The 60,948-nt window shown below is 38.7% G+C and overlaps 1 protein-coding gene and 1 non-coding gene across 2 annotated transcripts; both read right to left on the bottom strand.

Moving 5' to 3' along the window:
• Positions 1-5,792: 5,792 nt before the first annotated feature.
• Positions 5,793-6,096, bottom strand: LOC129073214 (40S ribosomal protein S27-like). Its single transcript, XM_054576908.1, has one exon. It carries the CDS (start codon positions 6,094-6,096, stop codon positions 5,842-5,844), a length of 255 nt encoding a protein of 84 aa, XP_054432883.1. The 3' UTR covers positions 5,793-5,841.
• A 4,527-nt stretch (positions 6,097-10,623) lies between these two features.
• Positions 10,624-10,726, bottom strand: LOC129073262 (U6 spliceosomal RNA). Its single transcript, XR_008529425.1, has one exon. It is a non-coding gene; the product is annotated as a U6 spliceosomal RNA (small nuclear RNA).
• Positions 10,727-60,948: the final 50,222 nt, after the last annotated feature.

Raw genomic sequence — 60,948 nt, 5'->3', positions numbered from 1 at the left:
GTGTATTCTTTTAGCTTTCTTTTTTTCTAGGATACTCCTTACTTCTTCCATTTTAATTTAGAGCCTAGCTGCATAGAGTAGTCTTGGTTATAGGCCCTTGCTTTTCATTACTTGGAATATTTCTTGCCATTCCCTTCTGTTTTGCAGTGTTTCTGTTGAGAAGTCAGGTGCTGGCCATATTGAGGCTCCCTTGTATGTTACTACCTGTTTCCCCCTTCCTGCCTTTAGGATTCTCTCTGCCTTTGATATTTGCCATTGTAATGATGATGTGTCTTGGAGTGGGCCTCATTGGTTCCTCTTGAATGGGACCCTCTGTGCTTCCTGAACTTGCTTACTTTTTCTCTCCTCCAATTAGGAACGTTTTCATCATTATTTTTTCAATCACTTTCTCTATCCCTTGTTCATCTTCTCCTACTGGTATCGCTATTATGCAGATATTATTATGTTTCAGGTTGTCTTGCATTTCCCTAAGTGCCTCTTCATTCTTTTTTAGTCTTTTTTTTTTTCATTTTCTTGCTCTTTCTGCGAGTTTTCTTCCTTCCTTGTCCTCCAATTCGCTGATTCTAGCCTCGGCTTCATCTGTCCTGCTTTGGATTCCTTCTACTGTGTTCTTCAATTCAGAAATTGTATTCTCCATTTCACCTTGGCTATTATTGATAGTTTCTATATCTTTTTTCATTCTCAGATAGTTTGCAGTAAGTTTCTCATAGTTTCCCTGTAGTTTTAGGTAATTCTGTCTGAGCTCACTGAGCTCATTGAGCTTCCTTAGTACCATTGTTTTTAACTCAATATCTGATAGTTTACTTTCCTCTATTTCATTTAGTTTTCCCTCCTTTCTCTTCAACCGAAGTGTGTTTCTTTTACTCCCCATTATTATTGAGGCTCTTTTATTTTGCTTCTACTTCTTAAGTTGATTTGTCTTGATATCCTGACTTTGTGGTGTTAATTTCTACGGTAGAGGCCCACTTTTTTTTTTTTTCCTGGAGCTGCCTCTGATGATGTCAGATTTTGAACCCATCTAACTTTAGGGAGTCTTGTAAGATTTTTCAGGAATATACTCTCTGTAGCTGTCTCCTTCAGCTGTTAATGTAGTCCCTCTGCATACAGCAGGCCAGCTTACAGACACCACAGTGTGGAGCAGAGTCCCTCCTGGGGCAGGGTTATTGGGTTCTCTTACACTGCTGCTGCTCAGGGGAGTGGTCTGCCTGAGCCAGATGACTGCTGCAATACGGGGGATGATTCAGCACTGGGATCCCACCAGCTACTCTCTCCATTCTCTCCACCAAGCCTGTCTCCAGTCTCTTCTCAAGTGTTTCTAGACCACTATGCACCTCCTTTAGCCATGGATCTATCTGTGGCTTCCAGTCTTCACTGAGCAGATCAGCTTAGAGACACCACAGCACGGGGCCAAGGCCCTCTTTGGGGTGGGACAATTGGGTCATCTCAGGCTGTTGCCACTCAGAGGAGTGGTCTGCCTTAGCAAGATGGCTGCTGCCATATGGGGGAGGAGTCAGCACTGTATCCTGCTGGCTACTCTCTCAGTTCCCTCCCCAAAGCCTCCTTCCCCAGTCTCTCCTCAAGCATGTCTAGCCCACTCTACCCCCGCCTTTGCCGAAGCCCAATGTAAGTGGCTGAAAATGAAGTTTATGTTTCGGCCCTTTCAGTGGCTCTTTGCATCTCTTGCCACCTGTCTCTTATAGAGAGCAACCCTGCCGCTTTTTACAGCTGGTTGTTATCTGTGCATTTTGGTTCTGGTACTGTTGGCTTGAGATCCCCATTTATGGTTTAGACCCTGCTCTTCTCAGGGTGATCCAACTGTCTGTTTCAATATCCTTCTGGTGCTGCTGCCCATGGGTGCCCTGCCCGCCTTCTCAAGTCTCTACCACACTCCTTACCAGTTAGGTTGTGCTAAAGTTGATTCTTCTGTCTGTCTGAAGTTATAAGGCTCCTCTCTCACTATTGTTCAGTTGTTTGTTCCTAGTTATTTCTCCACAATTTAGTTGTAATTCCAGGTTTTTCCTGGGAGGAGGTAAGTGTGACTTCGACTCATTCCTCCACCATCTTGATTCTCTGTACTTCCTTATTCACTAGGTAGTGTCACCACTTAAAGCAGGAATTGGAAACTAAAGCTCACTGCCTATTTTTGTAGATAAAGTTTTATTGGAACATATTGATTTATTGTCCATAGCTGCTTTCATACTTCAATGGCAGAGTTGAGTATTTGTGAAAGAAACTGCATGGCCCACAAACATAAAATTTGCACTATCTGTCCCTCCAAAGAGAAGTTTGTTGTCCCTTCACTTAAAGCAACCCTGCAGTAAATCATTTTTCAAAATTTGAGACTACATATACCATGAACACTCAGTATTTGTTAATCAAGTGTTTACTCAAATATACACCAATTTATTTTTTAAATGTGGGTTTTGCATATTAATTTTCCTTAAAATACACTTTATAGATAACTGATATAAGCTTCTTTTATGAAGTTAAGTATACTTAGCCACTTCTCTCTAGGACTCTTGGCTAGCTCGGTTTAAATCAGTTTTAAAAACTGACAAATTAATAGGCCTGCTTTTCTTTTTTGTACGAACACTTTGGTCAAAAACATAAGCGCAGGAGTCAAAATTTTCTTAAGCAAACCAATTTAATACAACTTGTCATATACATTTCTAATATATGAAATATACTAGAAATATTCGCCTATAACTAGTTATCCTCCCCCTCTGGAAACATGGAAGAGTATATTTCTCTGGTGCCCTCTGTCTCCCTTAAAGTTGGGCAGGGCCAGGTAATTAGTTCTGCTCAGTTGTCTATGAGCAAAAGTGAATGTATATCACTCTGGGGATGGAGCTGAAACTACCAGATCAAAGGATTATGGATCACTGAGTCACAGAATGAAAGTCAGGTGCCCTGAAAAGTCACCTGGACTCAAAAACTTTGTAAGAATGAGGAACAAACTTCTATTTTAAAAGACTGAAATTTAGGGGCTTCTTGTTGTTGCAACATAGCTATCTTCGACTCACACACAACTGAACTAAGTCATTATATGTGTACTTTTGCATATCCATGGATAATAAGATGCCATGTCATACAGAAGAATAGACTTTTGATTTTTTAATTTAAAATTTTTAAATTACAGCTGACAATATTATATTAGTTCGATGTACAGCATAGTGGTTAGATATTTATATAACTTACAAAGTGATACCTCTGATAATTCTAGTACTCATCTGGTACCATACAGTTATTACAATATTACTGTAATAACTTACACCATATATAATATTATAATATTGACTGTATTACCTATACTTAAGTGTCCATCAATAGATGAAAGAAGATGTGGCACATATATACAATGGAATATTGCTATCATAAAAAGAAGGAAATCTTACCATTTGCGCATTTGCAAAAAGAATAGATTTTTAAAACTTGAATTGACAAATCCCATCTTGCCTGTGGTTGCACATCTCTGAGTATTGAAATAAAAGAGTCTCTGGATTCAGAAACAAATTCTCTATATCCACTACTGAGAGTTATGTGACAACCAAAAATGAGGGGAGGGATTACACTTTAAAACTTTTCAAGTAATGTACTATTGAGCTCATATTCATGGTATATGTAGGTGGTTAGGGAAGTGGATCACAAATTGCATAAATTGGTTTGTATTTCTCTCACTTCCAATGTGGAGGAGGAGTAGAGAAGTATCAGGAGAGTCAGGTAATGGAATCACACAAATGTAATTGACTTTGGAGGATCACTCAGTCCATTATTCTTTACCCATGCCAAGTTAGAGTCATCCTTAAGCAGAAGAGTAAAAGAAAATTATTGAAAGATTCTGCAGCCTTCATTATAACTAACTAGGGTATTATAATTTCCAGGACCCATCCAGTCCATTATTTGCTTCCCAATAGTGACAACAGAAGCAATGCTCTAGGAAAGTAAGGCATTTTTGTTCTGTTACACCAGCATTGAAAGCTTAGGGAACTGGCCCAAACATACCTAATTTGCATTAAAAAGCTGTTATCAAGCTTTTGCCCATGAATCTGTGTTAATCATTGATCTGAAAAAATTAAAACTTCCTCCCAATAAAATTTCTTGAAATAGCTATTATCTTACCCAAATGTCTCCTGATTCAGCCAATGTCTAACTCTCCTTGTGTATTCTTAGTGGAAGGTAAAATTAGCTGTCAAAGGGTATTCAGTAGAGATGCCCACAGATCAAGTACTGCTACAAAGGCTAGTAGAATTAAGTCTTGCCAACAAAATTTACAGAATTTATTATGGGTAGTATAAACCTGGGATGGTAAGGTATTGTTACTCTTAGCAATGCAACAAATGCTGTTATTTGAAATGTTCACGCAGTAAGAAAAAGGGAAAATATCACTGGTCTACTCCTAACCCTCTATTATGTTGGATCTATATTGTGGTATTTTCTCTCCTCACTTGGTTGCATAGTTATTTAGGAAGTAGGGATTTGCAAAGACCAAAGGGTGGGAATAAATATCACAGAGAGACAGGGAGTAATTTTCCCAATTTTGACCCTGTAGACATATAGGTGTAAAGGACATGCCAGCCAAAAGAAATGAATCATCCATGGAGGCCCACAAGCTTTCATTTACACCCAGTCTTTAATTCTTCACTTTACTCTTTTCTCTCCATTATTTTTCTTTTCTAGCCTTGGAGACAAAAGTACATTAGTCATAAATTTATTCCCTGTGGCAAACCTTTGCCCCTCAATTCCATCAATCCATTAAATAAACCCCAATTAAGTTGGTCTTCACATCACAAAACTGCAGCCTTTCCCAGGGACATGGTAGACATATAATACTGACAGGGACAATCAAACAGTAATGACAACTTAGGGGGGAGGGCGGGGTATTTCCTGGGTTACTTTCCCTTCACTCGTGACCACCCTACCTGGTCTTGTGAGTCCAGCTTTCAGCAACTGACCATTTTTAACTTTACAAACAATCTCCCTCAAAATTAAAGCCCTTTTTGTAATAAGACTACAGTCCATGGCCCATGCAGGGGTAGCCTGGTAAATAAACCTACCAGACATTCCAAGCTGACTGGATTTCCCTAACACATCTACCAATACTATAGGTCCCTGTAATAGTTAGATCTGGTATTTCCCCCCTGCTCTTCAGAAAATATTTTTCATAATGAAGTACTGAAGTAGAAATTTGAATTCCAGAGTTTTTATGACTATGTTTACTGTGGAGATTAATCTGAATACAAACACATCTACATTTACTCTTTCTCCCTCTCCTAGCATCTTTCCTCACACCTCATAAGTCACTGTTAGACATGGTTGGAATGCAGAATATTCACCAAAAAATCTTTTGTTTTGTATTCAACAGGCCAGGTCAGTGCCCTCAGTCCTGCTTATCCATTTTCTTACTCTTATTTTTGCTTTTCTGACAACAGAAGATAATCTCAGGCCAGTATGGTCAACTTCATCCTTCAAAGCACAGACAAATCCTTTAAATTGACCTTATGTTGCCAAATTTGTCATTCATTATTTTTATGTACATGCATGCATTAATGATTTTAGCTTTTCTTATATTTATGAATGGAGCAAGTAGGTGTTTCTTTGACTGTATTTTTTAAATTTTGTGAAGTACCTTGGGGTTGGGTTTTTCTTCCTACTAAAGGCTATTCAACTGCTTCTTTTCAACTCCCCTATACATATGCACACACAGAGAACTTTACTGAGTAATGAAGTTAAAATGCAACCTAATGTCAGTAGTTTTGTTTTGGTATGTTTTGTTTTGTTTTGTTTTGTATCCAAAATGTGTTTATTGGGATGGTTCCCCACTCATCTTGACTCAGGGTGTGTTTAGTGCTGCTTCCTTCTAAAGGAGCATCCTTCTGTAAGCCTTGATTTTCCTCCTGTAGGCTTACAGAGGACAGTGGAACAGCCAACACACAAAACTACTGTTTGTGCATGGCTAAAGACAGTGGTGATTTTATAGCATCCTGGGCGTTTCACATCAATGAAATAGGAATTGGGGCTCTGCACGAGGTGCTTATTCTTGTGTTTCCTCTTCTCCTCTTCTGGCAAGAGATGAAGGAGATCCTTAGTGAGAGGCATGTTGTCATGGGGAGGTTGTCACCACCAGAAAGGTAATGTCAGTAGTTTTAAGCTGTATGTATACATGTGCACTGCTGTGTTTGAGAAATATCAGAGTTTAGATATCTGATTTTTATTTTCTAAGATTTATATATTTTTAGAGAGACAGGAAGGGAGAAAGAGAAGGAAAGAAACATCAATATGTGGTTGCCTCTCACACGCCCCCTACTAACAGCTAGCCCACAACCCAGACATGAGTCCTGACTGGGAATTGAACTGACAATCCTTTGATTTGCAGGTCGGAACTGAATCCACTGACTCACACCAGCCAGGGCAGATATCTGATTTTTAAATTAAGCACCTGAATCATACTTGTAAATTTAGAAAGAATACCATATATGGATATAGGTAATAGGTATGATTTATTGAAGCAAAATTCACATTACCATGAAATTGACCATTTTAAAGTGAACAATTCAGTGGCACTTAGCATATTTACAACATTGTGCAGCCACCACCTCTATCTAGTTCACAAACATTCGCATTACTCCCAACACAATCCCCACAACAATTAAGCATTTCACCCCCTTTTCCTTTACCTTAGACACTGATAATTACTAATATTATTTCCGTCTCTATAGATTTGCTCATTCTGGATTTTTCATACAAATGGATCATAGAAAATGAGTCCTTCTGTGTCTGGGATCTTTCACTTACCACGTTTTCAGGGTTCCTCTACATTGAATCAATACTTCATTTCTTTTTTTTTTCTAATTTATTCTTTCAAATACATTTGTCTCTGCCTACCCCCAACACTTTCCCTCGCCCCCTCCCTCCTTAACTCCCTCAACTCTTCCCCTTTGGTTTTGTCCATGAGTCCTTGCTATATGTTCCTTGACTTTCCCCTTCAGTTCCTTTCCCGCCCCCACTCCTTCCCTCTTGTCTCTGTTGGTTTCTACTCCTATCAGTGTTGCTGGTCTTATTTTCCTTGCATCTTTGTATTGTTGGCTAAGATCCACTTATAGGAGAGATCATATGGTATTTGTCATTCGCTCCCTGGCTTATTTCGCTTAGCATAATGCTATCCAGTTCCATCCATGCTGTCACGAAGTTTAGTAGTTCTATTTTTCTTTCTGCTGCGTAGTATTCCATTGTGTATATATACCATCATTTTTGATCCAATCATCTACTGATGGGCATTTAGGTTGCTTCCAACAATTGGCTATTGTAAATTGTGCTGCTGTGAACATTGGGGTGCATAGGTTCTTTTGTATGGGCATTTTGGTGTTCTGAGGGTATAGTCCCAGAAGGGGAATCCCTGGATCAAAAGGCAGTTCCATTTTCAGCTTTGGGAGGAAATTCCACACTGTTTTCCACAGTGGCTACACCAGTCTGCATTCCCACCAACAGTGTACTAGGGTTCCCTTTTCTCCACATCCTCACCAGCACCTGTTGTTTGTTGATCTGTTTATGATGGCCATTCTAACTGGTGTGAGGTGGTACCTCATGGTGGTTTTGATCTGCATTTTTCTGATGGCTAGTGATGTTCAGCATCCTTTCAAATGCCTCTGGGCCATCTGTATCTCCTCCTTGGAAAACCGTCTGCCCAGGTCCTTTGCCCATTTTTTGATTGGATCGTTTGTGTTCTAGCAGTGGAGTCGAGTGAGTTCTTTATATATCTTGGAGATCAAACCTCTATCGATGTATCATTAGCGAAAATATTTTCCCATATGGTTGGATCCCTTTTCACTTTGCTGATATTACTTTAGCCGTGCAGAAGCTTCTTATTTTGATGAAGATCCACCTGATTATTCTTTCCTTTATGTCCCTTGCTTTAGGAGACATATCAGTGAAAAAATTGCTGCATGGGATATCTGAGAGTTTCCTACCAATGTTCTCCTCTAGGACTTTGATGGTGTTGCAACTTCTATTTAAGTCTTTTATCCATCTTGAGTTTATTTTTGTGTATGGTGTCAGCTGGTGATCCAATTTCAATTTTTTGTATGTAGCCGTCCAGCTCTCCCAACACCATTTGTTGAAGATTCTATTATGGCTCCATTTTATGCTTCTGCCCCCTTTATCAAATGTTAGATGACCATAGAGACCTGGGCTTATTTCTGGGCTTTTTATTCTGTTCCACTGGTCTATGGATATGTTCTTGTGCCAGTTCCACATTTTTTTGAGTTTAGTGGCTTTGTAGTATACTTTGATGTCCGGTATTGTGATCCCTCCAACTTTGTTTTTCTTTCTCAAAATTGCTGCAGCTATTCAGGGTCGTTTATGGTTCCATATAAATTTTTGAAATGTCTGTTCTATTTCTGTGAAATATGTCATTGGTATCTTAACAGGGATTGCATTGAATCTATAAATTGCTTTGGGTAGTATGGACATTTTGATTATATTAATTCTTCCAATCCATGTGCACGGTATATGCTTCCATTTATTTGTGTCTTCCTTAATTTCTTTCTTCAATGTTCTATAGTTTTCTGCATACAGGTCTTTTACCTCTTTGGTTAAATTTATTCTAGGTACTTTATTTTTCTTCTTGCTATATCGAATGGTATTTTTTTTCTGATTTCTACTTCTATTTCATTGCTGGTGTAAAAAAATGCCTTTGATTTCAGAAAGTTGATTTTTGTATCCTGCTGTTTTGCCAAATTCACCTATTAGGTTGAGGAGTTTTTTGGTAGATTCTACAGGGTTCTCTATGTACACTATCATCTCATCTGCAAACAATGATAGCTTTACTTCCTCCTTTCCTATTTGGATGCCTTTTATCTCTTTATCTTTTCTGACCCCTGTGGCTAGGGCTTCCAATAAGATGTTGAAAAGAAGCGGTGAAAGAGGGAGGGGGCGGGGAAAAGGAAGGGAAGGGGAAAGTCAAGGAACATATAGCATGGACTCATGAACAAAACCTAAGGGGAAGAGCTGAGGGAGGAAAGGAGGGAGGGAAAGTGGTGGGGGGTAGGCAAGGGAAAGTGGTGAGGGGTAGGCAGAGACAAATGTATTTGAAAAAATAAATTTAAATTAAATTTAAAAAAAAAGAAATGAAAAGAAGCGGTGAAAGCAGACATCCTTGTCGTGTTCCTGATCTTTGTGGGAAAGCTTTCAGTTTTGCCGTTGAGTATGATGTTCGCTGTAGGTTTTTCATATATGACCTTTATTACGTTGAGGAATGCCCCATTTATTCCCATTTTGATGAGTGTTTTGATCATAAATGAGTGCTGTGCCTTGCCTAATGCTTTTTCTGCGTCTATCGAGATGTTCATGGGGTTTTTGTCTTTTCATTTATTTATGTGATGTATCACATTTATTGACTTGCGTATATTGAACCATCCCTGCATGCCTGGGATGAATCCCACTTGATCGTGGTAGATAATCTTTTCAATGTATTGCTGGATGCGGTTTGCCAATATTTTGTTGAGGATTTTAGCATCTATGTTCATCAGCAAAATTGGCCTGTAGTTTTCTTTCTTTGTAGGGTCTTTATCTGGTTTTGGGATGAAGGTGATGCTGGCCTCATTGAAAGAGTCTGGGAGTTTTTCCTCCTATTGGATTTTTTGGAATAGTCTGAGAAGGACAGGGGTTAGCTCTTCCTTAGATGTTTTGAAAAATTCTCTTGTGAAAACGTCTGGCCCTGGGCTTTTGTGTGCTGGGAATTTCTTGATGACTGATTCAATTTCCCCAGCTGCTATCGGTCTGTTCAAGCTTTCTGTTTCTTCGTCCTTCTGTGTTGGAAGATTACACTTTTCTAAAAATTAGTCCATTTCATCAAGATTTTCAAATTTCTTGGCATATAATTGTTCATAGTAGTTTCTTACAACCCTTTTTATTTCTGTGGTATCAGTTGTTATTTCTCCTCTTTCACTTCTGATATTACTAATTTGGGTCCTCTCTCTTTTTTTCTTGATGAATCTGCTTAAAGGCTTGTCAATTTTATTTATCTTTTCAAAGAACCAGCTTCTGGATTGGTTGATCCTCTGAATTGTTCTTTTTGTCTCTATGTCATTCAGTTCTGCTCTAATCTCGAGTATTTCCTTCCTCCTACTTGCTCTGGGATTTATTTGTTGTTGTATCTCCGGTTCTTGAAGTTGTAGTGTTATGTCTTTTATTTGAAATGTTTCTCTCTTTTTTAGGTAAGCCTGTATTGCTATGAACTTCCCTCTCAGGACTGCCTTTGCTTTGTCACATAGGTTTTGGACTGTTGCCTGTTCATTTGCATTGTTTACAGGGATTTTTTAATTTCTTCTCTTATTATTAACCCATTCATTGTTTAGTAGTCTCCTGTTCAGTCTCCATGAGTTTGCAAGTTTTTGAAGTTTCTCTTTGAGGTTGTTTTCCAGTTTCAAGCCCTTGTGATCCGAGAAAATGTTTGGTATTATTTCAATTTTCCTGATTTTGCTGAGGTTTGCTTTCTGTCCTATCATTTGGTCTATCTTTGTAAAACTGCCATGAGCATTTGAAAAGAATGAGTATTTTTCTTCTTTGTTATGTACGGTTATATATATGTTAGTTAAGTCTCTTTGATTCAGTGTGTTTTTCAGCGCCAAAAATATGGAATGCTTCACGAATTTGCATGTCATCCTTGCGCAGGGGCCATGCTAATCTTCTATCGTTCCAATTTTAGTATATGTACTGCCGAAACAAGCACCAATACTTCATTTCTTTTAATGGATAAATATTCCATTGCATGGGCATACAACAATTTGTTCATTTATCCGTTTATGGGCATTCAGGCTGTTTCCACCTTTGGCTATTGTGAATAGTGGTGTTATGACCATGCATGTACATGCATTTGTTAGAGTTCCTGTTTTTAATTCTTTTCGGTATATATCTAAGAGTAGGATTATTGAGTAATATAGTAATTTTATGTTTAATTTTTTTTGAGGAACTACCAAATCATTTTCCACAGTGGCTGAACCAATTTCCATTCCATTAACAACATATAATGATCCCAATTTCCTATCACATTTCCTAATTGTTATTTTTCACTTTTTGATTTTTATTCTATCCATCCTATTTGATGTGAAATGATTGAGGTGAAATGGCACCTCATTTTGGTATTAAGTTGAATTTCCCTAATGACAGATGCTGTTGATCATATTTTCATGTGAGTCCTTTCCCCATTTGTAAAAATTGGGTTGTTTATTTATCCTTTTGTTATTGTTAGGTCGTACATATTTGTTCTTAGTTCTTTACATATTCAGGATACTAGACTATCAGTGGTAAAATTTGTGAATATTTTATTACATTCTGTCAGTTGTCTTTTCAAATTCTTGATCATGTCTTTTGAGTCATAGTGTTTCTTTTTCCAGCTATTTTTAAAATGTATTTATTTTTATTTCTTTTTTAAAATTCTTTCCTTTTTTTAATGTTCAAATAAATTTGTTTCCATTTACCAACACCCGCCTCCCACCTTCAATCCTTCCCTACTTTGGCTTTGTACATGGGCACTTTAAAAAAGTTCATTGATTTGACATTTCCTCTTTATTTTTTCCCCATTACCCACTTTACCTCTCATTAACTGTCACTTTGTTTTTTCTTTCAATATTGCTAGTTATTTTTTTTTCATACTTGCTTATTTTGTTGGTTAGGTTCCACTTATAAGAGAGATTATATGGTATTTGACTTTCAGACCCTGTATTATTTCTTGTAGCCTAGTGCTCTCCAGTTCCATCCATGATGTCATAAAGGGTACACCTCTTTCTTTCATTCTTCTGTGTAGCATTCCAATCTGAAAATGTACCATAGTTTTTTGATGAAATCATGTAATAAAGGGCACTCAGGTTGCTTCCAGCACTTGATTATTGTAAATTGTGCTGCTATGAACATTGTGGTGTATAGGTTCTTTTGAATTGGTGTTTCAAGATACTTAGGGAATGATCCCAGCAGTGGAATTGTTGGGTCAAAAGGCAGTTCCACACTTAGCTTTTTGAGCAATTTCCAATCTGTTTTCCGCAGCAGCTTCACCAGTCTGCATTCCCACCAACAGTGTACTGAGGTTCCTTTTTCCCCATAACCTCGCCAGCACTTGTTTGTTGATTTGTTTATGATGGGCATTCAGACCAGTGTGAAGTGGAATTTCATTGTGGTTTAATTTCCATTCTTTCATGCCTAGTGATGATGAGCATCCTTTAAAATGTCTGTGGTCCCCGTGTATGTCATTTTCAGAAAAGTGTCTGTTCAGGTCCTTGGCCCATTTTTTAATTGGATTGTTTGTCTAGCTGGAATGGAGTCATATGACTTCTTTATATATTTTGGAGATCAAACCCCTGTCTGAGGTTTCATTGGCAAATATATTTTGCCACATGGTTGGTTCCCTTTTCACTTTTCTGATGTTTTCTTTAGCAATGCAGAAGATTCTTATTTTGATGAAGTCATATTTGTTTATTTTTTTCCTTTATGTCCCTTGCTCTAGGGGACATATCGGTGAAAATATTGCTGCATGGGATATCCAGAGTTTCCTGCCTATGTTCTCCTCTAGGACTTTTATGGTATCTTGACTTATATATAAGAGCTCTTTCCATTTTGAGTTTATTTTTGCGCATGATATAAGTTGGTGGTCGAATTTAAATTTTTTGCATTTAGCTGTCCAGCTCCACCAATGCCATTTGTTGAAAAGGCTATTTTTACTCCATTTTGTGCTTCTTCTCCTTTTGTCAAATATGATTTGACCATAGAGACATAGCTTTATTTCTGAGCTCTCTATTCTGTTCCATTGTTCTATGTGTATGTTCTTATGCCAGTACAAGACTGTTTTGATTAGAGTGGCCTTGTAATATAGTATGATGTCAGATATTGATATCCCTCGTGCTTTGTTCTTCTCTCTCAAAATTACTACAGCTATTCAGGGTCACATATGGTTCCATATAAATTTTTTAATGTTTCTTCAATATCTGTGAAATACATCATTGGTATTTTAATAGGGATTGGGTTGAATCTATAAATTGCTTTGGGTAGTATGGACATTTTGATTATGTTAATTCTTCTAATCCATGAACACAGTATATGCTTCCATTTATTTGCATCTTCTTTAATTTCTTTCTACAGTGTTGTATAGTTTTCTGCATACAGGTCTTTTACCTCTTTGGTTAAGTTCATTCCTAGGTACTTTATTTTTCTTGTTGCTATAGTAAAGGGGATTTTTCCTGACTTCTGCATCTGATATTTTAATTTTGGTATACAAACATGCCTTCAATTTCTGAATATTGACTTTGTATCCTGCTGTTTTATCAAATTCACTTATTAGGTCAAGTGGCTTTTTAGTGGAGTCTATGGCATTTTCTATGTACACTATCATGTCATCTGAAAAAATTGATACTTTTACTTCCTCCTTTCCAATTTGGATTCCTTTTATTTCTTTCTCTTGTCTGATCCCTGTGGCTAGGATTTCCAATACTATGTTGAATACAAGTGGTGAAAGCGGACATCTTTGTCTTGTTCCTGTATTAGTGGGAAAGCTTTTAGTTTCTGCCTGTTGAGTACGATATTGGCTGTAGGTTTTTCAAATATGGCCTTGATTTTGTTGATGTGTGCCTCCTTTATTTCCACTTTGCTGAGTATTTTTATCATAAATAAGTGCTGTAACTTATCAAATGCCTTTTCCATAACTATTAATATGATCATGTTATTTTTGTCTTTCCTTTTTATGTGATGTAGTACATTTATTGATTTGTGAATATTAAACCATCCTTTCATCCCTGGGATGAATCTCATTTGATCATGGTGGATGGTATTTTTAATGTATTGCTGCTGGATATGGTTTGCCAATACTTTGTTGAGGATTTTTATGTCTATGTTCATCAGTGATATTGGCCAATACTTTTCTTTCTTTGTTGTGCCTTTACCTGGATTCAGGATTAGGATGATCCTGGCCACATAAAAAGGGTTTGTGAGTCTTCCCTCTTCTTGGATTTTTTGTAATAGTCTGAGGACAGGGGTTAGCTCTTCCTTAAATGTTCTGTAAAATTCTCCTGTGAAATCATCCAGTCCAGGGCTTTTCTGTGCCAGGAGATTTTTGATTACGGCTTCAATTTTACCAGCTGTTATCAGTCTGCTCAGGCCTCCTGTTTCTTCTTCATTCAGTGTTGGAAGGTTATATTTTTCTAGAAATGTGTCCATTTCATGAAGGATTTCAAATTTCTTGGCATTTAACTGTTTATAGTAATTTATTACCATCCTTTGTATTTCTGTGCTATCAGTTATTTCTCCTCTTTCATTTCTAATATTATTTATTTGGGTCCTTTCCCTTTTTTCTTGAGGAGTCTGCTTAAAGGCTTGTCTATTTTGTTTCTCTTTTCAAAGAAGCAGCTCCTGGATTGGTTGATCCTTTGAATTCTTCTTTTATTCTCTATATCATTCAGTTCTACTCTTACCTTTTTTATTATTTTTACCTTCTACTCTCTCTGAGATTTGTTTCTCCAGTTCTTGAAGATGTGGTGTTAGGTCATTTATTTGATGTATTTCTATATTTTTTTAGTGGGCCTGTATTGCTATGAAATTCCCTTTCAGGACTGCCCTCACAGTGTCACATAGGTTTTGAACTGTTGTGTGTTCATTTTCATTTGTTTCAAGAAACTTTTTTATTTCTTCTTTGATCTCATTCTTGACTCATTTGTTATTTAATAGCATGTTCTTCAGTCTCCATGAGTTTGAATGTTTTTGAGTATTTTCCTTGAGATTGGATTCTCGTTTCAAGCCCTTGTGGTTTGAGAAAATGCTTGTTATAATCTCAGTTTTCTTTAATTTGTTGAGGCTTGTTTTGTGTCCTATCATGTGGTCTATCTTTGAAAATGTTCATTTGCATTAGAAAAGATTGTGCATTTTGCTTCTTTGGGGCGAAAGGTTCTCTATATGTCAGTTAAATCCATTGGATCTAATGTGTTGATCAGTCCCACAAATCCTTGTTGAAGTTTTGATTGGAGGACCTCTCCATTGTTGACAGTGGAGTGTTAAAATCTCCTACTATCAGTTTGTTGCTGTCTATATATTCTTGAAGTCCTCTAGGATTTTCCTTATATATTTGGGTGCTCCTATGTTGGGGGCATATAGATTTACAATGTTTTTGTGTTTCTGAAGGGTTGTTCCTCTGAGTATTATAAAGTGACCGTTTGTGTCAACTCTTATGGATTTTGTTTAGAAATCTGTTTTTTTTTTTCCTGATATAAGTATTCCTATACCTCCTTTTTTTCCTGTCACTTTAATTGGAATATTGTTTCTATCCTTTTACTTTCAGTCTGCGTAGGTCCTTTGTTCTGAGGTGGGTCTCTTGTATGCAGCATATGTGCAGGTCATGTTATCTAATCCATTCAGCTACCCTATGATTTTTTGATTGGAACATTTAATCCATTTACATTTAAAGTTATTATTGCTAGGTACTTACTCATTTTTTCCCTTTGTACCTGTGTTCCCCTCTTTCTCATCCTTTTTCTTCATCTTCTTAAAATAGTCCCTTTAACATATCTTGCAGTGCTGGTTTGGTGGAGGTGTGTTCTTTCACTCTTTTTTCCTCAGGGAAACTCCATTTTTTCGCCTTCCATTTTAACTGAGAGCCTCGCTGGGTAGAGCAGTTTTGGTTGCAGGCCTTTACTTTTCATGACTTGGAATATTTCTTGCCACTCGTTTCTAACTTTCAGTGTTTCTGTGGAGAAGTCAGCTTCTAGTCATATTGGGGCTCCCTTTTATTTAACTACCTGTTTCTCCCTTGCTGCCTTTAGGATTCTCTGTTTGTCTTTAATATTTCCCATTTTAATGATGATGTGTCTTAAAGTGGGCCTCATTGGGTTCCTCTTGAATGGGACCCTCTGTGCTTCCTGGTCTTGCGTGACTTTTTCTCCCCTCCAATTAGGGAATTTTTCCATAATTACTTTCTCAAACAGGTTCTTTATCCCTTGCTCCTCTTCTTCTTCTTCTGTTATCTCTGTTATTGAGATACTATTACATTTCAGGTTGTCTTGTATTTCCCTAAATGTGTCTTCATTCTTTTTGAGTCTTTTTTCATTTTCTTGCTCTTTCTAGGAGCTTTTTTCTACCTTGTCTTTCAGGTCAGTGATTTAACCCTTTGCTTCATCTATAATGCTTTTGATTCCTTCTACTATGCTCTTTAATTCAGAAGTTTTATTCTTCATTTTCTCTTGCCTCTTGTTGATAGTTTCTATGTCCTTTTCTATTCCGATATAGGTTGTAGTAGTTTCTTCATAGTTTTCCTGTAGTTTTACTTAATTCCTTCTGAGATCACTGAGCTCATTCAGCTTCCTTGGAACCATTGCTTCAAACTCAATATCTCACAGCTTACTTTCACCTATTTCATTTAGTTCCTTTTCTGGAGATTCCTACTTTTCCTTTGATTTGGGGTTGTTTATTTGTATTTCCACTATTTGGTTAACTCCCTGGAAAAAATTGAGTTTTGATTGTTGTTTGGTCATCCTTTGGTGGGTCCATCCATCCAGATGGTTGACTGTGGGTCATTCTGCCCACAAAGTTTTGAGTGTTTTGGGGTATGTGCTGCCAGAACAGAACCAGAAAGCCCAGGAAACAAACCCACATCTGCAAAAATAACTCCTCCCTGTAATCCCACAGTCAACAACAAATTCACCAGTATCATTAAGGCTGTAAAGATGTTAAGATTATTATAAGAAAGGAGAGAAATAAAGTATTAATACAAAATCTAATGACCATATGCACAAACTTGATAGACCCAAAATGAACATTAAAAAGCTAAGTAGAAAATAAAATATCACAGATTATGGAGAAGACCCTTGTGGATTTCATCTCGGTAGCCTCTAGTATTTACCACTGTTTTTCCTTTCTGGATCTGCCTCTGATAATGTCAGATATTGACCGCATCTGACATTAGGCAGCCTTTTAGAGACTTCCAGGAATCTCCTGTCTGTGGCTGTTCCCTCCAGTTGATAATCTAGTCACTTTGCACTAAACTGTCAGGCTTAGGCACCGCAGGGTGGGCACAGTCCCTCCTGGGGGGCAGCACTGTTGTTTCCTCTCAAGCTGCTGCTGTTCAGGGAAGTGGTCTGCCTGAGCAAGATGGCTTCTGCCATATGGGGGAGGAGTCATCACCAGGATCCCACTGGCTACTCTCTCAGTACTCTCCCCAAAGCCTCTGTCTCCAGCCTTACCTCAAGTGTCTCTAGACCACTCTGTACCCCCTTTAGCCAAGGATCTACTTTTGTGGTTGCCACTCTGCACTCAGAAGTCAGGCTTAAGCACCACCAGTCCAGGGCAGAGTCCCTCCTGGGGTTGAGGCTACTGTGTCCTCTCATGCTGCTGCCTCTCAGGGGAGTGGTCTGCCTGAACAAGATGGCTGCTGCCGTATTAGTCAGCACCAGGATCCTACCAGCTACTCTCTCAGTTCTCTCCCCAAGCCTCCATCTCCAGTCTTTCCTTATGTGTGTCTAGTCCACTCTGCCTTGGCCTTTGCTGGATCTCAGGGTAAGTGGCTGCAAGTAAAAATTTATGTGTTGGCCCTCTAAAAGTATCTTTGCATCTCTAGATGCTCTGCTCTGGCAGAGAGCCACCCTGCTACTTTTCTGGCTGTTATCTGTGTACTTTTTGGGCTCTTGTGCTGTAGGCTGGAGATTCCCCACTCATGGTTTAGACTCCAGTCTTCTCAAGGGGATCATACTGACCTTTTGTATATCCCTCTGGTGCTGTCGCCTGTAGGCGCCCAGCCATCCTTCATGAGTTTCCACCACACTCCTTACCAGTCATGTTGTGCTAAAGCTGATTTTTCTGTCTGTCTGAGGTTATAAGGCTCCTCTCTTCCTATTGTTCAGTTGTTTGTTCCTGGTGTTTTTGCCACAATTTATATGTAATTCCAGATTGGTCCTGGGAGGAGGTCAATGTGACTTCCATTCACTCCGCCACCATCTTGTCCCCACAGTGTTTTTTTTTTTTATTTTCAAAGATGTTGATAAATATTTTAATTATACTCTAATTTAATATTATCAAAATTAAAGGATGAGGAGGGATGAAAGAGACACAATTGGACTGGAGGATGGGAAGAAAGGAAAAGGCAATACACAGAAAAGGAATGGTTAATAAGCAAATAAAAGGGAAGACACAGAAAAAGAACAAACAACAGAAAAATGAGTAGAGAGAGATTCAGATACAGAAAGTGGGTATGCCTATGAATATTGAAGCAAGGTAAGGAAGAGAGAGATGTTAATTTTGTTCAAAAGTGTTAGATAAGTTACTGTTTTCCATGCTCTGCTTTTTAAGTGATAATCAGCTTTAGAACCTCAGGAATCTATTTAGCAGTGTTACCATGATTAATGAATATACCATTATTTAGAACTGTTTATTCTTAAATTTTCAGAGTGCCTCTCTGAATGGGAGAGCCCAGCAGCCCACCATGGAAAAAAAATATTTTCTTAGCTGTTACATTATTATTGAAAGCAACAAGTAAGTTGCTCATGGTCACAGAAACAGAATGTAGCTGGGGTTTAAATTCATTCTGCTTCACTCCATAGCTATACTCAAGCATTGTGCTATACATCTTCCCTATAACATTTGCATTCATTGCATATATTTAACTTGAAAGAGCAGATAATCCAAAATCTATCTTGTACTTTATAATTTTTTAAAGATTTCTATAGCAGATATTTCACAGCAATTAAATTTGTCAGACTGGTATTCTAATCATCAGAGAAAGGCAATTTAAAACCACAATGTGATACTCACTCACACTTGTCAGAATGGCTATCATTAATAAATTAACAAACATAATGCTCTCAAGTTCCATCCATGCTGTTGCGAAGTTTAGTAGTTCTTTTTTTTCTTTCTGCTGCGTAGTATTCCATTGTGTAAATGTACTATATTTTTTTGATCCAGTCATCTACTGATGGGCATTTAGGAACTCCAGAGCATTATGCTAAGTGAAATAAGCCAGAGGGCAAGAGACAAATAACTTATGATCTCACCTATAAGTGGAACCTAACCAACAATACAAAGATGCAAGGAAAATAAGACCAGCAACACTGAAAGGAAAAGAAACCAACAGAGACAAGAGGGAAGGAGGGAGGGGGGTAGGGGAAAAGGAAGGGAAGGGGCAAGTCAAGGAACATATAGCAAGGACTCATGGACAAAACCAAAGGGGAAGAGTTGAGGGAGGGAGGGAGGGGGCAAGGGAAAGTGGTGGGGGGTAGGCAGAGACTAATGTATTTGAAAAATAAATTAATTAATTAAAAAATAAATCAACAAACAATAAGCACTGGTGAGGATGTAGAGAAAAGCAAACCCCTTTGCACTGTTGGTGGGAATGCAGATTGATACAGCCACAATAGAAAAGTAGTATGGAGATACCTTTTTAAAAAATTAAAAATTAAAAAAAAATTAAAAATTGATCTACTTTGACTTAGCAATCCTGCTTCTGGGAATATATCCATAGGAATACAAAACAATAATTTCAAACAACATAAGCCCCCCTATAGTCCTTTCTGTGTTATTTACAATTGCCAAGATATGGAAGCAGCCCAAGTGCCCATCAACAGATGAGTTGACAAAATAACTATGGGACATTAACACAATGGAATGCTGCTTGCATATGAAAAAGAAGAAAGTTTTACCCTTCATAACAGTAGGGATGGACCTGGAGAACATTACGCTAAGTGAAATAAGCTAGACAGAGAAACACAAATACCATATGATTTCATTCATATGTGGAATTGAATGAACGAACTAAACTAATGAGCGAAATAGAGACAAACTCATAGAGAGCAGGATGACAGCTAAGTGGGGTAGGAGAGGTTAGGGAGTGGAAGGGCCAAGCTAAAAAGAAAGAGGACACATGGACATGGACAAGAATGTGGTGACTGCAGGGAGAAGGGAATAAGGGGACTAAATGATAATGAAAAAATACAGTAAAAAAAAAACAAAAAACAAAAATAAAATAAAATAAATTAGTCTATTTCTCAAACACACAAGCACACACCAATTGGGAAGGCAGCCCAGGAGTGTGCTAGAAACCAAAGAGAAAGTAATCTGAGTTTGAAAATCTGCCATTGATAACCTACAGAGTGGATAATTGAAGTTGATTGTAACCTGAAGGTCAATGCTCTCCAAATCCTGGCTCAGATGCTAACAATCCCTTAATCTGTGTTCTATAGCATTTTCCTTGTTTCCTACGTCACTTCAACTCTCAGTCACTCCACAATACAGCATGAGCTATGCAAGGAGCAATGAATGTATTATCTAGTAAATAAGTGTATTTACAAGCCACAGATCAAACTTACTTTGATATTCTAGTTCTGATTTAAGTACCAAATAAGTATAAATTAGGTTAATTTTTATTTCCATATTGCTCTCAGTTCATTTTCTACTCTGTGGGTCAGTGACCCTTGACTGATAAAATATCTTTACACTTTAGTGACAGAGGCAGGAAAGCAGTACCATAAAACAGAGGGCCCTAGTGCAAATATTAGAAGCAGGAAGGTGGCTCAGCCATCTTAACTAAATAAACAAAAGACATGAGAGAAAAATAAGGTGAGTCAGTTCCAAGAGTGAAAGGACTATAAGACCTAAGGCTAACCAGGAGAGCCAGATAGAAATAAAAAGACCAAAGGAAGGTTTGGCAATTGTGTGATGATATGAATGACAATAGATAAAAGGTCAATAAATGTTAAACTGAATTAGATAGGAAATTTATTGATGAGAAAGCAAAAGTTGAAAGAATCTGTAATTTTGCCAAAATCACAGCAAGCAAGGATACTTGCATAGCTAAGAGTGGGGAAAAACACTAACCCAGACCATTCCTCATGAGTCATTTATTTACTGCGTACAATGATGAGACCTATCATAGTCCTTCACTTTCATGGATAAATGAATAAAGGTCCCCAGTAAACATTTGCCCAAATAGAGGGGAAGGTGGCAAGTGATTATGAAGAAGCTAAGCAACATTGTTAATGTTTGCACTACTGTGGAATAAAATCGAGATAAAACAAAATACAGCTTTGAAACCATTAAATTATAGCAAATATAGTTAAAGTCAAGTTATGAGTCAAAGAACAAACTTACCTTAAAAGAGCACCCCCATGCAATATTTACATTATCTGGTTTAGAAAGACATTTTATTCACCCCAAATTATAATAAGTCTTCTAAATATCATTCAAAAGTATTATCAGCACACTAGGAACTCAAGTCTGGAATGAGCAGTATTATAATTAGTTAATATCTATAAATACCTTCATTCATAATAAACAAGATTAATTAATAAAACATTAATAATGAAACAGTATTTACTGCATGATAAAATTAGCCCGATAGCAATACTTAAACTAGTTATTTAAAAAAGTCAAAATTTAGGTGTAGGCTCTTTCAATCAATTAAAAGAAGGATACAAGGAAACACCTTCTGCCTATATCTCAATTAGTCATCCTGTACACTTATTTATGTAATGCCCACTGCTGGGACTCTTTCATACAAGATTTTCTGGCACAGTAGATTTGAGGAGAAGATAAATATTTTAAAAACTACCCAATAAGGATCTACTGCATTTAATTAGTTGATCATAGGTGGCAACTGCCCTTTCCCTTTTGATAGATTACCCCAAAGAGTGGTTAACAACCCCAATTTGCTGACTAATTGAATTTTGATATATTCTCCAAAGCTGTTTTTTTTTTCCCCAACTAATTAAATTTACAAGCAGTTAAATCTGACAGCTTCAGTAATATCTGTCAATGTCTCTTCATACTTTGTTAAATTATGGAAACTTAGCCAATATGTTATGCCCTGGAAAATCCAGTGCATTTGATGAGTCATTCCCAAGGGGAAGGGGAATAAAATGGTAAGGAAAGATAGATTTAACATGATATATGTTAAACTGTCCAGTACTAGATTTGATATTTTGTCATTGAATATGTCAAATAATTCTAATATTCTAAATAGGTATGTGGACAGGTTTCTTTGTTCATAATGTAATATCTTCACTAATACATATGAATCTACATTAAAGCAAAGGCAGGTGTACTATCTATTGTTAGCTGGAATAGAGGTAGCTCAATTAGCACATGGATTTCATTTCTGGCTCTGCTAAAAAGTACAATTCCCCATAATCTGCAGAAGCTTCCAGCAGGGCAAATGAATTTTCTTTTCCTAAAAGCCAAGGTTCACTGAAGAAGAATAAAGGAAAGGCTCATTAAGGCCACAAAAATGTGAAATTCCTAATAAGTCAACTTCAGCTGGCTTGAGATTTGGAAAAGAGTTTGCTAAGTAAATTAACAATCAAATACAATTGGAGGAGAAATGTTTGAGCACATAAGGAAATAAATGATTTTTTCAAGCATTTTAGAAGTATTATTTACATACAGATAACTAACTGTATGAAAAGAGCTGTGCTACCAGGGAAGAGAACTGGATTTGAGTAAAAAGGTATATTTAGTAGTAGTAGAAATTACTTGCTTGATCTGAACCTTGGTTTCTTCATCTGTAAAATTGATATAGTATTTATTTCACAACACTGTTGGAGACCTAATGAGATAATGTACATGAGTCTGTAAATTCAGTGGAGCTAAATAAGTGTTGGGTATTTTTTATTATGTGCATAAAATAATAAACATACGAATAAAAATATTCCTATGAACATTCTACCCTCCATTTCTTAGTGTTAAGGCAACTGGGGCACAGAAGAGTCAAGTGACTCTTGTCCATGAGCACATAGCTAGTTAATAGCTGAATTAATGCTATTATCAATATCTCTATCTGTTAATTATAGCAGTTCCCCTAATGGGCCATTACACCTCCTTGAGTTTGTTCTCATAGCCTGAACTACTTTAAAAGATACCTATTAACAAAGAGGTGCTTCTTTTAAGTGATCTTATTTTTAAACTTTACACTTGAATATTTAATGAACATTTATTGAGTACCTACTAATATGCAAGTCACTGTGTTAGATACTAGGAAGAAAAAAATCAAGACATGATCCTGGCCTTTAAAGAATTCTTATTCTTAGTGGAATTCCCTTTCTTGGCTCCTAAACACCCATTGCTTTTATTCTTGCTTTAGGCTGCCAAAAGTACCCCTTACTGCCCCTAAGCATTCATACCCAAAACAGACTTACCTCTCCTCTCCAATCTACCTGGAGCTCTCAAGTATTATAAAATTTTATTAAAGAAATTAATTTTTGGTTCACGGTACCCAGTTCATTTTGAACTCAGCCCCAGAAATTATTCCTGGAGGTCAATTTCCTACATCTGGATGGAAATGAAAGGGGAGCTTATTAAGGGGTTTGAGGCAACAAACAGGGGCAATTGGAGGGGTAGAGAAGTATGGAGAAATAACTTCAAGTCCATTAAACTGGTGGGATATTCCTATTCTAGAACTAGAAAAGCTACCTGATCACCAAATAACACATAGCAGGGTCTTCCTCCCTATTAGGCTCTGATTTCCAAATTGACGATCCACTTTCTGGTAAAAACCAGAGAGGAAAAAAGATGCCAACTGTTAGGAAAAGTGAGAAGTGGGAAAAGGAGAATCTGGAAGTGGACAACTTAACAGGCAGACAGAATTATTGGGTATTTTAGTTCTTCTCCATAACTTAAAAGCTATGTGGTCTTGGGCAAATAACTTAACCTATCTGAGTCTCAGTCTCATCTCTAAAATGGTCATTAATAGCATCTGCCTCAAATGGTTGCTGTGCCAGTTAAATGAGTTAATTAATGTAAGGTGTCTGACTAATGGTAGGCATTTAGTAAATGTTAGTCCCTTTCTTTTGTGGCCAGGTCACCTCCCACTACACTTTCTCCAACTTTACTGTTTCTGTGGAGAAAACTATAATGTGAAGACCTTTCCATCACCCCACCAGAAGAGTAAGGAGGCCCAGGTTCCTGGTGCCCTCTGGGTTTCATTAATCCTGGAGCATTTAAAGAATCATTTTCTTTAAAACTCAGGTTATCCTATTAGAGTCTAACAAGGGGGTCAGATGATTATCCATTAAATAAATAATTTATATAAATTGTAAATGCAAAGGAAGGGGGTAAATGTGGGAATTATGTTGTTATTTCATTAAGTTGTACTTAGTAACTAAAGGTTTCATCATACCTACTAATTCTATTAGAGTATGTTGAGTCTAATCTTATTTCATCATTTCATTTAATTATCTGCATGTATATATACATCTATATATATATATATATATATAGAGAGAGAGAGAGAGAGAGAGAGAGAGAGAGAGAGAGAGAGATCTATATAATCTTGGCCCAAAGTCCATACTCCTGAATTTTTTATGGGAACTGTGCTCTTTGGGGACATATTCTGAGTATAATTGAGGGCCTGACTGCGTTCATCATAGCAGGGAATCCAACAATGGGGCCATCACCAATATATTCAAAGGGTTTACTTCACTGAGTGTAGGAGATAATCTCCACTTGTTATTACTTCATCATTCATAATGCTGTTCTACCACACCAGCCCCTAGCTCTGTGGAGGTTCTGAATTAGTTAACACCTCTTCTTTAGGCTCATCTAGTGTCTCTGCCACTCAGTCCCTGTGCTCCAGCCACACTGGCCACCTGTGCACTACTTGAGTATGTCAAGCTCCTTCCCATGTCAAGACCTTCATAAATGATCCCTCTTCCAGGAAGGTGTGTGATCCACTCGATCCCTAACTTCAGGAAAACAGACTAGTCTATTTTCACACTCACACAAAGTCTGATAAGGGAGAATTATAAAAGGAACCATTTGAACAAAATACCATAATGCCACAGAAGTCTCTTCTAGCATTAGCATTCTCATCCCCAAATTAAGAGTAGACTCTGCCCCTTCCAGAAGAAAATTTGATGCCACTAGTAAGTCCCCAGATTTCTGGAATAATTTGGATTAAGGTCTGTTCTAATATGAAGCTAGATTGGGCCCAGAAAACTAAAGCCACTGTGAGTTCCCCACCAGGAACACCAAGCTTATTTGATTCTCACAAGGTTTACATTGTAATAGACAATGTAGTGCTGGTGAAGGTTTAGAAATTGATATCCCTAGGTTTGAATCCTTACTCCAACATTTACTAGCTGTGTGTCTTTGGGCAAATAACTTAACTTCTTTGGGCCTCAGTGTTCTCCTTTACAAATGTGGACAATATAATACTCCATGGTACCTCACGTCAGGATTCAATAATATAATTCATTTTGGTACTCAACACAATGCCTGTTACATAATAAGTGCTCAATGAAAGTCAACAATTTTTATTAATGCAATTATCTTCACCATGGTCCTTGATCCTAGGCCACAATTCAGATTCATTCATTTATAAAATGTTGATAGATGACTTACTTTTACTTAGGTTCTGGTTATACAGAGGAAGATAAGACATGATCTTATTCTTAGTTTAGAGTCTGGTGTGGGAAACAGCCATATAACTAGATAACTACTAGTTGCATTAAAAAAAAAAAACTATTTTACCAGTAAATTGGAACACATTCTGTGGTAGAGGGAACACACAAAGACTTGTGATGACAGGACCAGGCAGAGAGGTGTACTTGTCATAAAGGAGACCAAGTGATAAAGAGTAGGACAAAAAGTCCAGCTCTTCATACAGATAAACTATACAAACCCCTGTCCTGATAGTACATTGACTATTGTACCAACATGTTCAAAGGACAACAATGGAGACCCTGATTTAAGCTAGTCTTTTTAAAAAGATTTTATTTATTTATTCATTTTTAGAGAGAGGAGAAAGAGAGGGAGAGAAACATCAATCTGTTGCCTCAATCACACCCCCAACTGGGGACCTGGCCTTCAACCCTGGCATGCGTCCTGATTGGGAATCAAATAGGCAACCTTTCAGTCCATAGGCTGGTGCTCAATCAACTTAGCCACACCAGCCAGGGCTAAACTAGTCTTAAGAGAGTAGGAATGAGCCACGGCAAAGCTGACTTCTTAGAACATTCTGAGGCTAGGCCAGCTTCCTTAGAGCTAGAAAAATAGTTGGACCAATTCTTTGGATTAAGGTGAGACCAGGGATAGTGTAGGAGAACTATGCTCACCAGGACATTCCCTGTAAAGCTTCCAGATTTAAAGAACATTTGCCCACATGCTTTCTATTTAACACCTATAAATTTTATTGATCTATTATAAAATAATTCTCCATCATATTAAACCCATGCCTGTCAACTTTCATCCATAATTTATGAGTTCAAGCAAACACTGAGTTTGAAATTCCTTTGCTTCACTTTCAAGATCTTACATTTTTTCATTATACAGTTAAACTCTTATGATAGCTTTTTTTTGCTGATAAATCAGGGGTCACACAAATCTCAGCAGAAGGTGGTTAATATGCCTAGAGAACTCATCCACACACACACACATAAACCACTTCCTTGATCACTCCTTCACCTGACCACAGAAGTGAATGGTGCACTAGCACTTTCTATAAAAGATTATGGCAACTTCAAGTAGGAATCAAACACATCCAAATCTTCATATATTCTTTTAAAGAAACATGTATAGGGTGACTTTATCCTTTATTTACAAAATACTCTTGGACAACCTTAGTGAGTCAGTCTGAAGCAATCAGAGTGGGCTGAAGAAAATCAAATAGTGAAAATGTTGTTGTTTTTGTTTCATTCTTGTTTTATTTTATGCTTTTTCTTGCAAAAACTGTAAGTGCTTTCTTTGTCTTTTTCCTGGCATGACTTTGTGATTAAGGGAACCAAAGTGTCGCTGGTTCAATTCCCAGTCAGGGCACATTCCTGGGTTGTGGGCCAGGTCCCCAGTAGGGGGTGTGCCAGAGGCAACCACACATTGATGTTTCTCCCTCTCTTTCTCCCTCCATTTCCCTCTCTCTAAAAATAAATAAATGAAATATTTTAAAAAACAAACTAAACCATAAGACATAGTAATCAAAACGGCATGGCATAGTACTGGCATAAACATAGACACAAAGATCAATGAAACAGAATAAAGAGCACAGAAATAAACCCACATCTTTATAGTCAATTAATATTTGACAGAGGAAACAAGCACATAAAATGGGCTAAAGATAGTTTATTCAATAAGTGGTGCTGGGAAAACTCTTGGTGTTAAGATACATGCAGAAAAATGAAACTAGATCACCTTTTTACACTGTACAAAGAATAAATTCAAAGTGGATCAAAGATTTAAATGTTAGACCCATAACCATAAAAATCCTAGAACAAAATATAGGCAGCAAAATCTCAGACATTGCTTGTAGCAATATTTTATCTAATGTATCTCTCCAGGCAAGGGAAACAAAAGAGGAAATAAACAAATTGGACTACATCAAACTGAAATGTTTTTGCACAGCAACAGAAATCATCAACAAAATAAAAAGACAACCCACAGCATGAGAGAACATATTTGCTGGTACATCTGATAAAGGGTTAATATCCAAAATGTATAAAGCACTTGCAAAAACTCAACACTAAATAAACAAACAACCTAGTTAAAAAATGGGCAAAGGACCTGAATAGACATTTTTCCAAGGAGGACATATAGATGTCCAACAGACATATGAAAAGACGCTTAACATCACTAATCATCAGAAAAATGCAAATTAAAATCACAATGAGATACCACCTCACACCTGTCAGAATGGCTATTATCAATAAATCAACAAACAAGAAGTGCTAGTGAGGATGTGGAGAAAGGGGAACCCTTGCATACTGTTGGTGGGAATGCAGACTGATACAGCCACTGTGGAAAGCAGTATGGAAATATCTCAAAAAGTTAAAAATGCATCTGCCTTTTGATCCAGTGATCCCACTTCTGGGAATATATCTGAAGGAATGCAAAACATTCAAAAGAACATAAGCACCCCTATGTTCATTGCAGCATTGTTACAATAGCCAAAATATGGAAGCAGCCCAAGTGTCCATCAATAGATCAGTGTATACAACAACTATGGGACATTTACACAATGGAATACTACTCAGCTGTAAAAAAGAAAAAAATTACCCTTTGCGATGACTGTATAGATAGACCTAGAGTACATTATGCTAAATGAAATAAGCCAGTCAGAGAAAGACAAATACCATATGATTTCACTCATATGTGGAACCTAATGATAAACTGAACTAACAAGAAAAATGGGGACAGACTCATAGATGGAGAACATGATGACAGCTAGTTGAGAGGGGGTTAGGGAGTGGAAAGATTGAGCAAAAAGGAAGAAAGGACTCATGGACATGAATAACAGTGTGGTAATATGTTGGGGGGAGGGGTTATAAGGGGACTAAATGGTCATGGAAAAATAAAATAACGATTTAAAAAAATAAAATAGTTCTTACTAACTCTATGAACTTGAGGAAGTAATTTCACCTCTCTGTGCCTTAGGTCACTTAATTGGAGAACGTTAATAATACTGGAACCCATTATGCTCCTTCTATAATTCTTACCCAAATACAAAGCTACCTGTTGGGAAATAGCCTGTCTGGTTTCAGGAACTGTAAACCCGCCGACAGCCTGGAGTGCCCCAAGGCTGGAAATAATCAAGGAGGCCTTGAAGAAACAGGCTCCTGAGGAGACATAACCTGTTCCCTCTGGCAGGGGCTTAGCTCCTGCCTCTCTGCTTTGCCCTGTGATGATCGCTTATTGATGACAGGTAAGTTATCTCATACAGAGATAACAACCTAAGCCAGACATTGATTGGTTATGGGCAACAGACAAGAAATTGGGGGACATGGAGAAAGGGCAAAAAGGCCCACACCCCTCTGCTCGGCTTGGCTTTGGCATGGCCAGAGTCCTCATTCTATCTGAAAGAAGTCTCCTTGTCTCTTGGTGGCTCCCTCCCTCCACCTGACTCAGACTCGAAACAATACTAGAGTCAGTCCTAAACCAGATCTTGGTGGTTCCCAGGGAAATCAGGCCTAAAAGTAAATTATTTAAAGTGTGCTTTGTTCTTCCCTCAGAAGCTCTAGCCAGCTAATGCTGGGAAGGAAATTTACATTAATCACAGACCCTAACCCTATACCCTTAGGCACTCTTGTGTTTACTATGCGCTCAGCTCTCATGTTTAGTGTCTCTCTTGTTTACTAGTCTCATCTTGGACCCATGTAAATCAGTGTGTTTCTGCCATTTGTTTCTTCAAAACATCACCCATTCTCTGTAAACATTAACATATTGATGTAATGGGATAACCTGTGCATTCTTGTTACCTAGCCCCACTGATAAACTTTTCAATAAAAGCCCTTGGGAAAAGAGACTAGGAGCCCTTCTCCACCAGAGGGATGTACCACGTCCCCTCTACTGGAAAACAGTGAAATATTTGCGACAACTCATGTTTATTTCTCCCATCCATGACACCCTCAGAAGAGGATCTGTGGGATTCAGAGTCACCGGTCCCATCTCAGCTGGCCCTGGATGGTAACCTTCAGATCCTGGAGTGCCGCGCTCCAAGTGGCACCTCCGTCCTACCACGTTACACTACCCAATTAGAGACTACATTTCCCAGTCACACTTACTGTCAGTCAGGTCTAGCTCCCTGAAAAATTCCACACCAATAACTTGAGAACAAAAGTGATGCCTACAACTTCCTCATTACTTTCTTGAAATAAAATTCCTGACCCTGAGTAGGTCTGCCTAGGGCCAACTATAGTATGTGGGTTCTTGTCTTCACATAAGAAAGATTTCACTATATGAGTCCAGGTGACTATGAGGATACATTTATTAAAGCTGGAGACAGTGAAACAAAGAAAGGCTTAGCATAGAAGAAGCAACAGAAGAGCTTAGGCTGGGCTTCCTTAGCTCACCGGGAACCCAAGAAAAGGAGGCTTTGGGGACAGGTTCAGGGGATTAGCCTGAGACAAGCTGCTAGCTTTTCATTGCCTTAGAGTTTAAATGGTGCTTGCCTGTCATCTAAGAAAGAAAGAAGTAGTAGGAGGGATGAAAAGGAAAGGGGATGTTCCTGGCTGCTCCTCAGAGGGAGAGTGAGAGGCTGGGTACTCTGTTTGGAGACTTTTCTCCATTTTTTAAAAGAGTTTATTTATTTACTTTTTGAGATAGGGGGATGGATGGAGAGAGGGAGAGAAACATCAATGTGTGGTTGCTTCTCATGTGCCTCCAACTGGAGAAGTGGCCCACAACCCAGGCATGTACCCTGACTGGGAATCAAACCAAAGTGTCAACCCTTTGGTTCACAGTTCAGAACTCAATCTACTGAGCCACACCAGCCAGGGCTTTTCTCTCTTCTTTACAGGCAGGAATCTTAGGGGAGGCCGCAGGGAATCGTTTTGGTAGAATATTCATCAGTTCTCCAGGTGTGCCCTTTCAGGTTCATAGTCTCCACTGATTGGTCAGTGACAGGACAGGGAATCATTAATCATTGCAATTGTTTCTGGCCCACCTGGTTTTGCTGTTTTTCTAGGCCTGGAGCTGAAATACAACTAAGGCCTAGATGTTATCTCCAGGGAATAATGGTACCCTTGGGGTGAGATCCTTGTTTCCCAGTTTTGCCTCCTGCCAGGCACTGGGGCCTTCCACCCTGGTGACCATGTGCACCTGGCTGTAAATTGCTCAGCCATTGTGTTCAGCTCTCTGTTTCAGTTTCCCTATTCCACTTGCCAAGGAATTATCCTAGCTTCTCACTATCTTGTGTCAATCTGAAATCCTGTTCTTTTTTTGTCCCACAATTTGTATTAAAACATGGCATAAAACTATTCACAAGGACAATACCACAGAGGAGGGGCTGGCAAACATTTTGTGTGAAGGACCATATGGTAAATAGTTTAGACTTTGTGATCCAAAATGTCTGTTCAAAGCTACTCAATCCTCCTGTGCTAAAAGCACACATAGGTAGTATGTAAACAAATAAAATAAATTTTATTTATAAAATTAGGCAGCAGGATAGATTTGACCATACTTTATCAATCTCTGCTCTAGAAGACGCTGGAACAACAATGAAAGGTACTTGAACTCTTGAGCTAACTCATAAAGTACAACTGCAAAACTGCTCAACCAGCCTAAGCCAGCTGTACTGTAATGTGAAAAAAAGAGGGATGGAAGGTGCAGGGAAGGAGGAGAGAGGAAGGAAGGAGGAAAGAGAGTGACAGAAAGAGACATCAGTCAAGAGATTGACTCTCATCTTACACAAGTCATTCTATTTTGAGGTCTATTATAGTGTCATATCCCTTAACTTATATATCTCTCTTCCTCAGACCTGGTTTTCAAGGACTTTCTGGATCCCAGTGGATAAATATACTTGTTATAACGTATCCATTACTTAAGTATCTTGAGTGAACTATTTGCAAACAAAAGAACTAATTAGGACAGGTGTCTGAGAGAATAGGCCTATCAGGAAACTTGGATAGATACTATGAAAGCTGGTACTATAGTTACATTTTTTAAAATATTCTTTCTTTCTGAAAACTTCTTTCTGACCCTCTTAACCATTATGATTGAGATAATGAGAGAGCGAGGAATTAACTAGAGTAGTTTTCTTGTCAATCAAGATCATCCTATGACAATATACCATAAAGTAGAGGCGTGATGCTTTGTAACAAATTTTGAATTTGAGTAAGAATGAGACCAAGAATAATGCAACAGAGGAACTATTAAGCAGCTGCAACTCACATCTTTACACAGGAAAACATTTTTTGTGGTAGGCAGCTTCTAAAATGTCTCCCAATGATCCTTGCCTCCTCCTAATATTCACATCGTTATCTAATCTTCACTTCCCTTTAAGTGTGGGCTTCTCCCTTTGAGCGTAGCTGGACCTAGTGATTTGTTTCTAAGGTGAAGTATATGATAAAAATGATGAGATGTTATTTCTAAAATTAGTTTACAGAAAATTATGATTCTCTCTTGCTATTATTCTTACTCACTCTGATAAGGCCAGCTGCTATGTTGTAATCAGCCGTATAGAAAGGCGCATGTGGCAAGTAATTGGGAGTGACCTCTGATAACCAACAAAAAAGGGACTGATGCCTACAGTCCAAAAACCACAAGGAACTTAATTCTGCCAATAATCATGTGATTGATCTCAGACATATTCATTCCCCAGTTAAGCCTTAAGGTGACAGCAGCCCTGGCCAACACCTAGACTGAAACCAAAGAGAAACCCTGAAGCAGAGTACCCAGCTAAATCATAACCCAATGCCTGACCACAGAAACTGTGGAATGATAAATATGTATTATTTAAAATACAATTTTGGAGTAATTTCTTAGTACAAATAGATAGCTTATATAAAATTTCTGTCTATGAATTGTAGCTAATTTGGGTTATAAGCACTTTTTCCATACTACCATGACATCCTAGAATTCAATCATCCTGATATAAAATGACACTACACTTGGAACTGCCTAGCTAACCTGGCTTAATCTCACACTAGACTACAAGCCCCAAATGGATAGGAACTGTATTTGTCTTGTTCACTGTTTCAGGCCTAATCCTGTCAAAGTTACTATGTTGGCTAAATGAATGAATAAGTAAGTAGGTGACTGGATAGGTAAATGGATGGCTACATTAAGCCACAGAGATAATTGATACTATGTGTTTGTGAAATGTTACTTAGGTGGCCTTGTACAAAAACAACAACTGCCTTTTTAGAATAAAAAGTGTGAAATAGCAGAACTGAAAGAGACCTAAAGTCAAAAGTAGTGTGTTTTCCAGAAAGCACCTCTCTTGTCTTTTAAAGGATGGCATATAGCAAAACCTTTTTTTAACCGTACTTCAGAAAATATTAAGAACTCTTTGTATAGTTGTTTAGGGAAGTGATCCTGGAGAATGCTGGACACCTCACTTACATTTGGTATCTTCCTACCAGGTTGCACTAACAGTGCCAAAAAATAAATTGCCTTAAATATCTTAGGGGAACTCATTATTGAATAGAAAAATTAAATTTGTCCTCTAATACAACAAATAATTTAGTTATATGGCCCATAAGTTCAGTTACTAGATTCCATAATTATAACTTTCACTGGTTTATAAATCTAAATATTCATGTATCAAGTTTACTTAAAGCAGTGAAATATGTGATTTCTCCAGTACAGAGAAACTGAAAGGTCAGCTAGATAGTATGCCAAATCCATTTTTAACTGTCCCAGCTGGAAAAGCTGCCAAGTCAGACCCCCTCAGAGCCAGATCTGCCCCTGGAAAATAAATCAAAGACAATCTAGGAGATTTAGCCATTGGTCTTGCACTGCCTACATATCTCAGTCTCTCATCTGAGAAAACTTACAGCATAGAATTTCAGTTCCTGTACAGTCCCATTTCCGTACCTCTGACCTTCAACATTTCTAATGCTGGTCAACTATTAAAACCCTTGTGTTTCCTTGTATTTCTTCCTAAAACTCCTTAGATTCTACGTATTGATTTTTAACTCACTTGAATATTTCCAGTATAATGTGTGAAATAGGGCTCTATATTTGTTTTATATCAAGTAATAGTGGTCCATGCACCTTATTTGTTGAATAAGCCTTATTTTACCCATTGATTTGAAATATCAACTTAATCATATATTACAGTGTTAGACAGATATATACATTTGTCTCTAGAATGCTCATTATATTTCATTGATCTACTTGATTATTTCTGTGCTGGTGTCATGTTGGTTTACTTGTTGAGACTTTATAATGGTTTTAATTTTTTAATATTTTATAATTAACTTTGACATTAAAAAATAAAATCAATCTGCATTTAGAAATAAAGAAAGAAAAAAAGAGAGAAAGAGAGAGAGAGAGAAAGAGAGAGAGATGGAAAACCTACCTTTTGTGACAACATAGATGGAACTGGAGAATATTAGGCTAAGTGAAATAAGCCAGTTGATGAAAGACAAATACCATATGATCTCACCTATAATTGGACTCTATTCAACAAAATGAACTAATGAACAAAATAAACTACAGGCATGGAAACATGGAACAGACTGAAAGTGACCAGAGGGGAGGGGGAAAGAGGACAATGGTGGAAAGAAGGGGAAGGGACTGGACAAAGAACACATATGAATGACCCATGGACATGGACAACAGAGTGGGAATTGACTGTGGGAGGGGGTGTGGGTTTTGGATGGGGGGAGGCGGGTAAAGGGGAAAAATTGAGGTGACTATAATAGAATAAACATGATTTATAAATTAAAAAAATAAAACCCCCAATTTCTAACCTCACCCTTTATTAAATAATTAATAGGACGCAGTTTCTGCTCTTGGCTAATAGTGCTTGCATCCATCTCATGAACTGGTGGCAGTCAGTAGCCCATTGTTTCTCAAACCACAATGTCCATTCAAATGCAAATCAGAGTCAATAGATTTGGGAAGTCTCCTGAGAGCCTGAATTTCTAATAAATTCCCAAATGATATAGTGTTGCTGATATTTTGAATGCCAAGGGTGTAGTAACAAAACAATATCATATAGTCAGAACATCTGGTTCTTGAACAAGTCAGTTCCACTAGTTGTTTTCATCTTAGTTAATTTAAGCCAAGAGAATAGAATATTTTCTTCACATAGGGTTTGAGATTATCTTCCCTCAGAAGCTCCCAAAAGTCCAAAAAGACTCATGCCTTTTTGCCAATTAGCTCTAATAGTTGATGGTAACATAATAATCTAGGTCCCTGCCATGGCTTCCAAGCAAAAGAATCATTTCACTGTAAACCCCCAAGCCTGAATATTACCACCTAACATACTTCTTGGGGGTAGAAGCAGCATATACTGGCAGAAGTAGCATATCAAAAGGCAATCAATGGATTGCTGGGTGGCATTAAGAGCTCAGTTGGACACTAAGTTTACAAAGGCACTAAATCTTATCTTTGCAGGATCAGGGCAGCAAAGAGCTGCTCATTAAAGCAATTTACTATGGAAGCTTTCAAGCTTTTTTGTATGGTCACTGCGTGGCAGAATCATTTCAGTGTAGTTGCTCTAGCCCCTTCTGATAAGGACCATTACTTTGGGGAAAGAAATTCTGTAAATTGGGTCTATTCCAAATTTTAGGTACTTTCTTAAGCTCTATTCCTCCATATCCCCTTCTCCTTCAGCTGACTGACCTTACCTCCAACTTAGTTTACAAAATGGAAGCCGAGTAGACTTCTACTGACCAAAACTAACCTAAAATGTGTCTTGTTTAAACTTTTTCTCCTTCCCTGCTGTTATAATGAAAGGGATGTATCTACTCTTTTTAGCCCTTCCTCCTGGTCTCTGGATTCCATATCCTTCTGCAATCTCAGAGTAATTACTCCATTAATTATCTCTCATTCCTGTATATTCAAAATCTCCCTCCCATTCTCAAAAATTTCTCTAGGGTATAAGCAGAAGTAAAACATGGCTGGCTGGAAGGAAACCAGACTGAGTGTCTAGCAGGCCAAGAAAAGTTCAAAAAGTACCTGAGGTCTAAAAAGTTAAGCAGAGATATCAATTAGAATACATGGTACAGAAGACTCAAGAATGGCAAAATACCTAAGTTTCAGTTTGGAGTATTTAATAAGTTTTAGCAGCCCTAACAAGTGGGATTAATGAATGATCAGGATGTTGGCCCTGTATCCTTTTCATCCTACCTGGTGGGACTCGTTGGCTCTAAATCCATAGGTGTTAATCACAGTCTGAAGAGATCCAAGACCTGGAAATTAAATCTACTTTTGAATATTGGAAGGAAAGGCAGAAATTTTCACCAATTTCTTATTGACAGATTCTGAAGTTTGAGGGGAAGGCTTGCAAAAATCACAGGTCCTGGCAAATGTGTGTGTAACTATGCCTTTGTTATACATATCTTGGCTACATACAGGATTTACAGAATCATAGAGAGGGGTGTTATCTTTTCCACCAAGCTGCATGTGAGATTTCTCCTAAGTACAAATACATTTAATATCTTCAACAGGGTGAGAACAGTGGGGATATAAAAAATGAAAGGCGATTTTAGCTTTGGTATGTTAGAGTCATTATGAGCCATTAGTGTCTGCATTATAGAAACAATCATCAGAAGTCAATCTTTGACCACTTAATTAGTAGATAGGGAGTCTCTAATATTGCGGGAGCTGTGTTATCAAGGCAAATTTAAATCAGAAAAAAGGTACCCACATTTCAACCCTATAAACTAGATAATTGAATGTTCTATGGCTTCATTAACATTTCCATAAAGAAACTGGAGAGCATTATGCTAAGCAAAATAAGCCAGGGAGCGAAAGACAAATACCATATGATCTCACCTATAAGCGGAACCTAACCAACAATACAAAGATGCAAGGAAAATATGACCAGCAACACTGAAAGGAAAAGAAATCAACAGAGACAAGAGGGAAGGAAGCGGGGCAGGGAAAGGGAAGGGAAGGGGAAAGTCAAGGGACAGATAGCAAGGACTCATGGACAAAACCAAAGGGGAAGAGCTGAGGGAGGGAAGGAGGGAGGGGACAAGGGAAAGTGCTGTGGGGGAGGCAGAGACAAATGTATTCAAATAAATAAATAAATAAATAAATTTTAAAAACCATTTCCATAGATAAATAAATAAATAAATAATAAAAATTTCCACAGTAAACAGTGATCTGGATTCATGTTTAACACAAGGGGCTTTTCATAAACCAAGTGAAACTTCTGAATACAGGGAATTTAAGTATATGATTGAAGAACAGCTCACACATCTATATTCTTTATTTTAGACAAGATACCACCATGTGTCAGTCCCTTTCTGCAAATATTTGGCAATGATGGTGACCCATCATGCAGCAAATCCCTGAGTAATGCCCAGTACTTGACAAGTGGCTTTAGAATGAAGGATAGTTACTGAAGTATCTTATTACCTGTATGCATTTAGGACTCTATACAGACAGCCTAAACATGAACATATTGGCCCCTCAAGTGGGGCCTTTAAAGATGATAGAATGAGCAAAGGCACAGAATAAAGAGATATTAAAAAAACATTTATCCAAACTTACCAACTTTTCTTATGGTTCAGTTGTTTCCTATTACATATATAATGGCAGGAACACATGCTCAGCGTTGGATGACGATGAAGTGGAAAAAACTGTCTGTTTATGTGCAATTTTCAAAAACTTTTAAGGTACACAGATGCATAAGCTCCATGCATATTTCTTCAAAGTGCTCAAAAGAGTCTGCCTCCACTTTAACAATACAATCTTCCTACATTTTGTTTTAAATTCTATTATAGTTCTAACTGAATTTTATTGTAATTTCTGTGTATGTGTTTCCTATAGCAAAGGCAGCACATATCTCCAGATAAGGACCACATCTTATCTTCATCCTTTAAATGCCTAGACTATTTTTATTATTTATTTATTTTCAATTACAATTTACATTCAATATTACTCTGTGTTAGTTTCAGATATGCAGCATTATTGTTAGAAAATCATGTACTTTACAGAGTGTACCTTCAATCTTTCAAGTACACACCTGGCCCCATACATAGTGGGAACCCTGAGAAAAACAGTTGCCTATTAAGAAGGGCTGTCAGAACTCTACCACAATAAGACTGGCAGGGAGTGCAGAGGAGGAACAAGAGGGCTGACTGGGCTCCGATGAGTGGCAGCTGAAGTTCTGGAGGAATATTTCAGCCGCCAGAAGGTTCCCCCTAGGAAGTGTGGAGTCTAAACTCCAAGCTGGGCTCCCCAACCTACAGCATTAGAGCCGGAGAGGAACCCAGATAACATAGAGCTGTGAAAAGCAGCAGGGGTTCTGTCTGCCAGGGAGAGACAGCTGGAGATGCAGAGAGCCTTTTAAAAGAACATTAAACAAGATTTCATTTGCAGTCACCATGGGCTCTAGCAGAGGGAGCACAGAATGGGCTAGAGACACGTCAGGAGACTTTGGGGTTGGTGGCTCTGGGGAGAGAAGTGAGGAAAAACCACCAGGATCCCCATTCTGAGTCATTCCCCATACTGCAGAAGCCATCTTTCTCAAGCACACTACTCTCCTCCTAGTGGCAGCAGCCTCAGTGGAAAATATATACCTGACTACAGGAATTGCTCTGCTCCACTCTGTGGCACTTAAGCCAGGCTGCTGATTACAGCTTGATTGGTTTAATGGCTGATCAGCTTAAGATCTGATTAATTTAACTGCTAAGGCTGAACGTACAAAGCAGCAGCAAAAATGGTAAGGCAAATAAACATCCCAAAGGAAAGAAGAGAATTCTCCAGAAAAAGAACTAGATGAAATGGAGGCAAGCAATGAATCAGATACAGAGTTTAGAGTAATTATTACAAGGATACTCAACAACATGAAAAAAGACATAGAAACCGTAAAAAAGGACCAGTCAAAACATACATAATGCAATATCTGAAACAAATAATACACTGGAAGGAATAAACCGTAGGTTGGATGAAGCAGAGGATCAAATTAGTGATTTGGAAGAAAAGGTAGGAGAAAACACACAGGCTGAGCAACAAAAAGAAAAAGAATTTTAAAAAATGAGGAGAGCTTAAGAAACATTTTAAACATGAGGCATAACAACATACAAATCATGGGAATACCAAGAGGAGAAGAGGGCTAGCAAGGGATCAAGAACCTACTTGAAGAAATAATGACTGAAACCTTCCCTAATCTTGTGAAGGAAAAAGACGCACAAGTCCAAGAAGATCAGAGAGTCCCAAACAATTTGGTTCCAAAGAGGCCTACACCAAGACATATCATAATTAAAATTACAAGGCTTAAAGACAAGGATAGAATCCTAAAGGCCACAAGAGGAAAGCAGGTAGTTACATAAAGGGAGCACCAATTAGACTGCCATCTGATTACTCAAAGGAAACATTTCAGGGTAGCAAGGTGTACCATAAAATATTCAAGGTGATGAACAGTAAGGGCCTATAACCAAGGTTACTTTACCCAGCAAGGTTTTCATTTAAAATCAAAGGAGAAATAAGGAGCATCCCAGACAAGAAAAAGCTAAAGGAGTTTGTTAACACTAAACCAGTACTGCAACAAATGTTAAAGGGCTTGCTTTAAGAAGAGAAGAAAAAGAGAAAGAAAAAAAAAAGCAGAGGAAAACAGTCTAACGATAAAAGGCACCACATACATATTTATCAATAATCACTTCAAATGTAAATGACTTACATGCTCCTACTAAAAGACAGAGGGTAGCTGATGGCAAAGAAAATAAGAGCCATATATATACTGCTTCCAAGAAACCCATCTCAGATCGAAGGATACACAAAAAATAAAAGTAAAGGAATGGAAAATGATATTTCAGGCAAATTGAAAAGAAAAAAAAAAGCTCAGGTAGAAGTACTTACATCTGAAAAAAACAGACTTTAAAATCAAGGCTATAGTAAGAGGCAAAGAAGGATACTATGTTTATTATTATAAACAGAACACTCCAACAAGAAGATATAACCATAGGAAACATTTATGCACCTAAATATGTTAAAAGAATCTTGGTGAAGATAGGAGCACTTAAATATGTAAAGCAAATCTTGATGAATATAAAAGGAAAGATAGATAGAAATATAATCATACTTGGGGATTTTAATGCCACATTGACTTCAATGAATAGATCCTCCAGGCAGAAACCCAAAAAGGAGACAGCGGGCTTAAATGACATACTAGATCAAATGGATTTAATTGATATCTTCAGAGCATTTTGCCCCAAGTAGCAGAATATACACATTTTTCAAGTGCACATGAAATGTTTTATAGTATATACCACATGCTGGGACAAAAAACAAGTCTCGATAAGTTTAAGATTGAAATCATATCGAGCACCTTCTCTAACCACTATGCTATGAAACTAAAAACAATCACAAGGACACTGAAAAACACACAAAGACATGGAAGCTAAATAACATGTTGTTAAACAGTGAATGGGTCAATAAAGAGATCAAGGAAGAAATTAAAAGATATCTTGAGACGAAGGAAAATGAGGACACAACAATCCAAAATCTGTGGGACACTGGGAAAGCAATCCTGAAGGGGAAATTCATAGAATTACAGGCCTGTCTCAAAAACAAGAAAAAGCTCAAATATACAATCTAACTAACACTTGAAGGAACTTGGAAAACAACAAACAAAGCCCAAAGTAAGTAGAAGGGAGGAAGTAATAAAGATCAGAGAAGAAATAAATGAAATAAGAGTCTAAAAAAAGATACAAAAGATAAATGAACCAAGAGCTGTTTTTTGAAAAGGTAAGCAAGATTGTCAAACCTTTAACCAGACTCATCAAGAAAAAAAAAAGAGGAAGGACACAAATAAATAAAATCAGAAATGAAAGAGGAGGAATAACAACTGACACCAAAGAAATACAAAGGATTGTAAAAAAACATTGTGAACATATATGTGCCAACAAACTGGACAACCTGGATAAAAATGATAAATTCCTAGAAACATACAATATTCCAAGATTAAATCAAGCATAATCAGAGAATGCAAATAGACAGATTACACCTAATGAAATTGAAGCAGTAATTAAAAAATAAAAAATAAAAAACCTCCCCAAATCCCTGGTCTGGACAGCTTCACAGGTGCTATTACCAAGCATTCCAAGAAGAACTAACACCTCTACTCCTCAAACTATTCCATAAAATTCAAGGAGAGGGAAGTCTCCCAAACTTACTTTATGAGGCCTACATTATCCTAATTCTAAAACCAGATAACGACACTACAAAGAAAGAAAAAACATATATGCCTATATCCCTGGTGAACACAGATGCTAAAACCTTCAACAAAATATTAGCAAACCAAATACAGCCGTGCATCAAAAAAGATCGTACACCATGAGCAAGAAAGATTTATTCTGGGAATGCAAAGTTGGTACAACATTCACAAATCAATAAATGTGTTTCACCCCATAAACAAAATGAAAGATAAAAACCACATGATCATATCAATAGATGCAGAAAAAAGCATTTTATAAAATCCAGCGTCCGTTTATGATTAAAAACTCTCAGCAAAGTGGGAATACAGGGAACACACCTAAACATTATAAAGGCCATATATGACAAACCCACTGCCAGCATCATACTCAATAGGAAAAAAAACTACAAAGTTCTCCTTAAGATCGGGAACAACACAAGTGTGTCTGCTCTTACCTCTCTTATTCAACACAGTACTGTAACTCCTAGCCACAGCAATCAGACAAGAAGAAGAAATAAAAGGCATCCAAATTGGAAAGGAGAAAGTAAAACTGTATTTGCAGATGACAGATACTGTACATGAAAGACCCCAAAGATGCTATCAAGAAACTTCTAGAACTGGTAAATGGAGCCAGGAAAGTAGCAGGGTACAAAATTAATACCCAGAAATCAGTTGTATTGCTATATGCCAACAATGAACTAACAAAAATAGAAATTAATAACCCATTCACAATTTCTTCAAAAAGAATAAAATTCTTAGAAATAAACCTAACCAAGGAGGTAAAATATATGTACAAGGAAAATTGTAAGACACTGAAAAAATTGAAGAAGATACAAATAACTGGAAGTACATACCATGTTCATGGATAGTAAGAATTAATATCATTAATATTCCCATACTACTTAAAGCAATCTATAGACTCAATATAATTCCTATCAAGATTTCAATGATATATTTCACAGAACTGGAAAATATATTTTAAAAAATGTATATGGAACCACAAAAGGCTCCACATAGCAACATCAATCCTGAAAAAGAAAACAAAGTTGGAGGAAGCATGCTACCTAATATATAACTATAATATAAGGCTATAGTAATCAAAGCAGCATGGTACTGGCATAAAAACAGACATATAGATAAATGGAACAGAATAGACAGCTCAGAAATAAACCCACTCTTTTACAGTCAATTATTTGACAGAGGAAGCAAGCAAATACAATGGGCTAAAGATAGCTTATTCAATAAGTGGTGTTGGGAAAATTGAACAGATACATGCAGAAAAATGAAACTAGATCCCCTTCCTACACCATGCACAAGAATAAATTCAAAATGGATAAAAGACTTAAATGTTAGACCTGAAAATATAAATATCCAGGAAGAAAACATGGGCAACAAAATTTCAGACATTGCTCAAAACAATTTTTTATCTGATATATCTCCCCAGATAAAGGAAACAAAATAAAAAATAAACAAATGGGACTACATCAAACTGAAATGTTTTACACAGCAAAGGAAGTCACCAATAAAATAAAAAGACAACACATAGCACGGGGGGAACATATTCACCAGTATATCTCATAAGGGGTTAATATCCAAAATTCAAAAAGTACTTAAAAAATCAACACCTAGAGAATCAAGATGGCAGAGGAGTAAGTGGAAATCACACTGACCACCTCCCAGGACCAACCAGGAATTACAACTAAATTGTGGAGAAATCACCGGGAACAAACATCTGAACAACAGCGAGAGAGGAGCCTTGTAACCTCGGAGACAGAAGAATCAGCTTTAGTGCAATCTAACTGGTAAGGAGTGCGGTACAGACCTGAGAAGGCAGGCAGGATGCCCATGGGCAGCAGCACCAGAAGGATATTGAATCAACCAGTTGGATCATCCTGAGAAGAGTGGGGTCTAAACCAAAAGTGGAAATCTCTAGCCCACAGCACCAATGCCCAAAGAGTACACAGAAAACAGCAAGGTGCAAAAGGCGGCAGGGTTGATCTCTGCCAGACACAGAAGGCTGGAGACACAAAGAGCCATCTATAGGGCCAAAGCAAAATTTTTATGTGCGGTCACTTACCCTGGTCTCCAGCAAAGGCGGGGGCAGAATGGGATAGACACTCATGCCGAGACTAGGGAAGGAGGTTTTGGGGAGAGAACTGAGAGAGTAGCAGGCGGGATCCCAGTGTGGTCTCCTCCCCTACACAGGAGCAGCATGAAAGGACCCAATAACCCCACCCCCAGGAGGGACTCGGCCCTGCCCTGAGCTGTCTACGGAACCCTGGTGAGTGCAGAGTGAATAGATTAACAGCTGAAGGAGACAGCCATAGTCAGAAGATTCCTGGAAATCTCGAACAGACTGCCTAAGGTCAGGCAGGGTAAACGTCTGACATCATCAGAGGCAGATCCAGAAAGTAAAAACAGTGGTCTCCAACCATAGAAGTTCACACCACAAAGTCAGGAAATCAAGGTTGATCAACTTAAGAAGTAGAGCAAAAGTGAAGAGTCTCAAAAATAATGGGAAGACAAAGAAATATGCCCCATTTGAAGGGAAAGGAGGAATCCCCACAAAGAGAACTAAATGGTAGAGAAAAGTACACTGTCAGATATTGAATTCCAAACAACGGTTCTAAGGAAGCTCAATGAGCTCAGTCAGCTCAGAGAGAATTACAAAAACTACAGGGAAACTATGAGGAACTTGCTGCAAACTATATTAGCATGAAAAATGTCATAGAAACTATCAATAAAAGACAAGAGGAAATGAAGAATACAATTTCTAAATTGAAGAACACAGAAAAAGGAATCAAAAGCAGGCTCGAGACTGGCTGGGAGAGCCTTGAGGAGAGACTGGAGACGGAGGCATTGGGGAAAGAACGGGAGGAGGAACCGGGGAGTCCCGACTCCCTCCGGGTTCTGTAGTCTCCATTGTGGGCTGGAAAGGCGCGACCCCAAAGAGGCAGAAGCGGGGCGCGCATGAACCAGACTGCCTGCGATTGAAACACAGTCCGCACAGGGGTTGGATCCTCGGCCGAAGGGGTCACAGAACTGCCCAGAGGCCCCTGAGGGGAGACTAGAAACGGAGGCATTGGGGAAAGAACGGGAGGAGGAACCGGGGAGTCCCGACTCCTTCTCCTTGCCGAAGTCTCCATTGCACGGGAAGAGGCCACACCCCCAAAGAGCCAAAAGCCGAAATGCAAACATAGACACCCCCAAAACACCCAGAGCAGGCGCGCACACTTGCGCCAAGTGACTGGCGAGGGTTGGCGAGCGTGTGTGTGACCCACGCGGGCTGGCGAATGCTTGCACCTGCCGGCAAGGCCTCACACAGACTGGCACCCATACGGCCTGCGAGGGATTGCACAGAGGGGCAAGGGCAGGCGTAAATTGACCTACCCGCCGCGATTGCGGAGCGACCCACAAAATAAGTAGAGCTGCCCAGAGTCCCTGGAGGAGAGACCAGAAACAGGATTAACCAGAGAGTCCTAGAGCTGATTTCCTCCCATTTCCGTAGTCCCCATTTGGCGAGGGCAAGTAACGCACCCAAAGAGCCAAAAGCGGGGAAAACACACAATAGAAGACCCTAAACTGACCAGTGCCGCGAAGCTCGCGTGCCAGGGAGGCCAGATGAGTACGGGAGGTCGCGAATAAGCCCCCTGGTCTGGGGCAAACATATGCGAGCCCAGGCAGGTGGGGGACCCTGCCGCGCTGGGAACGCGCTCAAGGAGTTCTCGTGAGAGCGCAGAGAGATCCCAAAAAATAGCCCAGCCCTGACCGAAGGGGTCACAGAGCTGCTCCAAGCAGGAGTCAGACACAGGCATTAGACTCCTGGAAGGCTCAAACGAACAACCCAAGGCCCTATAGGGTCAACAACTGACATCATCAGAGGCAAGCTCAGAAAGAAAAGTAAAGGACAAAAATACTTAACAGACTCTCACAAAAATGGGAAGAAAAAGAAGTTCCCCCCAAATGAGTGGAAAAGGGGACTCCCCACAGAGAGAGCTCAATGAAATAGAGGCAAGGGAACTATCAGATATGGAATTTAAAACAATGGTTCTAAGGAAGCTCAATGAGCTCAGCCAGCTCAAAGATAACTATGAGAAACTGCAGAGAAACTATCAGGATCTTACAGCAAACTATATCAGCCTGGAAAAGGACATAGAAACTATCAAGAAGACACAAGAGGATATGAAGAATACCATTTCTGAATTGAAGAACACAGTAGAAGGAATCCAAAGCAGGCTGGATGAAGCCAAGGATGGAATCAGTGAGATGGAAGACAAGGTAGAAAAAAGCTCCCAGAAAGAACAAGAAATGGAAAAACGGCTCAAAAAGAATGAAGAAGCAGTTAGGGAAATGCAGGACAACCTGAAACGCAATAATATCCGTATAATAGGGATACCAGAAGGAGAAGAAGAGGAGCAAGGAATAGAGAACCTCCTCGAAAAAGTAATGATGGAAAATTTCCCTAATTTGAGGAGAGAAAGGCTCTCATGGATCCAGGAGGCACAGAGGACCCCACTCAAGAAGGACCCAAGGAGGTCCACTCCAAGACACATCATCATTAAAATGGCAAATGTCAAAGACAAAGAGAGAATCCTCAAGGCAGCAAGGGAGAAGGAGAAAATAACATACAAGGGGGCCCCGATACGCCTAGGAGCTGACTTCTCAACAGAAACACTACAAGCCAGAAGGGAATGGCAACAAATATTCCAAGCCATGAAAAGCAAGGGCCTACAGCCAAGGCTGCTCTACCCAGCTAGGCTCTCCATTAAAATAGAAGGAGAAATACGCAGTTTCCCAGACAAAAGAAAGCTAAAAGAATACATTTCTACCAAACCAGCACTCCAAGATATGCTAAGGGGACTGGTTTAAGCAGATGAAGGAAAAGAATGAGACAGAGAGGAACACAAGTACAAAGAGAAAAGATGAGTAAGTTTCTATCAGTAATATCTCTCAATGTGAATGGACTCAATGCCCCAATCAAAAGACACAGGGTAGCTGAATGGATAAGAAAACATGACCCACACATATGCTGCCTACAAGAGACCAACCTCAGAGCAAAAGACCTACACAGATTGAAAGTAAAGGGATGGAAAACAATACTCCAAGCAAATGGACATGAGAAAAAGGCTGGCGTTGCCATACTTGTATCAGACAAAGTCGATTTCAAAGCAAAGGCCATAAAGAGAGACCCAGAGGGACACTTTATCATACTTAAAGGAAGACTCTATCAAGAAGACATCAACATTGTAAACTTATATGCTCCCAATATAGGAGCCCCCAAGTTTATAAGGAAATTGTTGGATGACTTCAAAAAAGATATAGATAGCAACACACTGATAGTAGGGGATTTCAACACCCCACTGTCAAAAATGGACAGATCTTCCAAACAAAACATTAATAAACATATCGTGGCGCTGAATGACACACTGAATCAAAGAGACTTAACTGACATATATAGAACCTTACATCCCAAAGAAGAAAAATAAACATTCTTTTCAAATGCTCATGGCAGTTTTCCAAAGATAGACCACATGATAGGACACAAAGCAAGCTTCAGTAAATTCAGGAAAATTGAAATAATACCAAACTTTTTCTCAGACCACAAGGCCTTGAAACTCAAAATCAACCTCAAAGAGAAACTTCAAAAACTTGGAAACTCATGGAGACTGAACAGTACACTATTAAACAATGAATGGGTCAATAATGAGATAAGAGAAGAAATCAAAAAATTTCTGGAAACAAATGAAAATGAACAGACAACTGTCCAAAACCTATGGGACACAGCAAAGGCAGTCCTGAGAGGGAAGTTCATAGCAATACAGGCTTACCTTAAAAAGATAGAAACATTTCAAATAAAAGACCTAACACTACAACTTGAAGCACTGGAGAAACAACAACAAATAGATCCCAGAGCAAGTAGAAGGAAGGAAATAGTCAAGATTAGAGCAGAACTGAATGACATAGAGACAAAAGGAACAATTCAGAGGATCAACCAATCCAGAAGCTGGTTCTTTGAAAAGATTCATAAAGTGGACAAACCTTTAAGCAGACTCATCAAGAAAAAAAGGGAGAGGACCCAAATTAATAATATCAGAAATGAAAGAGGAGAAATAACAACTGATACCACAGAAATACAAATGATTATCAGAAACTATTATGAACAATTATATGCGAAGAAATTTGAAAATCTTGATGAAATGGACAAATTTTTAGAAAAGTATAATCTTCCAACACTGAAGGAGGAAGAAACAGAAAGCTTGAACAGACCGATAACAGTTGGGGAAATTGAAGCAGTAATCAAGAAACTCCCAGCACACAAAAGCCCAGGGCCAGACGGTTTCCCAGGAGAATTTTACAAAACATTTAAGGAAGAGCTAACTCCTGTCCTTCTCAGACTATTCCAAAAAATCCAAGAGGAGGGAAGACTGCCAGACTCCTTCTATGAGGCCAGCATCACCCTGATTCCAAAACCAGATAAAGACCCTACAAAGAAAGAAAACTACAGGCCAATTTTGCTGATGAACATAGATGCTAAAATCCTCAACAAAATATTGGCAAACCGCATCCAGCAATACATTCAAAAGATTATCCATCACGATCAAGTGGGATTCATCCCAGGGATGCAGGGATGGTTCAATATACGCAAATCAGTAAACGTGATACACCACATGAATAAAAGAAAAGACAAAAACCACATGATCATCTCGATAGATGTAGAAAAAGCATTTGACAAGGTACAGCACCCATTTATGATCAAAACACTCAGCAAAATGGGAATAAATGGGGCATTCCTCAACGTAATAAAGGCCATATATGAAAAACCTAGAGCCAATATCATACTCAACGGGCAAAAACTGAAAGCTTTCCCACTAAGATCGGGAACACGACAAGGATGTCCGCTCTCACCGCTTCTTTTCAACATCGTATTGGAAGTCCTAGCCACAGCGGTCAGACAAGAGAAAGAGATAAAAGACATCCAAATAGGAAAGGAGGAAGTAAAACTATCATTGTTTGCAGATGACATGATAGTGTACATAGAGAACCCTGTAGACTCTACCAAAAAACTCCTCAACCTAATAAGTGAATTTGGCAAAACAGCAGGATGCAAAGTCAACATTCAGAAATCAAAGGCGTTTTGTACACCAGCAATGCAATAGAAGAAGAAGAAATCAGGAAAAATATACCATTCGATATAGCACGAAAAAAGATAAAGTACCTAGGGATAAATTTAACCAAAGACACAAAAGACCTGTATGCATAAAACTATACAACATTGAAAAAAGAAATTAAGGAAGACACAAATAAATGGAAGCATACACCGTGCACATGGATTGGAAGAATTAATATCCTTAAAATGTCCATACTACCAAAAGCAATTTATAGATTCAATGCAATCCCTATTAAGATACCAATGACGTATTTCACAGAAATAGAACAGACATTTCAAAAATTTATATGGAACCATAAACGACCTCGAATAGCCGCAGCAATTTTGAGAAAGAAACACAAAGTAGGAGGGATCACAATACCGGACATCAAACTCTACTACAAAGCCACTATACTCAAAACAATCTGGTACTGGCACAAGAACAGACCCATAGACCAGTGGAACAGAATAGAAAGCCCAGAAATAAGCCCAGGTCTCTATGGACATCTAATATTCGACAAAGGGGGCAGAAGCATAAAATGGGGCAATAACAGCCTCTTCAACAAATTGTGTTGGGAGAGCTGGACGGCTACATGAAAAAAATTGAAATTGGATCATCAGCTGACACCATACACAAAAATAAACTCAAGATGGATAAAAGACTTAAATATAAGTCGCAAGACCATCAAAGTCCTAGAGGAGAACATTGGCAGGAAACTCTCAGATATCCCACGCAGCAATTTTTTCACTGATATGTCTCCTAAAGCAAGGGACATAAAGGAAAGAATAAACAAGTGGGACCTCATCAAAATAAGAAGCTTCTGCTCGGCAAAAGAAAACATCAGCAAAATGAAAAGGGAGCCAACCGTATGGGAAAATATATTTGCTAATGATACATCAGATAGAGGTTTGATCTCCAAGATATACAAAGAACTCACTCGACTTTACTCCAAGAAGACAAACGATCCAATCAAAAAATGGGCAAAGGACCTGGGCAGATGCTTTTCTAAGGAGGAGATACAGAGGGCCCAGAGGCATTTGAAAGGATGCTCTGCATCACTAGCCATCAGAGAAATGCAGATCAAAACCACCATGAGGTACCACCTCACACCAGTCAGAATGGCCATCATAAACAGATCCACAAACAACAGGTGCTGGCGAGGCTGTGGAGAAAAGGGAACTCTAGTCCACTGTTGGTCGGAATGCAGACTGGTGCAGCCACTATGGAAAGCAGTGTGGAATTTCCTCAGAAAGCTGAAAATGGAACTGCCTTTTGATCCAGCGATTCCCCTGCTGGGACTATACCCTGAGAATACCAAAACGCCAATACAAAAGAACCTATGCACCCCAATGTTCATAGCAGCACAATTTACAATAGCCAAGTCTTGGAAGCAACCTAAATGCCCATCAGTAGATGATTGGATCAAAAAATTGTGGTACATATACACAATGGAATACTACGCAGCAGAAAGAAAAAAAGAAGTACTAAACTTTGCGACAGCATGGATGGAACTGGAGAGCATCATGCTAAGCGAAATAAGCCAGGGGGCGAAAGAAAAATACCATATGATCTCACCTATAAGCGGAACCTAACCAACAATGCAAAGAAGCAAGGAAAATATGACCAGCAACACTGAAAGGAAAAGAAATCAACAGAGACAAGAGAGAAGGGGGGGGGCAGGGAAAGGGAAGGGAAGGGGAAAGTCAAGGAACATATAGCAAGGACTCATGGACAAAACCAAAGGGGAAGAGCTGAGGGAGGGAAGGTGGGAGGGGGCAAGGGAAAGAGGTTGGGGGAAGGCAGAGACAAATGTATTTAAAAAGTAAATAAATTAATTTAAAAAAATAAAGTTAAAATATGACAATTTCAAAAAAAAAAAAAAAGCAGGCTCAATGAAGCTGAGGACCAAATCAGCGAGCTGGAGGACAAGGTAGAAAAAAGCTACCAGAAAGAGCAAGAAAATGGAAAAAGACTCAAAAAGAACCAGAAGGCATTCAGGGAAATGCAGCACAACATCAAACATAATAATATCCATATAATAGGGGTACCAGAAAGAGAAGAAGATGAGGAAGGGATAGAAAACCTGTTTGAAAAAGCAATGATGGGAAATTTCCCTAATTGGAGGAGAGAAAAAGTGACACAAATTCAGGAAGCACAGAAGGTCCCATTCAAGAGGAACCCAATGAGGCCCACTTTAAGACACATCATCATTAAAATGGAAAATATCAAAGACAAACAGAGAATCCTAAAGGCAGCAAGGGAAAAACAGGTAGTAAAATAAAAGGGAGCCCCAATATGACTAGAAGCTGACTTCTCCACAGAAACACTGAAAGCTAGAAGGGAGTGGGAAGAAATATTCCAAGTCACGAAAAGTAAAGGAACCAAGACTGATCTACCCAGGAAGGCTCTCCATTAAAACAGAAAGTGAAGTAAGGAGTTTCCCAGACAAAAGAAAGCTAAAAGTATACACCTCCACCAAACCAACACTGAAAAATATACTAAAGGGACTGCTTAAAGATGAAGAAAAATTTTCTATGAATATCCAGTTCCTTTCAGAGTTGCCAATAGTTGATACCAATATTTTTAATACTCATTAATCCGATTGTGAAAATGATGTTATTTTAATTGTTCCTTTACTATTTTGAAACTAAACCTGTTTTAGTATATTTCTTGCCTATTTCTATTATTTTTAGAAAAAGCTTAAATGACTTTTTAGTATTCTTTATCCATTTATTGATTAAAGGTTTGTAGAATGTTTTTCCTAAAAAAAAAAAAAAGAAACAAATCACCTATTAACCATGTTTTAGATGCGTTGCAAATACTTTTCTATTCTATTCTTTGTCCTTTACCTTTTATTATATGTATATTACTATATAGTTAAATGTTTAATATAATCATATTGTCAATATTTACTTTATAGCTTCTTGGTTGGAATATTTTACTTCAGGTCATGAAAAATATTAGTTCTATTTTCTTCCAAAACTCCTTAGATTCTACATATTGATTTTTAACTCATCTGAATATTTTTTGTATAATGTGTGAAATAGGGCTCTATATTTGTTTTATTTCAAGTAAGTGGTCCATTCACCTTATTTGTGGAAATACTTTCTTTTCCCCATTGCTTTGAAATATCAACTTAATCATACACATATTTATCAGATATATACGTTTGTCTCTAGAATGTTCATTATACTTCATTGATCTACTTGATTATTTCTGTCCTGGTGTCATGTTGGTTTAATTGTTGAGACTTTATAATGGTTTTAATTTTTTAAAATACTTTATAATTAACTTTGACATTTAAAATATAAATAAAATCAATCTACATTTAAGAAAGAAAGAAAGAGAGAGATGGAAATCCTACTTTTTGTGATAACATGGATGGAAGTGGAGAATATGAAGCTAAGTGAAATAAGCCAGTTGCTGAAAGACAAATACCATATGATCATACCGATAAGTGGACTCTATTCAGCAAAATAAACTAATGAACAAAATAAACCACAGGCAGGAAACATGGAGCGGACTGATAGTGACCAGAGGGGAGGAGGAAAGAGGACAATGGTGGGAAGAAGGGGAAGGGACTAGACAAAGAACATGTATGAATTACCCATGGACATGGACAACAGAGAAGGAATTGACTGTGGGTGTGGGGGATGGGGTGGGATGGGTGGAGGGGGGTAAAAAGGTAAAAATCGAGACAACTGTAACAGAATTTACATGATTTCTAAATAAAAAATAAGGCCATAGGAAAGATGGCGGAGGAGTGAATGGGAGTCACGCTGACCTCCTCCCAAGACCAAACTGGAATTGCGACTAAATAATGGAGTAATCACCAGGAAAACAATGGAACTATAGTGGGAGAGGAACCTTGGAGCCATGGACAGACAATGGATCCAAGTCTCACACATCCCAACAGGTGAGAAGTGCGGTGGAGGCTCGAGAGGGGGGGGCTGGGTGCCCATGGGCACTAGCACCAGAAGGACATTGAAACGGCCAGTTAGCTCCCCCCGAGAAGAACGGGGTCTGAATCATAAATGGGGACCTCTAAACTACAGCAGCTAAAACCAGGAAAATACAGACAAAACGCAACCCCTAAAAGCTTAGGGGCACTCTCTCCCAGAGACAGAGGGCTGGGGATGCAAAAAGACATTTAAAGGGCCAACACAGAAATTGCAGTGGCATCCACCCTCCTTGATCTCTGGGTAGAGGTGGCAGCAGGGTGGGCTGGTGCCTGGTAAAAGATTGGTGAGGAAAACTTTGTGAAGAAAACTGACACGGCTGCAGGTGGAGCCCCGGTGATAATGCACCTCCCACTCTGCACCTCCCATCTCGCCCAGGCATAAGGTAATCAATTAACCTGCCTTTGGTGTGCTCTGCACACAGCTTGTGCGCATGTGAGCTGGGGGGCTGAGTGCAGACTGGCGGGGAGAGCCCTGAGGAAAGACTGGGGAGAGAGGCGTTGGGGAAAGAACGGGAGGAGGAACCAGGCAGTCCCAACTCCCTCCCTGTTCCCTTGTCTCCATTCTGGGCAGGCAAGGAACGCCCCCTAAGAGGCAGAAGTGGACATGCATGAACCAGACTGCCCGCGAATGAAACGCAGTCCACACAGGTGGTGGATCCTTGGGCGAAGGGGTCACAGAACTGCCCAGTGACTCCTGAGGAGAGACTGGAAATGGAGGCATTGGGGAAAGAACGGGAGTAGCAACTGGGGAATCCTGACACCTTCTCCTTTCCCTAGTCTCCATTGCCCGGGAAAAGGACACACCCCCAAAGAGCCAAGAGCCGAAAAGCACACAATAGAGAGCGCAAAACCACCCAGTGCAGGCACACGCACTTGCGCCGAGTGGTGGGTGAAGGTTGGCTAGTGTGTGCATGGAGCTACGCAGGCTGGCAAGGCCTCCCACAGGTTGGCACCGATGGGGCCTGCTAGGGAGTGCACAGATCAGCGAGCGCAGGTGTAAATCGACCTGCGCTGGCTACGAGTGCAGAGCTGGCCACGGAAATAGCGGATCCCAGGCCGAAGGGGTCACAGAGCTGCCCAGAGTCCCTGGAGGAGAGATTGGAGAAAGGACTAACCGGAAAGTCCTGGAGCTGACTTCCTCACATTTCCATAGACTCCATTTGGCGAGGGCAAGATATGCAACCAAAGAGCCAAAAGCAGGGAAAGCACACAATAGAAGACAGTAAAGAGACCAGAGCCGGGGAGCCCGCCGGCCTGGGTGGCCAGACGAGTACACAAGGTGGTGAAGAAGCCCCCTGGGATGGAGCAAGCATGCACAAGCCCAGGCGGGTGGGGGATCCTGCCGGCCGGGAAGCACGATCAAGGACCAGCATGAGAGTGCAGAGCGATCCACAGAAATAGTGGATCCCTGGACGAAGGGCTTACACAGCTGCCCAAGGCAGGAGTCAGACACAGACAGTAGACTCCTGGCAGGCTCAAACAAACGACCCAATGCCATATAGGGTCAACAACTGACATCATCAGAGTAAGGCCCAGAAAGAAAAGTAAAGGGGGAAATTAAATAAATAAATAAACCCGCCTACTACCATAGAACTTTAATCCACAAAGTCAGGAAATCTAGATGGCCCAATTTAAGGGGAAGCAAAAATAAATAAATAAATAAATATGTAAATTACTTAACAGACTCTCACAAAAATGGGAAAGAAAAGAAGTTCCCTCCAAATGAGTGGAAACGGGGACTCACCACAGAGAGAGCTACATGAAATAGAGGCAAGGGAACTATCAGATCCTGAATTCAAAACAATGGTTCTAAGGAAGCTCAATGAGCTCAGCCAGCTCAAAGATAACTATGAGAAACTGCAGAGAAACTATCAGGATCTTACAGCAAACTATATCAGCCTGGTAAAGGACATAGAAACTACCTACAAGACACAACAGGATATGAAGAATACCATTTCTGAATTGAAGAACACAGTAGAAGGAATCCAAAGCAGGCTGGATGAAGGCAAGGATCGAATCAGTGAGATGGAGGACAAGGTAGAAAAAAGATGCCAGAAAGAACAAGAAATGGAATAGAGACTCAAAAAGAATGAAGAGGCATTTAGGAAAATGCAGGACAACCTGAAATGCAATAATATCTGCATAATAGGGATACCAGAAGGAGAGGAGAGGAGCAAGGGATAGAGAACGCCCTCGAAAAAGTAATGATGGAAAATTTACCCAATTTGAGGAGAGAAAGGGTCTCATGGATCCAGGAGGCCCAGAGGATCCCACTCAAGAGGGACTCAAGACACATCATCATTAAAATGGCAACTATCAAAGACAAAGAGAAAATCCTCAAGGCAGCAAGGGAGAAGGAGAAAGTAACATACAGGGGGGCCCCGATACGCCTACGAGCTGACTTCTCAACAGAAACACTACAAGCCTGAAGGAAATGGCAACAAATATTCTAAGTCATGGAAAGTGAGGGCCTACAACAAAGGCTGCTCTACCCAATAAGGCTCCCAATTAAAATAGTAGGGCCAGTATGGAGTTTCCCAGACAAAGGAGGCCTAAAACGATACATCTCTACAAAACCAGCAATCCAAGATATGCAAAAGGGACTGGTTTAAGAAGATGAATAAAAGAATGAGAAAGAGAAACACATAGGTACAAAGAGAAAAAGTGAATAAGTTTCTATCAGTAATAACTCTCAAAGTAAATGGATTAAATACCCCAATCAAGAGACACAGGGGAGCGGAATGGATAAGAAAACATAAACCACACATAAGCTACCTAAAAGAGACCCACCTTAGGGCCAAAAACCTACACAGATTGAAAGTAAAGGGATGGGAAAAAAAATATTCCATATAAATGGGCAAGAGACAAAGGCCAGGGTTGACATACTTGTATCACACAAAGTAGATTTCAAAACAAAGGCCATAAAGAGAGACCCAGAGGGGCACTTTATCATACTTAAAGGAAGAATCTATCAAGAAGACATAAACATTGTAAACTTATATGCTCCCAATATAGGAGCCCGCAAGTATATAAGGAAATTGTTGGACTACTTCAAAAAAGATATAGACAGCAACACACTGATAGTAGGGGATTTCAACATCCCACTGTCAAAAATGGACAGGTCTTCCAAACAAAACATTAATAAACATATTGTGGCGTTGAATGACCAACTGACACACTGAATCAAATAAACTTAACAGACATATATAGGACCTTACATCCCAAAGAAGAAAAATAAACATTCTTTTCAAACGCTCATGGCAGTTATTCAAAGACAGACCACATGATAGGACACAAAGCAAACCTCAGCAAACTCAGGAAAATTGAAATAATATCAAACTTTTTCTCAGACCACAAGGCCTTGAAACTGGAAATGAAACTCAAAGATAAACTTCAAAAACTAGCAAACTCATGGAGACTGAACAGTACACTATTAAACAATGAATGGGTCAATAATGAGATAAGATAAGAAATCAAAAGATTTCTGGAAACAAATGAAAATGAACAGACAACAGTCCAAAACCTATGGGACACAGCAAAGGCAGTCCTCAGAGGGAAGTTCATAGCAATACAGGCTTACATAAAAAAGATAGAAACATTTCAAATAAAAGACCTAACACTACATCTTCAAGACCTGGAGAAACAAAAACCAATAAATCCCAGAGCAAGTAGAGGGAAGGAAATAGTCAAGATTAGAGCAGAACTGAATGACATAGAGACGAAAAGAACAATTCAAAGGATTAACCAATCCAGAATCTGGCTCTTTGAAAGGATAAATAAAATTGACAAGCCTTTAAGCAGATTCATCAAGAAAAAAAGAGAGAGGACCCAAAATAATAATATCAGAAACAAAAGAGGAGAAATAACAACTGATACCACAGAAATACAAAGGATTGTAAGAAACTACTATGAACAATTATACACCAAAAAATGTGAACACCTTGATGAAATGGACAAATTTTTAGAAAAGTATAATCTTCCAACACAGAAGGAGGAAGAAACAGAAAGCTTGAACAGACCAAAACAGCTGGGGAAATAGAAGCAGTAATCAAGAAACTCCACCACACAAAAGCCCAGGGCCGGATGGTTTCACAGGAGAATTTTACAAAACATTTAAGCAAGAGCTAACCCCTGTCCTTCTCAGACTATTCCAAAAATTCCAAGAGGAGGGAAAACTCCCAATCTCTTTTTAAGAGGCCAGCATCACCTTCATCCCAAAACCAGATAAAGACCCACAAAGAAAGAAAACTACAGGCCAATTTCGCTGATGAACATAGATGCTAAAATCCTCAACAAAATATTGGCAAACCGCATCCAGCAATACATTAAAAAGATTATCCACCACGATCAAGCGGGATTCATCCCTGGGATGCAGGGGTGGTTCAATATACGCAGGTCAATAAACGTAATACATCACTTAAATAAAAGAAAAGACAAAAAGAATATGATCATCTCAATAGATGCAAAAAAGCATTCAATAAGATACAGCACCCATTTATGATCAAAACACAGATCAAAATCGGAATAAATGGGGCATTCCTCAACGTAATAAAGGCCATATATGAAACACCTACAGCCAATATCATGCTCAACGGGCTAAAACTAAAATCTTTCCCACTATGATCAGGAACACAACAAGGATGACCGCTTTCACTGCTTCTTTTCAACATCGTATTGGAAGTCCTTTCCAGAGCAGTCAAACAAGAAAAAAAGATAAAAGGCATCCAAATAGGAAAGAAGGAAGTAAAATTATCATTGTTTGCAGATGACATGATAGTGTACATAGAGAACCCTGTAGACTCTACCAAAAAACTCCTCAACCTAATAAGTGAATTTGGCAAAACAGCAGGATACAAAGTCAACATTCAGAAATCAAAGGCGTTTTTGTACACCAGCAATGCAATAGAAGAAGAAGAAATCAGAAAAAAAATACCATTCGATATAGCAAGAAAAAAGATAAAGTACCTAGGCATAAATTTAACCAAAGACGTAAAAGACCTGTATGCAGGGAACTATATAAGATTGAAAAAAGAAATTAAGGAAGACCAAATAAATGGAAGCATATACCCTGCTCATGGAGTGGAAGAATTAATATCCTCAAAATGTCCATACTACCCAAAGCAATTTATAGATTCAACGCAAGCCCTATTAAGATACTAATGACGTATTTCACAGAAATAGAACAGACATTTCAAAAATTTATATGGAACCATAAACGACCCCGAATAGCTGCAGCAATTTTGAGAAAGAAACACAAAGTAGGAGGGATCACAATACCGGACATCAAACTCTACTACAAAGCCACCATACTCAAAACAGTCTGGTACTGGCACAAGTACAGACCCATAGACCAGTGGAACAGAATAGAAAGCCCAGAAATAAGCCCAGGTCTCTATGGACATCTAATATTTGACAAAGGGGGCAGAAGCATAAAATGGAGCAATAACAGCCTCTTCAACAAATGGTGTTGGGAGAGCTGGACGGCTACATGAAAAAAATTGAAATTGGATCATCAGCTGACACCATACACAAAAATAAACTCAAGATGGATAAAAGACTTAAATAGAAGTCGCAACACCATCAAAGTCCTAGAGGAGAACATTGGCAGGAAACTCTCAGATATCCCACACAGCAATTTTTTCACCGATATGTCTAATAAAAGCTAGGGACATAAAGGAAAGAATACACAAGTGGGACCTCACCAAAATAAGAAGCTTCTGCACGGCTAAAGAAAACATGAGCAAAATGATAAGGGAGTCAACCATATGGGAAAACATATTTGCTAATGATACATCAGACAGAGGTTTGATCTCCACGATATATGAAGAACTCACTTGACTCCACTCCAAGAAGACAAACGATCCAATCCAAAAATGGGCAAAGGACCTGGGCAGACGCTTTTCCAAGGACGAGATACAGAGGGTCCAGAGACATTTGAACTTATTCTCAGCATCAGAGAAATGCATATCAAAACCACAATGAGGTACCACCTCACACCGGTCAGAATGGCCTTCATAAACAGAAATACAAACAACAGGTGCTGGTGAGGCTGTGGAGAAAAGGGAACACTAGTACACTGTTGGTCGGTATGCAGACTGGTGCAGCCATTGTGGAAAGCAGTGTGGAATTTCCTCAAAAAGCTGAAAATGGAACTGCGTTTAGATCCAGTGATTCCCCTGCTGGGACTATACCCTAAGAATCCCAAAACGCCTATTCAAAAGAACCTATGCACCCCAGTGTTCATAGCAGCACAATTTACAATAGCCAAGTGTTAGAAGCAACCTAAATGCCTGTCAGTAGATGATGGGATCTGTACACTATGTGTACATTTACACAATGGAATACTACGCAGCAGAAAGTAAAGAAGAACTACTAAACTTTGTGGCATCATGGATGGAACTACAGAGCATTATGCTAAGCAAAATAATCCAGTGGGCTAAAGACAAGTACCATATGGTCTCACCTATAAGTGGAACCTAAGCAACAATACAAAGATGCAAGGAAAATAAGAACAGGAACACTGAAAGGAAAAGAAACCAATAGAGACAAGAGGGAAGGAGGGAGGCGGGGTAGGAGAAAAGGAAGGGAAGGGGAAAATCAAGGAACATAAAGCAAGGATGTATGGACAAAACTAAAGGGGAAGAGTGGAGGGAGGGAGGGGACAAGGGAAAGTGGTGGGGGGTAGGTAGAGCCAAATGTATTTGATAAAATAAAGTAATTAATTTTTAAAAAATAAATAAAAATAAAAAATAATAATAAATTTTTTTAAATCAACACCTGTAAATCAAACAGCCCAATTAAAGGACCTGGCAAAGGACCTGAATAGACAGTTTTACAAAGAGGACATACAGATGGCCAATGACATATTAAAAGATGTCTATATGAAAAGATGTCATTAAATCATCAGAGAGATGCAAATTTAAAATCAAAATGAGCTCTGACTGGTGTGGCTCAGTGGTTTGATGTTGGCCTGTGAACCAAAGCATTACTGAATCTATTCCCTGTCAGGGCACATGCCTGGGTTGTGGGCCAGGCCCCTAGTGGGAGGCACACGAGTGGCAACTGCACATTAATGTTTCTCTACCTCTCTTTCTCCCTCCTTTCCCCTCTCTCTAAAAATAAATAAAACAATTTTTTTAAACCACAATGAGATACTACCTCACACCTGTTCAGAATGACTATCATCAATAAATCAACAAAACAAGTGCTGCTGAGGATGTGGAGAAAGTGGAACCTTTGTGCACTGTTGGTGGGAATGCAGACTGGTACAAAACTGTAGAAAGCAGTATGGAGATACATCAATAAATTAAATATGCATCTTCCTTTTGATCCAGTGATCCTGCCTCTGGGAATATATCTGAAGGAACCCAAAACACTAATTAAAAAGAACATAAGTACCCCTGTGGTCATTGCAGTATTATTTGCAATTGCCATGATACGTAGGCTGCATAAATGTTCATGAATAGATAAGTGGATAAAACAACTATGGGATATTTACACAATAGAATACTACTTGGCTGAAGAAAGGAAAGAAAGAAGGAAGGAAGGAAGGAAGGAAGGAAGGAAGGAAGGAAGGAAGGAAGGAAGGAAGGAAGGAAAGAAAGAGAAAGGAAGGAAGGAAGGAAGGAAGAAAGGAAAGAAAAAGAAAGAAAGAAAGAAAGAAAGAAAGAAAGAAAGAAAGAAAGAAAGAAAGAAAGAAAGAAAGAAAGAAAGAAAGAAAGAAAGAAAAAGAAAGAAAGAAAAGAAAGAAAGAAAGAAAGAAAGAAAGAAAGAAAGAAAGAAAGAAAGAAAGAAAGAAAGAAAAGAAAGAAAGAAGGAAAGAAAGAAGGGAAAGAAAGGAAAGAAAGAAAAGAAAGAAAGATTTCCACTTTGTGGCAGTATGGATGGAGCTGGAGATCATTTTGTTAAGTGAAATAAGCCAGTTAGAGAAATATAAACACCATATGATTTCACTCATATGTGGAATCTAATGAACAAACTGAACTAACAAGCAAAATAGAGACAGACTCATAGATGGAGAACAGATGACAGCTAATGGTGGGTCGGGAGATGTTGTTGGGTGGAGGGATCAAGCAAAAAGTGAAAAGGACTCACAGACATGGACAGTGGTGTGGTGATATGTCAGGGGACAGGTATACAGAAACTAAATGGTAATGGAAAAAATACAATATATTTTTTTTTTAAAAAAGGAAGGGCTGCTGGTGGCTAACTGGGCTCAGAAAAAAAAGAAGAAAAAGAAAAAGAAACAGAAAGGTAAAAAAACAGAGCCTAGCAGTCATTTCTGCACAGGGGCCTCTCACACAAACTGCACTTCATGGAGAAGCTCTGCGCTAACCTGCCTGCCTCTGTGCTGAACTGCCCACGTGGTCTGTGTTTCTGCTACATGAACCAACCTTGTAAAGGTTTCCTGAAATTTTATGTCAAGCAGTAGGATTGAGGCTTTTTCATCCAATCAGGGCCATGCAACTCCCAGCCATCAGAGTGGCTATATTGTGAACAATCAGAATAGTACTTTTGGACCAATACAACTATGAGGATTCAGAGTCCTCACTTGCATGACGATGGACCAATCAGGAAGCAGGGACAGTGACATCTGTCCATATAAGCAGCTCCTCTCTGGCTTGGAGACTGCACATTCCACTGCAGAGTGAAGACAGTTTCCCAGCTAGAGCTGACCCCAGGACTGCCTAGCCCCAGGAATGCCTGGCCCCAGAGCTGATCCATGGCCACGCTGTTTTTACAGCCATGCTCTATCACTGTTGAGCTTTTTTCACTGAATAAATTTTCCTTCTTCTCTGTACCCTAAATTGGGGATTCGTATTGGCATTTAATTGGAGCCAATGACCATTGGTTGAATATAGTTATCAAATATTATTGACTATATTCTCCATGCCTGGACTATTTTTGTTGAATAAATTAGTGAATAAATAATGTCATTTTCCCCATCTGTATAAAGGGGAAACTGAATCATAATTCATTTAAGAGACTTCCCCTAAGGTAAACAATGAGATAATATTAATAGATCTTCAGGATAGTAATGTTCTAACTAGGAAAACATAAAAAAAAGAGCAAGATTCCACTGCTAACTTGTGGAGTGGTCCTGGTCCAGCTACTTTGCCTAAGTAGACATTGATATCCTTTTCTATAAAATAAGACCATCTGGTAACTTGAGAAGACCTAGTTGTTTGATTCCTTGCTCTATCTAGATGAATGTGCCTGGCTTCTCAGTGTACGATTACCATTCACATATAGGTGACTCATACAAATCGTCACTCAGAAAAAAAAAAAAAAAAAAAAAAAAAAGAAAG

Source organism: Pteronotus mesoamericanus, unplaced genomic scaffold (assembly GCF_021234165.1).
Source record: "Pteronotus mesoamericanus isolate MK-2021 breed Mesoamerican mustached bat unplaced genomic scaffold, CSHL_Meso_final contig_37, whole genome shotgun sequence".
Taxonomy (NCBI): Eukaryota; Metazoa; Chordata; class Mammalia; order Chiroptera; family Mormoopidae; genus Pteronotus; species Pteronotus mesoamericanus.
This window is presented reverse-complemented; position numbering and strand designations above follow the sequence as displayed.

Excerpts from the sequence above, each read along its gene's own strand:
- LOC129073214 (XM_054576908.1), bottom strand. The coding sequence starts at position 6,096 with ATGCCTCTCACTAAGGATCTCCTTCATCTCTTGCCAGAAGAGGAGAAG.